This window comes from Salvia hispanica, chromosome 1, assembly GCF_029641045.1.
Source record: "Salvia hispanica isolate PSC_SH4W2 chromosome 1, Shi_PSC_v1, whole genome shotgun sequence".
In the NCBI taxonomy this organism is placed as follows: Eukaryota; Viridiplantae; Streptophyta; class Magnoliopsida; order Lamiales; family Lamiaceae; genus Salvia; species Salvia hispanica.
The window spans coordinates 35,485,079-35,554,170 of NC_142692.1; the positions used below are offsets into that span (position 1 = coordinate 35,485,079).

The following is a 69,092-nucleotide window of genomic DNA, read 5'->3' on the forward strand; positions in this document are numbered from 1 at the left end:
AAACCAATCACTCCAAAAAATATGAAAAAAATCCAGAGCCAAATCAATTTGTTACGAATTTATGTGTGTGTAGAAATTAATAAGAAATTATAAATTTAATGTCTAAAACTAGAATTTATATTTATAGATTCCTAAATATATAATTGAAAGAATTTCAGAATACATAGTTAAATTCAAACGCATTTAAAGTGTAGTACTTGAAAAAAATTTAGATATTGAATAAAAGTAAAATAAATAAAGAACAAATAATTTATTTAAAGATATAAATATGGGGGCATGTTAGGGTGCCACCACCCCTTAAAATAACACCATATCACCATTCCTGGCCAATCATTTGTACACATGGACGAATAATAAGCCGCCACGTGGGAAAAAAAATCTGAAAAAGACGGCCAACAATTTACTGGTCTTTATCCAACAATTTTTTCTTGTCCAGCAATATCCGACACACTATGCAGCAATTATAGATTGTTGTGTAGTGTTTGTAATATTGCTGTGTAGCGTTTATAATATTGTTGTATAAGTGGTGTCACGGTGTCACTTTAAGATGGGTTGTCATTTTAACACAAACCTATAAATATGTTATGATTGACATGATAAAAATATAATTTAAATTTATACAATTTAAATAAAATGTAAACACATTTAGATGGTTTAAACTACTTATAATGAATTCTTAATACTTCTTATAATGAATTTGAAATTTTCAATTATTTTGTATAATAATAATAATAATAATAATAATAATAATAATAATAATAATAATGTAAAACATATAATTATAAATAAAAATCGGTTGACAAAACACAAACGACAAAAATAGTTAATAGTTGCACCCACGACCAATCCATTAATCTAGCTTATCGGATTTCGGATCAGTCCTACTCGGCTATTCGTGTGCCCCCTAATTAAATGCGAGTTAACACGCGCGTTTTCGGACTGTTTTAACACCTTTTCTTTCCCATTAATCTAGCTTATTGGATATCGGATCAATCCTACTCGGCTACTCGTGTGGCCCCTAATTAAATGCGAGTCAGCACGCGCGTTTTTGGACTGTTTTAATACCTTTTCTTTCTCATTAATCTAGTTTATCGGATTTTGGATCAATCCTACTCGGCTATTCGTGTGCCAACTAATTAAATGCGAGTCAGCACGCGGGTTTTCGAACCGTTTTAAGTTTTAACATCCCTAATTAAAAAAAAAGGTGTGTGGAAAGAAGAGAACAAAGCAAAGGTAAATGTGAAACAAAGAAAGCAACAAACAAAATGAAACGAAAGTACGAAGAAGAAAAGTAAAAGAGAGAGTTGTGCAGAAAATATAGAGAGAGAAGTCTTCAATCCTTTCATTTTTGCTTCCTTTCTCCTTCTTTTCCTTCGCAGATCTCTCCTCACTTTCTTCAGTTTTCAAGATTCAATCCGTCCTTTTGAATTCCTCTCCAATTCTACTGCAAAACCCCTTGAAAAAAAATCCACTCGGTTGACTCATCGGAGACGAAGGCGGCGATGATTGATTGTAGCTGTGGAGTCAGAAATCTTGACTCTGATGTTGAATAGTCGAATCGAAACCGAATAATTTGGAGATGAATTGCTTTGATCCGTAAAGGTGCTGTCTTTTCTTCCGTCTTCCGTTTGTATGTGTGTGATTGGTGATTACTGTACTGATTTCACCTTTTGTTGACCTCGATTCTGATTGGACTGCACTGAATTTGTTGTTGTTTCCGTTTAATTCCCTTGGCGACTAGCTTCAGCTAGAATTAGGTTGAGTTTTTCGAGAATTTTGGTGATTGTTGTACGGATTTAACCTTTTGTTGACCTCATTTTTTCGATTCTGATTGGACTGTGCTGAATTTGTTGTTTCCGTTTAATTCCTTTGGCGACTAGCTTGAGCTAGAATTAGGTCGAGTTTTCGAGAATTTTTTGCGTAATACTGGGATTGATAATCCTTTGAAGTTTTGAGTTAATATTCTATGTTGTTATTATCTCTTCTTCTTCTTCTTCTTCTTCTTCTTTTTGGGTCAAAATCCCTAGTTTAGCCATCAATTACTTGACTGAGTTTCTTCTCGTTTCCAATTTATTGTCTTCCTTACTTCAAATTGAGGAGATATGGGTAGTATGGGGAAAGGTAACAAATTTGATGGGGCAACGCTAACAGAATGTTATGCTTGAATCGGAATGGTTACACATCTATCCTGTTATACTTTTGTCATGTTAAAATGATCTAGTTTATGACTGGCTGGTTGGGAGTTAGGTGGTATACACATTCAAGTTTGCCTGGATTTTTCCAACTTCTGTTACAAATGTTACAAATATGGTAACTGGACATTCTTATCTTTCTTCTTGCTCCCTCTGAAATTGTGTTTAGTTCCTCGACATTGATAATTTTGGATAATGAAGTTGTGTTCTCTTTTTTCAGGAGTTAATAAAGTTGTGATCTCGTTCCAATGGAAGAGGCAGGTGCAAAAGTAGCTTCCCCAGTTGCCATCCACCAAGCACGAGCGCAGAGATTTTGCAATCCACATCCAATAGTGAAGAAACGTAGTGTGCCTTTTTATCCTTCTGGCTACGTTACTCAGAACACTCCTGATAATTGGAATTCGAAGTCCTGGGACTGGGATAGTTCAAGGTTTATTGCTAGACCATTGCCATGTGAAGGAAACCAAGTGATAAGAGGGGCACATGTGCCACTTGATTTGACAAGGAACAAAGAAGTTCAGAATAGTGCTTTGAATCCCTCAGAGCATAATCAACTCGGAAAAGATGATGAAAATCTTCTACTGAAGCTTGGAGGTGGAGAACAACAAGCCGTGAGCAATGGCAGCCATGGTAGCATGAATTTAATGGAAGAGACACAACCTGTGTCCAGGCCGAGCAAGAGAGTAAGGTCAGGATCACCTGGTACTGCTAACCGTCCACTTTGTCAAGTGGATGATTGCAAGGAAGATCTCTCTACTGCCAAGGACTATCACCGGCGACACAAGGTGTGTGAGGTGCACAGCAAAGCTGGTAAAGCTTTAGTGGGAAAACAGATGCAAAGATTCTGCCAACAGTGCAGTAGGTTCGTGATATTGATCATTTTCATTAACCATTGTGGATTGTCTTATTGGTTTTGCATTTTATCTTCACTTCACGAAGGTTATTGGCCTCAGAGGATGTAGTCTAGGTTTCCACTTGGAGATGTTTCAGTAAATGATGGCACATGTGTTTTTAACAGGTTTCACCCTCTTGCTGAATTTGATGATGGAAAAAGAAGCTGTAGGCGCAGGCTTGCTGGACATAATAGGAGGAGGAGGAAAACTCAGCCTGAAGAAGCTACTCCACAGGCGCCAGTTCCCAGTGGTGCCCCCAATGATATCAATTGTGAGGTGGATGTCATCAATTTACTGGCGGCACTAACTCGTCCACAAGGTACTATAATATTAGCTACTAATGGTTTTTTTGGCTGTTAGGTGATTTCAACTAAGATGTAATCTCTATCCTGTTCTTGCTATAAATTATGATTGTAGCTCTTATGTTGTCCTTTGAAGTACTCGCATCTACTCATTAGATATGCTGCGAATTGCTGATTTCTGTAAATCACAGGGAACCCTGAGGACGGGAAGGCTAAATTCTCCTCTATACCTGATAACAATCAGCTGGTCCAAATTCTTAGTAAAATAAATTCATTACCGGAAATCTTAGCAGCCAAGCTGCCTCATTTGAAGACTACAAGTGGAAGTGTATCCGATCATACAAATTCTGGAAATCAGAACCAAATGAGTGCAAATGCTTCTTCCCCATCAACCATGGACTTACTTGCTGGTCTTTCAGGTGCTCCTGGAATGCCTTCTGATGCCTTAGAAATTCAATCTCAGCCAAGCAAAGATAAAAGTGAGTTTGAAAAGAGTAAATCACCTGAAGTTGACAATGCTGCACGTCTAGATACACAAAAAGGATCTGTTGTGGAGTTTCCCTCTGTTGTAGGTGAGTGGAGTAGTGCAAGCTGCCATCCTTCACCCATGGAGGAAGTAGATTGTCATGTTCCAGAGACATCACCAAGTCTGGATTTACAGTTGTTTAGTTCCTCACCTGAAGATAATAGTTCAAGGAAGTTGCCGTTAAATGCAAGCTATCCTTCATCCAACAGTAGTAATCCTTCACAAGATATATCACCCACATCTTCACCACCTCTTGTGCGTGATCTATTCCCAATGCAGACTTCGAGAGAAACAACGAGGAGCAATCATTTTTCGAATAGTGAAGATGAACTTGCACGTGCGAAATCAACCGTAAGCAATGGGTGCAGTACATCGCTTTGTCTTTTTGGTGGCTCAATTCAGCCTGTTGAAAATGCTTCGATTCAAAGTTCCCCATACCAAGCTGGCTATACATCTTCCGGGAATGATCATTCACCATCCAGCCTGAATTCTGATGCTCAGGTACCTCACGTACCATTATCTTGGTATCTTTACCAAACTTTTAGTCATGACTTATTTTCATAGTTTACCTAGCATATTTTAACAGATTTTACATCTCTCTACTAGGATCGCACTGGCCGAATCATTTTCAAACTATTTGACAAGGATCCTAGCCATTTACCTGGCTCCTTACGGACTCAGGTTGGTATATGCTGCTTTTATTCGGCTATGTTCACAATTTCATGGCCTGTGGGCAAGACCTAATGACATGTGATGTCTCTACTTTCAGATATTCAATTGGCTTTCAAACAGTCCATCAGAAATGGAGAGCTTTATCAGGCCTGGTTGCATAGTCCTCTCATTGTATCTATCAATGCCATTATACGCCTGGGATCACGTGAGCGCATTTCTATGAATATACTTGGCTAGTGTAGTGTGGCTTTTGTTGACCAGCTTTCTGCCCCTTCTGCAGATAGAAGAAAACCTTTTTGATTGTCTCGGTTCTTTAGTAAAAGGTGTTGATGTAAGCTTCTGGGGAAATGGAAGATTTTTGGTTTGTACTGAGAGACAAATGGCTTCCCATAAAGATGGTAAGTTTGCTGTTTTTATATTTCTTTGTCAGTCGGTCCAGCAACTGAAGGTTTTAGGTCATTTACTGGACTGAGGGTGTTGCCAATTTTTCCCTTTCCGTTGTGCTTCTTTTAATAATTATAAATTTCTTTTGCATCTTCAGGGAAGATCCGTCTCTGTAAAACATGGAAAGGCTTTGCTATGCCAGAACTGATATCAGTGTCTCCTGTTGCTGTTATTTCCGGGGAAGAGACCTCTCTTGTATTGAGGGGAAGAGGTTTGACAGCTCCAGGGACCAAGTATGTGTGATTGGTATTTTGTTGAGCTGTAATTGTTAATTCGTCGTTTTATTTGATCATGCAACTTTCGTTGTGTATGCAGAGTGCACTGCACACATGCAGATGGATATAATATTGAAGAAGTTAGAGCATCATCGTCCCAAGATGGTGCACTTGATGAAATCAACTTGAGTAGCTTTAAGATAGATGGAACAACGAGTAACATGCTTGGTCGCTGCTTTATTGAGGTAGCAATTTTGAAAGCTTTCAGTTCCTAAAAAAAAAAGAGAAAGGACTGCATGTGGATCATTGACGTTCTGAATATTTACAGGTCGAAAATAGTTTTAGAGGCACCACTTTCCCGGTAATCATAGCTGATAAAACCATCTGCCATGAGTTGAGGCTCCTTGAGCCTCATATTAATGGCAATGCTCACGTTGAGAGTACAGGAAGGTCCTGGTCTAGGGAAGAAGTTGTGCATTTCTTGGATGAACTCGGATGGCTGTTCCAGAGAAAGAGAAACTCTACATTGTTCGTGGTCCCAGATTACAGGCTTAATCGGTTCAAATTTCTCCTCATATTTGCTGTCGAGCACGACTTTTGTGCTTTGGTGAAAACTCTCCTGGACATCCTGCTAGAACTAAACATGGGCAGGAAAGGGTTAGTAACGGAGTCTATGGCAATGCTATGGGAAATCCACCCCTTGAACCGGGCAGTGAGAAGGAGGTCCCGAAGGATGGTTGATTTGCTTGTCCATTACTCCGTTATCGACCCTGATGATGCTTCTGAGAAGTACATATTCGCACCTAATTTAGCCGGACCTGGCGGTCTCACACCCTTGCATTTGGCCGCGTCTGCAACTTCCTCAGAAGACTTGATCGATGCCCTAATAAGCGATCCTATGGAGGTAACACCATTTCGTTTTCACCCCTCAATGGTAAAAAAACCGAAACTGCAGATTGGTTTCTTAACATTTCTCTCCATATGTTTTCATACAGATTGGGCTGCAGAGCTGGAATTCTGCGTTGGATGTGAACGGATTATCTCCACATGCATACGCCCTGATGAGGAACAATCATTCATACAACGACCTTGTGGCGCGCAAGGTTGCAGAAACAAGAAACGGGGAGGTGTGTGTGGAGATAGAAAAGGAGAGGAAGCCATTGGAAGTCGAGGTGAAGAACGGGAGATGCTCCAGATGTGCAGTTGTAGGGTATCGACTACAGAGCAAACGATATAAAGGCTCGAAAGGATTGCTCCAACAACCTTACATCCATTCAATGCTCCTCGTTGCTGCTGTGTGCGTCTGTGTCTGCGTCTTCCTGAGAGGGCACCCTTACGTTGGCTGTGTCGTTCCATTCGCTTGGGAGAATCTCGACTACGGCCCACGTTAAGCCCGTGGTTTTTTTTTTTTTTCCTTCCTTTCTTCCTTCAACATATTTATAAGTAATGTACCTCTGATAAAATGGTCATATAGTGTTTATTCAATTCATTATTAGTATCACTATTTGTTTGTTTTGATGTGTAGGATTTCCTTTTTTTAAACTACTAGAAAATAAATTTAGGGCATTGGGAAAAAAATCATTTAATGCCTATTTATTTCTGTTTCCTAAGTTCAGTGTAATGGATGATACAAATAAATGAAGGCCACAACAATTACATTTATTCCAGCATTTATTTGTATGTTTGTTTGTTGTATTTTAAAGCTGGTTTATATTTTATCAATTTAATTTGATTTATTGAATTTTTCATAATTAAATTATTGTGACATAATGATTTGGTGAGTAGGGCAGCTGCATCCAACCATGGAATCACATGCTAAATTGGTGGCTGAGATTTAGGGAGATGGGTTTGTTTGTTTGTTTGTACTTTGTGCTATATAGCTTTTCACTTGGAATATATGTATCTTTTTTCTTATATTTTCATATATAGTGTAAAGAGTTTGTTGTTTTAAAAAATCTAATTGTTTTCCTCTATTTTAACACATTTAACAACTCCATTTGAAATGACGTGTCATTCAAGAATATGATCATTTTTTTATAAACATAAAATGTGCTCATATTTCGTATTTTTTCATAAACAATCAGAACTAAGATATTATATTTTCATATTTAGTAAAGAGTTTGTCTCTTTAAAATGTCTGATTATTTCAGTCTACTTTAATATGTTCAACAACTCCATCGGAAATCTCGTATCGTTCAAGAATGTGATCATTTTGAATGAGAGACAGAGATTTATATACTTATTCAGTCCACGAAAAATAACCTTAGGAGTGGACTATACATATTTTCAATTTTAAAAAATAAAAATAAAGTCAAGGTGAAGTGGAGTAAAAAAATTATTGAAGTACTAGGAGTATTATTTAGCAAAAAAATGAGTCCCTTCTAACTAAATAGGAAACTTACTATAAATTAAGAGCACTCCCAATGGAGGTGGCGAATTCTCGGCGATAAATCGCCGATTATCGCCGAATTATCGCCGGCCATTGTGGCGAAGTCGGCGATAATTCGGCGATAATGTTACCGTTGCTTCGCCGAGTGGCGATTTATCGCCGGATTATCGCCGAGCGATCGCCGGCCACTGTGGGCGACGCTCGGCGATAATCGGCGATTTTTAAAATTTTTTTTTTTTTTTTTGGCCGAACGGCTATTTTATCCCACCCCTATAAATATTTCATCCTCTTCCTCCATTCATCACCCACAAACTTCATTCATCCTCTACCTGGCTGACGGCATCTATCCGCAATGGCCCGTGTTTCTGAAGACGATCAGATGCCCACTCGGAGATAGAAGAAGGTATTTTGCCCGAGCGCAAGAGTCTGCGCGCAAGGATGTGGAGAGGGCATTTGGGGTGCTCCAATCGCGATTTGCACTGGTAAAGGGTCCGACGCGCTTTTTCTACCAGGGGGATATTGCCGATATCATGTATGCGTGCATCATCATGCATAACATGATCATCGAAGATGAACACGAAGGCGTCCTCGACGTCACCAACGACCCAAGTGTTGCATCATCGAGTCACGGTGTCTCAACCGAGTCCGCCCGCCAGGGTGTACCGCACAACGAACATGAACGGTTCCAGGCGTTCATGGACATACACCAGAAGGAGGCCCATCAAGCACTACAACACGATATCATCGAAGAATTGTGGGCAAATAGAAACCGCGCCCACCGCCCTTGAATTTTTTTTTCTTTGAATTTTTTTTTTGATTTTTTATTTCCATTCGTGTACTTTTTTTTTTTTTAATTTTCTTCGTTGTAATGTGTACCCGTGTTTAATACAACGAACTTTATTACTATTTATTTGATTTATCTTTATAAATTAAATAAGCTAGCTTTATTATATATAAAAATAAAACAATTAAATTAGTGATGATGTAAAAATGAAATGTTGAGTTAGGGAGAAATAAGGGAGAAATAAGGGAGAAACCATTGTAGGGGTTGGCTAAAAACTGGGGATAAAATGTGATGCTGATGTGGCGCTGATGTGGCAGGAGTTAGGGAGAAATAAGGGAGAAATAAGGGAACTCCATTGGGAGTGCTCTAAAATGAACTGCATCAAAACTATTCAAATAATTCAATCACAACAACAAAATCAAGAATTCTCTTAAATTATAAGCTAAACAAAGTAAAGAAAACACGACAATGTACAGATATGACAAGCAATATTCCTCTTTCTATTTTACAACAAAATATTATCCATAGTAAAAGTATAGTATAAAATCGAGTGTTGCCTCTACATAAGTACTTACATGTCCCTCACTTTTGGAAAACTTTATCAATTCATACAACAAAAATAAAGAAGACAAGAATTACAGATTCAGTAATAGACATCGTGCTTCAATATGTGTCCCAATTCTATTGTATTGCTCATATAATATTTATATATTTGTTTTTCACTTTTTCCAAGAGTGAACATGAAGAAATTGTGATGTCCCATTTTAGCATTATTACCCAATAAAATGTGAAATAATAATTGGTGGAAGCCGACATAAGTCGTTAGGATAAATTTCACCTTTCTTAATAAAAATAAATATAGCTGTAACCCAATTATTCATTTTCGGAATCTATTGGTATCAATAAATAATGAGCTGTGTTGTCCTCCTACATCTAATTGTAATTTGAAATCATGATTAAGTATACACAATAAGTGAACAATTAAAGAAGTTTAACTTGTTAAGAAGCATGTATAATCCGTGAAATATAAAGACTACCAAAATTAAACTAAACATCTAATCTTGATGTCACCATATACTAGAACCTAGTAATTATAATCTAATGCTTCTTATTCAGCAATTCATCCAAAAAAGGACTAATTCACTTCATTTAAGTTACAATTTAAATTTAATTTTGGGAGCATCATTAAAATCATGTAAATAACTTTGAACGACCCAAACAAGAACTATAAATATGATCATTAATATGCACCTATTGTTAAATGTATTATTCCAGGGGAAAGAAAGCTTCCAAACTATATAAATAAATTAAATGAAAGTGAATCCCCTCTGTAACCTTTTCCTCCCAGCTCATAATCATCACCATCTCCAGAGTGGGGGTTCTGTTTCAGCATAATTTTGTCTCATTATACAATGGTAACGTCGTATACGAAAAAAAAAAAGATAAAAAAATAAAAAAATACTATGAACATAGAAATTAACTATGTTTCTCTACACATCAAATTATATTCCATAAAAATCTCAATTTGAGATTTAATCATATTATTAAGTAATAAATAATAATCAAAACCGTATCCGGATTGGAGTTGACATCTAAGTAAATAGTAAATCAAAATCTTATTTAAGATTAGTAAACAAAATTTTCCAATCTTATAATGATTCGAAATATAATCTATTAATACTCCTATAAATCTTAGTATTATAAATTATAATCGAACTGATACGGCATCTTCTTTCCAATCTTGAAAAGTATGTTAAATTCACTTCATTCAACATAAGTCAACAACCATAATAATAATAATAATAATAATAATAATAATAATAATAATAATAATAATAATAATAACATCATAATTCATAAACCGGTGATAGTGTTAATCGATCCGATCTCATCTAGCTCTGTCACTACCTGTTATAAGGGAGATGCACGCACGCCTCCACGCGTCGTTGCATGCAACGCGAGCTATGTTATCGATGCCCTTATGCCTCATTTCAATGAAGCAAGCTCGTGCAAAAATTAACTTTTCTAAATGTATCAAATTTTTTAGTCTCTTCTTGTAATAATTAAAGATAAAGATAGTGAAATTATGAAATCTTGAATTTGGTATTTTCCGAGAAAAAAAAAAGGAAAATAGAGGCAATGATTAGAAAGAATTGCATTCCCGTAAATATGAAGAGATCCAGGGGCAAACAAAAAAGGAAAAAATAAAAAGAGGCATAAAAAAAATATGTATATTCATTGGATTACAGCATCAGAGCTTTCCTCACACAACACCACACCACACAACAGCACAAAGCTGTCGGTCAATTTCCACACTCTCCAATGAAGAAAGGTGGAGCTCCGCCTCCCTCCGCCTCCGCCTCCGCCAACCCCTTCGCCAAAATCTTCCTCTGCTTCGAAACCAAATCCTTCCTCGCCACATTCCTCGGCCTCACCCTCGTCGTCATCGTCTGGAATCTCCAGCCCTACTACGACAACATCCTCCCCACCGCCCGCTGCTCCACCGCCGCAGTATCTCCGTCTGCAAACACAAACACCAACACCAACACCTCCCCAATCTCAGCGCAGAAGCTCGTCGCCGATCCAAACAAGCGCACCTTCCAATCCTACGGCAGCGCCGCCGCGCTATTCGTCGAAATGGGCGCCTACCGCGGCGGCCCCGCCACGTTCGCGGTGGTCGGGCTGGCGTCGAAGCCCACACACGTGTTCGGCAAGCCCTGGTACAAATGCGAGTGGGTCCCCAACAACGGCAGCGCCTCAATCCGAGCAAAGGCCTACAAAATGCTGCCGGATTGGGGCTACGGCCGCGTCTACACCGTCGTCGTCGTCAATTGCACATTCGCGGAAAACCCTAACTCCGACAACAGCGGCGGAAAGCTCGTGCTCTACGCCTACTACGGCGAATCCCCAAGGAAATTCGAGAAATTCACCGCCATGGAAGAGGCCGCCGGAGCTTACAACGAATTGGACTACAAGCCGCCGTATAAGTACGATTACCTCTACTGCGGCTCATCTCTGTACGGCAACATCAGCGCCGGGAGAATGCGTGAATGGATGGCCTACCACGCCTGGTTCTTCGGTGCCAAGTCGCATTTTGTGTTTCACGACGCCGGAGGAGTGTCGCCGGCGGTGAAGGCGGTGCTGGAGCCATGGATTCGCGCCGGGAGGGTTACGCTGCAGGATATTAGGGCGCAGGCGGAGTACGACGGCTACTACTACAACCAGTTTTTGGTGGTGAACGATTGCCTCCACCGCCACCGCTACGCCGCGAATTGGACGTTCTACTTCGATGTGGATGAGTACATCTACCTCCCCGACGGCGGCACCTTGGAGTCGGTGCTCACCGATTTCTCCAACAACACACAGTTCACCATTGAACAGAACGCAATGTCGAGCTCTCTCTGCTTGAACGATCCATCTCGAGATTACTCAAGGTATCCCTAACCTAACCTAACCTAAATCAAAATCAGCTACTGAATTGAATGCTCAATTCGTGTTAATTGAAAACCTAATTCTGTGAAATTTGGGGGAAAACGCAGGGAATGGGGGTTCGAGAAGCTGACATTCAGAGATTCACGAACGAGGATGAGGCGAGATCGGAAATACGCGATTCAGGCGAGAAACGCCTACGCGACCGGCGTGCACATGTCGGAGAATGTCGTCGGCGGGAGCCTCCACAAGACGGAGAGCAGGATCCGGTACTACCACTACCACAACACGATCACCGTGCACGAGGAGCTCTGCCGCAACCTCCTCCCGGCGAAGGCGGCGAACGCGACGACGTGGCTGGACAAGGTCCCGTACGTGTACGACGAGAGCATGAAGAAGCTGGGGCCGGTGATTAAGCAGTTTGAGCGGAACGCTATCGGCGCCGCCCTGCAACGGCGACTCCGGCGATAGTAATTTTAAATTATTTTTTGGAAGCTATTTTTCGGTGTATAAAAAAGAAAAAAATTATAATTACCAGCTGTTTTTCATTTTTATTAATATTCTTTATTCTCTTTGATCGATTTCTGGAAAAGGTGAATGATTGGAACCGACACTAAATTTATGTTTCCGTTTAGCGCTGAAAATTTTTAGGGACGCGTGGCTACTCTTTTCGAATAAAAATAGAAAATATCGGCTAAAATAACACATTTCATACGAGATTTTATGAGTAGGTTAATATGTTTAATTGAAAATAGAAAATGTGAATGGAAGTATAAAATAGAAAGAGAAAGAGAGTTCAATATTTAATTAGGTTGAAAAAAATAGTTGGGTTACCTAGGTATATTATTTGGAGAGAAAAATTTTATGTGAAAGTGTAAATGTGTTTGTTATTTTATTTGAAACAAAGTAAAAAGGAAAATGTACCATCTTTAATGAGACAGAAGAAGTAGTATATAGGAGTATTTACTTTTTTCGGGCTTTGAAACTTGATAGTAAAAATCGTAAATTTGTTATCATCAATTTTCTCCGCTAGTTGATCAAGAAAAATTGATTCTAAGGTGGCTTGTTGGCGACAGGGAGACAAAGAGAGGTAGATGTTGGTCATGGCCGACACCAACTTTGATCGGTGATCAGGCTAGCATTTAGAGGAGTGAAGAGATAATAAAATACTACTCCCTCCATCCCATAATAATTGTCACTTTTATCGTGGGTATGAGTTTTAAGAAAGTAAAGAAACGTTGGTTGAAAAAATTAATATAATGTGAAACTTATTTTTTATATTGATTTTATAATAAAATCTGAATGAAGTGAGTTAGGGGAATGTGAGACCTACTTATTATTTATGGTAAAAATAAAGTGTGACAATGATAATGGAATGAACCGAAATAGAAAAGAGTGATAACTATTGTAGAACAAAGGGGTAGAAGAGATGATAAAGTAAGATAGAGTAATTATATAATACAGTACTACTTATTTTGTGAAAATTAGAAAAGATTGAACTTGGAGTGGAGAAGTACTCCTTGTAAATAAATTATTAATTTCAAGCGATGAACATGATAAAAAGAAGTTATTTTGTATATTGCATAATATAAAATGATAACTTTGATAGATTTCATTCGGATTCGTCGGTCAATTTCATTTTCAACTATAGTAGTAGTGTCGAGACTTGTGTTTTTGTTGAAAACATTAATTAATGATTAGAGATAGTGACCATGTAATACGCCGTAGATCTTTGGACACGTGGCGAGACATTAAAAGAGGCATGGGCTGAATGATTGATCTATGAAATACTCCTATTTTTTTAATCTACATTATTTGGATATTGATAATGATAGTAGTGAATAACGGTGGCATATGCCGTTATCAATTTACACATATCACTACCTTTCTTTTCTTTTTCTTTTCCCTTTTTCTGTTAGAAAAAACAACTGCAATTAATAAATTTTACTATGTAGCATATTTTGGAGAACGTTTTTGCTACATTATTTAATTTTGACGTATTAGGTTTGGATAAAAAATTACTACAATTAATCAAACAAAAAACACGAATCATCAATAGTGACGTTTGGAATATAGCATTATAGTGTATTTATCTTTAATCATACCATCATAATTATTCATCAAACATATTATAAAATTGTAGGTGAGTCAACAAAGATCATAATTGAGTACTATCATCTTTTTTAGAAGAATAACTTCGTACAAACATTATTTAATTAAAGACTATGAGAAAAAGGAATGGATTCATTTTCACATATACGTAGAAGATAGTACTAGTATATTTAATACTCTCTTCGTTCAAAAATATTTTTTAATAATGGACCTCAAAATTTGTACTGCATATTTGGTAAATAATACTCCTTCCGTCTCGGCTAAGAATAAGATGACACATTTCTTAGCCGACACACAATTTTAGAAGTTATTGGTTAATGTGTTTAATTAGATAGAAAAAATGTGGGTGTAAGTATTAAGATAGAGTGAGAAAAAAAGATGAATATCTTTAACTGTAGTGAAAAAAAAGTGGTTGAGTGTATTAAATGAAGATAGAGTTTTCAAAAAAGGAAATATGTCATTTTATTTGAGACAAACTAAAAAGAAAAATGTGTGATCTAAATGGGACGGAGAGGGTAGGTCATATATATAAGTTGTAAATAAATAGTACTAGTAAATGTCAAGAAGAAAATAAATACAGTAAGAATATTTTTATAAATAAATATAGACTGATTTTGATGGAAAAGTTTTTTTAAAAAAATAAGACTATTTTTGATAGACGAATAAAATAAAACATATAGAGTTTTGGTGTGAGGAATAAATAGCCGGGCCATTCGCTTACCATAGTGCATTCCTTACAAACATAGCTAGCAACATTGATACTCTGTAATTAGCAAGCACCTTCCGAGCACTTGCCGAGCACACCTCTACATTGTGTTCGGCAGTGTATCGGGCACCGCCTTTCTCGGTAAACCTAATCATCTTGTTCTAAAATGATTGTTCCATCTCTCATTTCATAATTCTTGGCTAAAAGTAAGTAGTAGAAATTTGCAAAAGGATAAACTCAAATGCTCTTGATCTAAAAAGTTAAAATTAATTACTCTATGTAACGAATCCAACAAGAAACAGTCCAACTTAAATCAAGTGCCAAGCTGTTTATTGTCAGTTTGTCACTTAGACTTCGTGACATACCTAACTCTAAAACAGAATTTATTTTTGAATGACGCTTGGTAAATAAATGAACATGTCTTTTTAGATTTTCCAGTTAAATCAGGCATAATATGTGCTTTAGCTTAAGTTAGGGAATTAATGAACTATAAAACCCAATCATGCTTTACTAAAAATTACAATGTACCACACTCCCCTCTTTCTCTCTTTCAGCCACACTATTTACTTGCTACCCTTTTAAGAGAGCTCGAAATAACCGTCGATCAATATTTTCCACACCGGTGTTAGTCGTGGTGTTCCTCACCCACCTCCGCTCACTCGAGCTCGTTGTCGACTTCATCATGTGTCGTGACTCTATGCTGAAGAATATATATGCCGATTATTTGGTTTAGTTGTTAGCTTATTTTATTAATTCCATAATTTTTCAATTTTTAGGTGCATTTAAATGAAATAAAATCATTGATTTTTCGGTTAAAATGTTACTCCATAATACTATAATGAGTAAGAAAAGATTAGATAGTGGGCTGGACTGGACTTCACTCCACTAAATTTGTTCTTACCCAAAATATCAGTTGCCAACAGCCCATTTTAGACCCAAATTCCCCAATATAACAAAATCATTTTTGTAATCCATTAAAAAGTCGTGCATACTATAAATAAATAAAACTATACAGTTATGTCATATTAGAGCTTCCCACATAAAATTAGTCATAAAAAATAAAAAATGAATAGCATTAATTAAAAATTAAAATTGTATAAGTGTAAAAACTAAACTATTGTTTTATTAACTTAATATTTGAAAAATCTAAAGTTTTGAAAAATTACAAAATTAAATTCTAAAATATAATCAAATTAATATATTTAGATTTCCGTGTTTTAGAGATGTGTGGACTATAATGAGGGTTTTAAATAGGGAGGGTTTTAAATAGGGAGATTTGAGCTTGCGGTTCAAGAAATAAACTTTGAAACCTATGTGATATATTCGTCAATGGAGGGCTGTAATCAACTAATCATAGTATTATAATTAATACTAAGTGATGAAGATAATAATGTTTATGTAACAAGATTGACTAAACCACACGCCACTTCTATAAATTAATTCATACTACTACTATACAGCCATATTGTGCATGCTCACACCAGATTATTAGGGATTATTAAAATAGAATAACTATAATATATTTTAGCATTAATTAAAATTATTAAGTTAGGGAATGCTAACTAATTATCAATCCAAAATTGAGACCAATTTTTAACCATTAGATTAGAAGATCATGTGGTTGATATAATGCCAAGTGTAATATATTTTAAATTTAAATAATTATTAATTAAATTAAAAGGGTATTAATGTTAAATCCTATAGTAATTATAACTAACTATTTGCTATCTCTTCCAAATCATCTTAAATCTTTAAATTTACGTAACTCTCTCAATTTAAATTATTTTTTCGCAAAAAATATATCAAATTAAAGATAATTTAATAAGGATTCCAACGAGATCTCAATTGCATATGTTCCGACGATGTTCGGGTGATGAAATTTGATAAATTATATTTTAATTTTCGTATATGTTGATAAGCAGCTTTTATCAACAAATGCAACAAAAAATCTCAATATATTGTAGGCAAAATCTCAATATTATGCATGTCCAATCTCAATAAAAATGTGTTGATATTTTATTGTCCTTGTGTTGATATTCTAATGTCATATTGTTGATATTTGTAATACACAATGTTGATATAAAAAAAATACCCACGAAAATTATCATATGATAACATAATGACGATATTACCCCTTTGTTGATATTTTGTCTACTATTTATTGAGATTTGTGAGCTTTAATCTCATCCACTCATTTTAAAATCTAAGGGTGGAGATTTAGTCTTGATTTTGGATTAGGATGCTATAAGCATTAGAATAGGACCCTATTAAGTTATATATATCTACTAATTAAATATACTTGTGTAAGTGTAGGACTGTCAAATCGTGCGGGTTGGGTCGTTATCGTGTCAACCCATTATCGACCCAACCCAATCGTGTCCCAACACGAAATCATCGAGTTCTTATCGTGTCTCAATCCACCGGGTTCGTATCGGGTTCGTACGTGTTATCGTGTACCCCAAAAAAAGTCAACTCTCTCTTAATGATAGTAAGTTAGCTTCACACGACACGATATCGACTAAAACATGATTTTATTATACGATTTAAACATGATATTACACGATAAAATAAAAATTACCAAATTAAAATAATTATTTTCTTAATCAAAATAATAAAATTAAATAATTAAAAAATTTTAATTTTAAATAAAATCTAAGCATAATATTTTCTTAAAAACCATAAAAAATTAATTAATATTTTTAATTAATTAAAATTAAAGTATAATATTTTTAATCAACAAAAATAACTAAAAATTAAAGTTTAATAATTTTATAATTAATAAAAAATAATTATTTTTTTCTAAACGTTTAACCCAAACCCGACCCAAACATGATCCGACCCAACCCGTTATCTTCGTGTTCTTATTGGGTCGACCCAATAATGACCCAAATCCTGAACGTACGTGTTCGTGTCGTGTTAATTTCGTGCGGGTCTGTGTCGTGTTATCGTATCGTGTCAAAAATTATCAGTCCTATATGAGGGTGACCAGCCATGACGTGGTCAGTTTATCTATACACATCACTCTCATCATTTCCCATCACCTTACTTGAACTAAAACGGATTATCTATCAACTAATTATGATTTTTTGTAGCTTTTTCAAACTCGCCAACATGTCAAGATTGAGACGTACTTATTCGTTTTATAGTAGTTAACTCCTATTATTTCGTTCAATTATATTTGAACTATTTCTCTTCATAGAAAAAAATAACACATTTTATATCTTTTATTTATTCTTTTTTCATTTTACTTACTAAACCATATTTCAAAAATGTATCAACTACAATGAGACTTAGCAAGTAATTACTGGATTTTAGTCAGAGTATCTATTATCGCTTAGTATTTTTTTTATATAAATGGACTAAACACCTAGAAAAAATTTATGTATACTACTTTTAATAGTTAATTTTAATTTTTGTTTTAAATATCCTTATTTTTGCCGTTTCTTAATGTATTAAAATATCTTTATATATATTTTTGCCCCACCTATGTTGAATTCCTGACTTTGTTCCTGCCCGTTGTCATATCTAATCAAAATATACTACTACCTCCGTCCCTGAAAGTTTGAGAGCATCCACAGCGTATTTCCATGCTGTCTCTATCTCGTCTCTCACAGACGAGACGGATAAGAGACAGCGATGCAAGCTCCGTCTCGTCTCTATCTCGTCCCTTATCTCTTCCGGAAGAGGAGGTTCGTGAGTTGTCTCTTGGCGACATGGTGCTCTCCCATTCGTCCGTGACGCCCACTCGCCGGCCCGCGAGTAGGCGTCGTTTATATTCGTTAAAATTGTTTTTTTTTTGTTTTTTTTTAAAAATTCAGAAAAAATTCAAAAATTAAAATAAAAATTAAAAAATCCCAAAAATTATATTAGCCGTTTATAGCCGGTTTTTTTTTCAAATTTTTAAATTTTTTTTCAATTTTTTTAAGCCTCCAATCACTTCTATAAATACCAAATCATTCTCACAAATTATCCAACATAAAAAAAAACTCTCTATTCTCAATCAAACACTCTATTTTTCATTATGTATTTTTTATTTTTATTTTTCGAATTTTAATTTATGTGTATTTTTATTTTTTTTAGTATTTTAAATTGAAATTTTATTTTATTTAATAAAATGTGTTTTTATTAATTGATTTTGTTGGAAATTAAAATAAAAAATGAAATTGAATGAATAGTTAATGGATGGGATGGTTAAGAGATGGAGGGATGCAAATGTTATCTCTTAGTTAAGAGATGGGTGAAAAGTACAGTGAGGCTCATGAATAGTGAAGAGACGAGAGGGTTAAAAGATGAATAGAGATAGCGATGTGGATGGCCAGACATAGTTAACATTTCAGTCCGTCCCTGAAAGTTTGACACACTTCACTTTTTATTATTTTTTACAGTGGACCTCATATGCTACTAACTTATTTATACTCACATTTTATTATAAAACTAATACTTTAAAAGTAGGATCCACATCCCACCAACTTTTTCAACTCACTTTCCATTATGTTTCTTAAAATTTATGCCGGATTAAAGTGTGTCAATATTTAGGAGACGGAGGTAGTACATGATAGACGACGAATGGAGTAGTAAGTATTACACTAGTATAATAAATTCATTTCCGGTAGACCTTATCAAAGCCTATATAATAGTAAGATGATACATTTAAAATGTGACATGAAATAATAATATGATAATCTAAGTCGCCTGCAGTTTATTGTGTCATCTAGAAATGAAGAACAATCAAAGTAAAGCAGAAACAACGGCGTCGCTACTGTTTGACAAAATCCCTTGTTTCTCTTTCCATTTCCAACGCGTTTTTCTTCCATTCATATTCAATACAATCACATATATAACCATTCAATTTCATCCCCAATTTCTCCATTCATCACCAAAATCCAAAATTCAAAATCAAAATCAAAATCAATCAATTTCATGGGCATCTGCATCTCCTCCAATTCCATCTCCGCCTCCGCCCCCTCCGCAACCGTAATCGCCGCCACCGGAGAGCTCATCCGCCTCCCCCTCCCCGCAACCGCCTCCGAGGCGCTCCAATCCCTAAATTCCCCCCCGAATTCCTTCTTCCTCTGCAGCTCCGACCGCCTCTACTTCGACGACTTCATCCCGCCGCTCTCCCCCGCCGACCGCCTCGACGCCGCGCAGATCTACTTCGCCCTCCCCGCGGCCAAGCTCCGCTACCGCCTCTCGGCGCCCGAGATGGCGGCGCTGGCCGTGAAGGCAAGCGCCGCGATGGATCAGATCGGGCGCCGGAAGAAGAAGAAGGCGCGGATCTCGCCGGCGGAGGAGGAGGATCCGCAGTCGAATCACTCAGTTACGTATCGGAAGAGCTTCGGCGGCGGTGAGAAGAAGGCGGCGGCGGTGTCGAGATCGGGATCGCTGAGGAAGCTAGGGAGATACTCTTCGCGGCGAGCTATGCAGGCGGTTAGATCGTTTAAGAATAAGCTCTCCACCATTAACGAAGCTTGAGCTTTCCTATTTACTGCTTCATTTTGTATTAATTGTAAATTAGCAACTAAACTTGTTACTGTTTCATTGATGCAAATTGTAATTAGGTTTTGACGCTAATTAAGATTAATTATAGAGTTGATTTGTTACTTGACTGATTTAATCAGCACACTGTTATTTGCCATTGCATGCATCTAATATTTCCATTCTACGTAACTGATTTTTGGGGACAAATAATTAAACTGTATTTCATTTAGTAACCATAAATTTATGGTTTCTAAATTTTCCACAATTCGATATGTTATGATAAAAGTTTATGATTTTAGGATCTCAGTAGTCATAAAATGCAAGCCTATATATTGTACAAACTCTAAACTCTGATCTCTACCGTCAAAAAATGTCAACAGATGATTAAATTACATCAACAGAAAATATCAACACAACATTAACGGTTGACATTGTGTTGACATTTTCTGTAGTTATAATTTTATCATCTGTTGACATTTTCTAACCGTTCAGATTATAATTTAGAGTTTATACAATATTTAGAGTTTGCATTTAATTACGTCTAAAGATACGAACCTGAATAATCCCAAATCGAATAAGTTGTCATCCGATAAAATAGTTTGAAATTAGTTGTTATCATTGTTGTAATTTTAAATACTTTTTGAACTATTGAAAGTAATAAAAAGTGTGTGGCCCAACCTCAAAAAGTGTTACTCCATAATTACTCAATTTTTTACTGTTTCATAGCTATTTTCTATGTCTATATTTTAGAAGTATTTACTTATAAAAATAATTTCTTCCGACCCAAACAAAGTGGGTGGACCAACAATGTGCAATTATGAAGCATAAATTTTAATGGTCAAAATTTATCCACTCATTCCTTTAGGAATGAGGGCCATATAAATAAAAATAATAAAATAGAGCAGTAAGGAATGAATTATGAAATTAAGTAGGTGTGTAAAGTAAAGTAAAGATTTGATGGCGATATAAATTTGGGCCCCTCAAACTCATTATTGTTGTCAAAGAAAGGGCTTTCCACCTTTCTCATTTGGGCCTTACTTTCCGGCAAGATTTTTGACTTTTTGTATATATTGTGGGACATTTCTTCTACCCTCTCCTTCCTTTGTCTTTTTGTACTTTTCACATTCATTCATCTCAATTTTGGGATAATTATACTCCGTCTTTCCATTGTTTAAAAAACTATTTTGTTATTCTGAATTATTCACGATTTAAAGAAGTATTTTTTTATTTTTTTATTTTTGTCTCACATTCCACTAACTTTTTCACTAACAATTCGTAATAAAACTGATAGAGTATAAAAAATAGGTCTCACATTTCACTTACTTTCTTCATTTACTTTTCTTTATAAAGTCGAGCAATTTTTTAAACAACCTGCTAATGGCTCTTAATATGATGGACGGAGGGAGTACTATTTTTACAAAATGTTTCATCATTGTTCACATATATACTCCCTCTGTCCCAAGTTAATTGGAACATTAACTTGCTGTGTTAAAATGAAGATAATAAAGTTAGGGAGGAATAAAGTAAGAGATATGAATAAAAAGTAAAATTGCACAATAAAGGATAAAGTTTTTATTCAAAAATAAAATTTTTTATACCAAGAGAGAACCTAAAAATGAATACAACTCAACTATTTTTTTGGGTCTGAGTATAAAAAGTGTAGGGAACATCAACTTCTTTGTCTACATAGAGCAATCTTGTTTCATACTCCCTCCGTTCCATAGGAATGCATTTCTTTTCGACACGGAGATTATAAAAAATTGTGTTAGGTGAGTTAAATAAATGGAGAATAAAGTGAAAAATGAAAAAGGTAGAGGGATAAAGAGAGAAAAAAAGTAAGAAAGAGTAAATTAGGTGTGGAAAAATGTGTTGACTCTTACTAAAAAGGAAAATGACTCTACTACTATATAACGTATCAAAATAACAAAATAACTTTATTACAATGAAACGGACGGAGTATTATTTATATAAATAGTCCATTATTATTTTATGCTGCTATAGAATGTATGGTCATTGTTACATTTTTTTTACATTACAGCATAAAAAATTAACGGCGTTTAAATATACATGTAAGAATATACATTAAACTGAGCTGCGAATATAAAATAATGGTGAAAGACTTCATATGAATGATTTTGATGAAATATATGTTCAACAATCAATTAATACTTTTATTTTCGAATGCTACTTTAGCTATCAATTGCATATTTGATAAACTGATGTTTAAGTTCTTTGCCGCTAGGACAAAGACTCCGGACGACATATGAAATTTAACTCAAATAGACTTGCTTGCTTTGACCAACTTTATTAACTTGATTTAATCACACTTGATTTTAACGTACAAAATTATAATAGGGTATCAATGCATCAATTACAGCTCATATTTAATTTGATAGACTATGAAAATCTCAAATGATGTCTTGATTAAATTTTAAGATATGCGTGAAACAAAAATCTAGGGATAAGAAGAAGAAAGAATAATCTTATCTCTAGGCAATATTCTAGTTCCTAGGAATGAATACGATAAAGATATTTCAACATCCAAGTAAATCAATGACTATTACTACTAGTAGTAGTACTACTTATTAAGAATAGTTGAGTTACTAATTGTTTTTTTTAAATACTAATTATTTAGTAAGTTAATGTATATTGCTTTAATTGTATACTCGATTGAAAATTCATGTTTGTATCTAAAATTATGATAAAAATTATGTATTCTTAAACGTATATATTACTACTAGTAGTATTATTTTAATCTAATAAATTTACTTGCGTTGCAATTAAAGGTTGAAGAAGCTAAAAGTCAATTATTCACGAGGGATTATTCTGTCCCAAAAAGTCATCTCTTCTCCTCCAAAAGATTAGAAATTTACAATAGGCCAAAATATGGAAATAAAAAATTACTCCTTTTGTCCCATTTTAAGTTGGGCATTTTTTATTCAAAAAATAAATCAAGAGAAAATAAATAAAAAATAATAATGATAATAAATGAGAGCATAAAGTTTAGTCAAATTCATATCCGTTTTACAACTTTAAATAGTGGAGTACAACATTTGAATTTATTCTTAATATACTCATATTTTTAACCAATTTTCTTTATGAATAGGTAACAATATTTAATTCATTGACGATAAAAGTCCACAATTTTAATGGCGGTCATACAAAATAGGATTCCACCAAAATTTAACAAAAAATCATGATTTTTGAAGCCGACGAGACGAACCAATTCATGATTTTTCCGATAATCTAGCCTATGCAATGAGCTTGAAGAATAGATGAATAGATGATCCAAGTAATACTGGAACATCTCAATCCTATAAGCTAGACTGAGTGTGTGTGAAAGAGAGAGACTGCTGAGAAGGAGAAGAGCTAATTGCCTGATTCACAGTCCCACTCACCTACTCCATTTATTCTCTAGCTCTATTGTTTTGTAAATGGAATTTGCAGTTTGTAGGAGTACTAGTTCTACTTCTCTAACTCAACATTAATTACTTATTTCATTTTCTTAATTGCTGTCCTCATTTCAACTATGTTGACCCATTTTTGTTAATTTGTTTATTGCTCCTGAATCTGTAATCATTTATTGCACCCACTCTTACTCTACACTCCCTAACATTTAATATTTCTTCCTTCTTGAGAGGGGGTTTTAGATTACAACTTGATACTCCTCCGTATCTCTCATTTCAAGTTTTTTTCCTTCGCAATCTTCTTTTGCTCTCTCACCTAGGACGGTGGCGCAGCCTCAATGCCGCCGCCGGACTTCCCCTCTCCTCCCCCTTCTCACTCCCCCACTCTGCAAAGGTTTGATTTTTAATTAACATTTGACTATAATCAATGAAGCTAATTTGTGTTTGGTGATAGATATGGCAGTGGGATTCATAGAGATCATGTACTCAACATGTCACCAAAACCCTCTCAACATCCCAATTCTGTGACTGTGAGTGGTTGATTGATTGATTCATTTGATTCTCCTTCTCTTTTGATACTTTATTTCTTGATTTTGCTAGGGTTTGTCACATTTGGGGAAAACATCTAATAGTAGTGGCTCAGATACTACTTCCAAGGTAGAATCTTTACTTTGCCAATTCTACTTTCTAGTTAGCTATACACTTGAATTGAATCAAGCATTCTTCTCTTTTGCCATTGCATAAATCAACTTGTTTGTTGGTTCCAACACTTGAACTGTGAATTGGGCTAGTGCCTCCACCCATGTTCAAGAATCGGAGGCTCGTTGGGTTGGTTTATGAACTGAGTTTCAGTAGTTTCATTCATGATTAGAGAAGAATATGTATGTATATAACCACACCAAAACTATAACTACCTTGAAGTTTATAAAAAATTGCACTTGTTCTGATTCTTCGAGTAGCAGCGAGCTACGATTTTAGCTCAAATGAATGACATGAATATGTATGTATCTAAGCAGTTCGCCTTTTAGAGCTTTTTATACTTAGTTGCATGTTGATTGTTGACTGCAGCCTTCTGCCGAGCTGGTGCAAGAGATTGCCACACTTGAGGTTGAAATATCGCGTTTGGAGAATCATCTTCTTTCCCTCTACCGAACGGCTTTTCAGCAGCATCTCCCGAGAATTACAGAAGACCAAGTGGAAACACCTCGAGGAGGAGGTCGATTAAATCAGCCATCTCAGAAAGATCAATGTGAAAACTCCCCAACAAGTTCTTTAGCTGGACCGCATGATTCGTCTCAAGTTTCGTTTCAAAAGTCATCGTCTTATGCTGGAAGGGTTGATATGCCTCGCCTCTTATCTCTATTAATTTACTCCTCCTCAAGAACACTCATGTTTATATCTCGTTTTGTGAAAAAAGTTGCAGGAGAAGCAGAGGGCTTATTCCCAGCAGCGTAGTCTTGCAGATCATATTGGAAATTCTCGCATAGATGATGCTCTGACTTGTCCTGCTAGGCTGTCGGAAGACATCATAAGATGTATATCGTCGATTTACTGCAAATTGGCCAACCCCACGGCTACTGAGAAAGGCTGTTCGGTTTCATCTACTTCATCTTTTGGCTCCTCCACCACGTTTTCTCCCAGAAATGTATCTGGAAGTTGGAGTCCTCAGTGCAACGAAGAAGTTATACAAAGTAGTGATTTTGAGCAGGAGAATGGACCGTATGCTGGTATGGTAGAAGTACTCAAGTTATGCGTTGACGATGAAACTTATAAACATGCTGATGTGATGCTTCAGAGATTCAGGTACTGATAACTCCATAAACATATCGTCTCGAGCATTATTCTCCTTTACAAGCTGTAATTAGCTATAGTTGCATCACTGCAGATCTCTTGTAAAGAGTCTCGAGATTGTCGAGCCTATGAAGATGAGACGCGAAGAGAAGCTGGCGTTTTGGATCAATATTCACAACGCCTTGGTGATGCATGTATGGCTTTGAAACCTTTTGATGGATGCGGTGAATATAATCGAATCAATAACAAACATTGTCTTGATCTTCTCTGCAGGCTTATTTAGCATACGGGACTCAACAATACTTGAAAAGTAGTTTGATTGCGAAAGTAATTTGCTAAACTCGACATGTTTCCTTTTCGTGTTGATGAATTTTTTTCATGATTGTTTAATTTGGTGATTTGAATCTCAGGCAGCGTATAACGTTGGTGGCCATTGCGTTAATGCTTACGACATACAAAGCTCCATTTTAGGGATCACGTCGCACTATTCTTCACCGGTAAGCCTCCTTCAGACACTTGTGTCTCCGAAGAAGTTGAAGGGTGGGAAGAGCGGGCATGCTTTTGCCATTGAATACCCAGAACCCCTCGTTCATTTTGCAGTTTCATCGGGAGCGTATTCAGATCCTGCGGTATATCTATGCGCGATTCGTTTACTTGTTCTGTTATTCTGAGCTGTTGCAATTGGTGGTATTAAGTAAGTGAATTAATTGCAGGTTCGAATTTATAGGGCAAACAGTGTGTTTGAGGATATGAAAGTAGCAAAGGAAGAGTTTATACAAGCCAATGTTTATGTTCATAAGGAAACAAAAGTGTACCTTCCCAAAATACTTTGCTACTACGCCAAAGATATGTCGATGACCACAGCTGCGCTCGTGGAAGTGGTGAGCGAATGCCTGCCCGGAATTCAGCAGAAATCGGTGAGAGCCTGCGTTAAGGGTAGGCCGGAAAAGTACGTGAATTGGTTGGAGCAGAGTTCGTCATTTCGATTTCTAATCCACAAGGAATTATAGCCAAATCCATTTTTTTCTTCTCGTAACTGTATTTTTATGTATAAACTAGTGTTACACCCGTGCGTGCGACGATGAGTTGAGAAAAACAGGGGTGACTTTGTTGTGAGAATAGAGATAGGTAGCTAGTAGGGTGAAGGTGATGGATGTATCCTCCCTGCTGCGCAGGAAGAGCTCGGAGACTGATGGGCTTGTGAGCCACACAGCTCGAGGGGTAGCCGAGATTGGGATCCATGAATCCCCGCAGCTTTCTCGGATAAGGAGATCCGGCATGACCAAGGAGGTGCATGAGGGGGTGGCGTTGTAGACGACATAGCAATTGCACCAACATCGGCACGGGAACGGGCACAGGCATGAGACCAAGAAACCCCATTGGGTTGAATACTTGAATTGGTGCTTTTTTAATGTTTTTTTAATGTGAATCAATAATAGTTTTATATTTACCTCAACTCTCACTTATTAGGTATAGGAGAAATGTCTTACCAACTAAATTGTGCTTCCTCGTTGATATTTTGACCACTTCCTCTTCTTAAATATCAGTCTATAAATGCTCTGATAGTACAATATAAGAACCTACCTAGATATATATACCACTTAGTTTTATAGTGACAGCATAAGTAGGAAATACTAGTAACCAAGTAGATACAAAGTTTAGAATACCAAAATTAAAAAGGTTGATCATTGTCCCTGACCCTGAGCACCTGATGCCACTGGGATATTCACATTCGGGGAGGGCTTCTGTAAATGTCAATAAATATGAAAATCATTAATCCAATGTGAAGAAATGAGTAAAATTATATTTTCCATTCTAACCAAAATCCACCTCTGCGTTATTGCTGCTTGCCTCATTTGGACCTGCTCTGATGATTGGAACATTTGGTATGTTATTGTTGTCAGTTTCACTTCCATTAACTTCCTTCACCCTCTGAAGAAATAACAAAACATTCAATAAAACCAAGATGAATATTACTTAATATATATGAATATGCATTTGCTCACCTGGAAAATTTTGCCCAGGGTTTTCAAGGCCTTTGCCCTTACACACAGCTCTTCTTTCTTTGCATTGTTCTCTTGAAGCACCTACCAAGATAAAATCCATCAAGGTGAATGATAACATGAATAGAGAAATTGAAAGTGAAACTCTTCAACAACCATCTGACAAACGTGGGAGAGTGTGCCTTCAATGTCCGCCACGTTTAGCTTCCATAGGGAATCGATCATCAACTTCCTGTGCGATTGCATGTATTCCTCAAGTTCAGCCTCGGTGTAGTTTCCTTCAGCATTCAGCTGTTTTTTCATATCTTCTTGCAGTTGAATCAAGGCGATTGCACCTAGCAGGCACCAGTCCATTGATAGTAGATCAAGGCAATTATGCAGAACCAGCAATGCTTAAACTAACTAACCTGTGGCAGCAGTTACTTGGGATTTGATGAAGTGTCCTTTATTTCTGAACCACTCAGCAACGAACGGGACCCCCAAGTACATCGCCTTCTTTCCAAGCTCTTTTGCCCCCTGTCTTGCATATATATAGCCAATGGTACTCAGCATATCCACACCATATGCTGTAAGGACGTTAAGTTGTTAAGAACATAGCATTTATTTGTGTCCAAGTCGAAGAAATAAAGCCTAAAATGAAGTGCATGGTTTGCAACATTGCAACATGTCGAGCAACAAAATTTGCAGGTGACCAATTCGGAAAAGATGTAACAATTGATGATTACCAGCATTGGAGAGTCTAGTTACTTCGGCTTCGGCCTGAGCAATGAATTCCTCTTTATTCCCTTGGACATACACATTGAGTCGATCTCTAAGTGAATTAGCCAACTTCTCTTCTCTCTCTTTCTGGACAGCCTAAAGATGTAAAGAATAGAAATTAGAACTTAGATATATCCTTAGAAAACTATATAGAGCATATAATTAGATAGATGTACATAATAAGCTTGAAGTGGTACGATAAACTAGGAAGCATAAGGCATTTAATACCCGCAACTTCTCCTGCAACATTTTTGAATCAATGTTTTCAGAATCTGAAAAAACATCCAAGGAAGCAATAGATGCCATGGCAAGCTTTCCAATGTATTCCTCAAAAAGCTCACTTCCAAAAAGCATGGCGAAGATTGCTGCAGGATCAATAATTGAGTCTCTGTTGAAAGAATTTAGCAACAAAGAGACACATTCTCAAATGGAGGCAAAGGGTTTGAATAATGTCAGGACAATGTGTTTTGTAGAATGCACATAAACAAAACACACTCACGCTGAGATTCCAGCCTTCCCATTAGCATCGTATTTTTGTCTTTGTCCAGGATCACTCAGCACTTGATATGCCTCTCCCAGTATCTGATATCAAAGGCAAGACACTGATTGGACATGTTAAAGACAGGAAGAACAATGCCGTAATTTGCTGGCTCATTTGTGATTCTTGTAATTAATAGGTAACAAGCAAGAGACATGCTTTAAGTTATATCGTAACATAGTTTCAACAAGATGCCCTTAAAAGACACATGATAACCATAGTTAGTAGGTCAACCTGAAAGTTCTGTGCAGCCAAAGGATCATTCGGGTTTTTATCTGGATGAACCTGCCTTGCCTACAACATTCAACCATACCCACTTAATAATGTATTTGTAAGTGAAAAAAAGATTTAGAACCACAAAAGAATGAAAATAAGAGACCTCACAACAATGAGAAGTGATGAGGAAGCACACAAGATCATCAAATCAATCAAACGAAAGAATACAAAATACAGCAATTAGTTTGTTCTAAACTAATCAGGCATCTTTCCTTTGGCCCTTCTCCAACAGTCAATGCTAAAATAATGCCAGAGAACTCCCATATGCATGGATGAATGTGATAGAGATCACCGTTATCTCTTGAGATTATTTTCATCAGTGCATAGATTGTCTCGATATTACACTCCACGTTTTAGAATTTGCTTCCTTGTTCAGTTTTAAGTTGATTTACTTCCCTAATCTAGAGTTCGTAGGAGGAGTACTATGAATAGCTCTTCTTTAGAAGAGCTAGAAATCTCAGAAAAGAAAGTGTTTAGAACGGTATCAACCGTAGGACTCTTTTGAGGATTATTAGGCCTTCCTCGGTGGATTGTTCTTCTTTAAGTATTACATCTTCTGCTTTCACTTTCTACTTGTTCTTTTGCGTTCTTCCTTTACTCCGTAACAGAATGTGGCCTTTCCAACCCTAAAAACATAAAGCAATTGAGGGTGTAAGAAGTGCCAACTTCTCAAACACCTCATTTTACACCACACATTCCCTACACCTAACTTCTATTCCATGTCGTAAAATGGCAGTCCTACTCTGTGCCGTCCCTTCAGCGCACCTACAGCACCGCTAAATACGTACCAAGTCAGATTGTTTTCAATGACACATTACCTCCAAAACTACCTATCCATTGTCTACTCTGCTCCTAGATGGCCTCTCATTGTTTCACATTGGGTTTTCCCTCAAATCATCAATACAAAGCCATTTTCATAAACCTTAAGATGATGTAACTGTATTGGCATTATATGGAGATAATGAGAAAAATGAAATGATTGTTGAGTTGATGCTTATACGAAACAAACAACACCAGATTGGAACATTCTGTAAGCGAATGGAATAGAATCAATACCTTAACGTAATATGCTTTCTTAATCTCAGCCTCGGTGGCGGTGGGGCTCACACCCAGCACATCGTAGTATTCCGTCTCCTTCACCATCCCTCACCCCCTACAAACCGGATCACATCAAAACGGCGTTGATGGAAGATGAAATATCGTAAATAGCAGAAAATCACCACCTACTTCAACCGCAGCCAATTAATTACTGAATGTATATGCGATGGAAATCGATCGATCAAACAAACTTAGGAAACACGGCGATGAATCGAAATGGAAATTCGAAATCGAAGGGAAGGAATAGTATTGGAAAAACGATGAAGACCTAAGCTGGAAACGGAATTCAATCCAACCGATTGATGGCCGTTTCCCTCGCTTTCACCACACCACGTGTGTGTATGTAATTCAATACGCCGCGTTTCCATCGCCTTCTTCCCCATTTCTCTCTCTCTCTCTCTGTTGCATCTCATTCAATTCATTTATATTCATTCGCATTTACTACTAATCATGAAAACTATAGAGTTTCAATTTTTGTGAAATGAAGTTTGACTGAATCACACTACTTTTTGCTTTTTTTTCCTCCTTTCTTTTCAACATAAACAAGAATGTCAACCTTAGTTTATATTAAAAAATGTTACTCCACTATAATATCTACATATTATTATAAAGATTATGGGTATGGTAATATTTCTGCAATTTTGGTTTCTAGACTTCTTTTTTTTTTAGTTTGAATTTTGTTTTTTCGGATTTTATGGATATATTTGTGCAATTTCAGTTTTTTTTTTTTCAGATCGGTTTTTCCTATTAGAATTTGGGTTTTTATGGGTTTGTTTTTTGAATAATTTAGTTCGACTTGATTTTAATTTTCATAAAATTTTAGTTTTTCAGTTTATGTTCATCCCTAGACGAGAGAATTGAAGAAAAAAACAAAAACTTCGTAATTTGATTTAATATTCAATTAACCAAACTCTGTGATTTAAATGAAAATGACCCATTTGATTTAACAAAGTAAAAAAGGAAGCCTTCACTCCAGTACCAACTAATCAAATGAAACTATATAAAGATTTCTAAATAAACAGGTACTTGCAGTGTCTCACAATCAAACGAATTTCTCACTTTTACTTGTAAACTTCCCTTCAACTTAAATTAAAATGAAAAAAAGAAAAAAGAAAAAAGATAAATCAAATCTAGTAAGTTACTACACAAATGGTGGTGGTGCTGGAAGCAAGGGGAGGCTACTGCTTGGGCTGACCAAGCTCAATATCCTTGATCGGAGCCGTTTCAAGGCCGTCTTTCAGCAATCGGATTTCTTCTTCCGTTAAGCTGTGCTTTGCACTGGCTATTATCTTAGGCTGCTGCTTTTCGGCTTCCACAGCCCAACTATAGATCACCATGCCCAGCACCGCCACGCCCATCCCCATTATGTTCTTCATTGTAAGCTCGGAATCAAAAAGCAGCCAGCCCAGTGTCAGCACGCACACTGTCTTCATGTGCCCTAAAACTTGGAACGAAACAGCTGAAAACCGCCCAATGCAAAGATACTGGCTCACATTGCAGAACACAGCTAGAGAACACGAAAGAAGTATGAAGAACTGCACAATATGCAAACTCAAGTTAGAAAATTCAAGTTAGGTAGATTTAGTGCAGTTAGTTACAACAAAATTCAAGCTTTACCAGGGCTCCGGTGGTAAACTTGTAGTCCAGAATTAAGTTATTCGAGAGGTAATAATCGATTATAGGACCCAGCACAAGGAGGGAGCCAGCTTGAATTGGTGCTGTTTTACTCAATAACTCAAATGATCCAATAGAGTACTTCTTCTGCAAGGAGCCTATTGACTGCATTCAAAATGTATCATTAGTCATATAACTGCAGAAGAAACAGAGTTTGAAGAGCTTAAACCCATTCTTGCGTTTCTATTCACAATCGAGCAATACCAATGTCAAAAACTCATTTCACAAGACATGTAGTTTTTCAGAGACAGAAAAACACATGATAAGCCAAGCGAGGTTTGCACCAATTAGTCGACTTTGGAAATTTGTTAATGTGCATTTAAAAGAAGGCTTGCTATATTAGTCTATTGTAGAAAAAGTGGCAATTTACTCACTATTTGTTGTAGCGAGGTGGAAAGAACTGCAACACAAGCACACATAAAACCTTTGGCATTCACTTTCACGTCTGTCACAGTGCAAACACCCACGCCTATAACCACAACCACAACGGACAATTTGACTTGACTTGAGTATTGCTTGCTATGAAGGATCCATTCCATGATGCAGACCACCGGAATCATACTCAATTTTGAAATCTGCACCAAAAGTCCAGACAGTTAACAAAATCCAGAAAGAAAAATTATCATAGCATGATTAGAAAGGGGACAGGTCAATCCATCAATTAGATTCCGAAATGGGCCAGTTTTTGTGTTTGCCAAGGAAGGAGTCACACTGGCTTCAGAAAATATTTTTACGAACTGGTACAAAGTTTACACAAGCTAAAACTGAATGCTTTGCAACATTTCTGAATCCATTTGACTGGAGTTGCTCACCCTAAATATTGACTAAAAACTCCTGAATTGAGTTCATTTGAAATCAAATAGGGTTCATTTGAAAAGGTTTAATCAATGATTTCGATTAACTTAGTGAGAATTTAGATACAGATATAGATAAGTGAAATCATGCCATCATCTTAGTGGATAGGATTCCCGATTGTTCAAAAAGAAGGAAGAAATTTCAAATTTTAAAATTCAAAATTTATAAGCTCTTCAATCAGAAAAGGTAGCATAACGAAATCCACTTATGGCAAACATTAACAGATACAAATCGAAAAACCACATGGATCTGGTGCAGAAATTCATACGCGAAGAAGATCAAAACACCCATACCTGATAGAATCCAACTGAGTTAAGCATGAGGCTCAAATTCATCCCTGTAATAGACATATTCGCAACAATCGAGAACCATAGCAGCTCCCAGAAAGGGACGTGCTTCGACGCAGAAAGCCCCGTAGCATTCGAAATCATTCCAACAAGTGCGGTAACAGCAAAATGGAAACCAGTCAATGTCGTCGCTGCAGCGAGAAGTAAAAATTAGTCCACGTATTCGGTCAATTACGCTTCAACTACAACAATGCGGCAGATTCGAACAACTCGAGATCCAGTAACAGAGCAATCGAAGCAGAAATTGCACAAATTGAAATTGAAATCGAAAAAACACTAACCGAAGCTGAAAGCGTAGCCGTTGGTGGACATGAGCTGCTTATTCGCCATGATGATTCCGACGGAGCTGATGACATTCATAGCCCAGGCACCGACATCTGAAACGGCGGAAGGCTTCTTCTCCGCCTCCATTTTCGAATAACAATGATTAATTCTCCCTCGCAACTGAACTTCGCCTAGCCTATTTAGCAGCGATGGAGGAGTAGCGAAGAAGCGAGCGATCAGAAGGAAATCAAAAAAGGCTTTGAGTGTGAAAGCAAAGTGAGTAGATCCGCATCTGCAACTGGAAGAATCGGCGGAAATACTGATAGATCGATCGATCTCACATCACAACTCACACACAGATTGATGCGTCGCGTGTCTCTGTGTGTGTGTGAGAGAGAGAGAGAGAGAGAGACTACTGTGTGTATAACTGATTCACAAAATTTAATGAGAGAGAAGAAGAGAGAGAAAAAGGGAGAATACTTAAATATACAGCGCCATTGATGACGAAAACTTGAGAAGAAAATTTAAATATACTTTTTCCTTTTCTGGAGCCCATAAAATATGGTAACCCTATTTTCGCTATAATTGTTCCATAATTAATCGCGATTTGTTTAATTTTATTAAATGATGAAAGAAAAAGATTAATCAAATTTAATACAAATAATAGAAGTGGAATAAAATAATTAATGAGGATTAGATAAATATAGCAAAATTGAGATGATTAATATTAATAGGAATACGAGGGAGTACTTCTTTCTTCGCTCAAATTGTAGTTCGATAAAATTACGAATTGTGATTTTATCGGTTAGACAAATCATATTTAATGTATATCTCCATTTAAATCTTTACATTGAAAACGTTAATGATTTGGAAAAAAGTTTAGCAACTATTCTGTCACATAATATAACGTACACTTCTCAATATAGGAAAATTACAAATAATGCTATACTACTTGATTTTTTCGACTAATTTTTAAAGTTTGCAATCTCTCTTTTACCCAACCTTAGTAATATTAGATAGTATTAAGATTTTTTTTTGTTAGTATGGTAGTATTAGAGTGATTAATGTATGAGTCAGCGTTGATGCAGCTTTTATTTATTCATAAAAAGATATAAGACTTTTTTTTGAGTTATTCTTTTTTTTAGTGTTCTTCAACACAATATGGAATGTCCATATTAATTTTATTATTCCTTCCGAAATTGGTGAATGTAGTTTGATTTATTAAATTTGGAAGATAATATACATAGGAATATGAGAGATATTAGGCATGTGGAGATTGCTTCAAATTCAAATATAATAGTATCGTATTCATATAGACTCGATTTAGACTTAGGGAAGAATAGTCAGAGTCGTATACTAGTCATAGATCTGATTTATTGGTAGTATAATATTTGTTGGAATAAGAGAATAGTTGCTTCAAATCTACATAAATGCTTAATATTTCAACTCAAATAATTTGACTTTTTTTTTTAAATTTTAATTTCCTATGCTGCCGACTTCCGCAACTCTAATCTCAACACCTTGCTACAATTATTGTTTATTTATTTAATACTAGTACTTCCTAAAATAATTCACTCAACACTAAGTCAGATCTAAGGCGAATAAGCAACGGTTAGCATTAAAAAACAATCCATTTACCCTACTTACATATCTAACCTATTTTCTCATTTCTCATTTTATATTTATTCTTATTTTATAATCTCCAATATAAATCATGTGTATAAACAAAAATATGGTAAATTTTACTGGAACAACTAAACAATACGTAATTACAATAAAATTGAGGTGTTTATCCAGATAAAAAATAAGAATAAATGATACTCCACATAAATAAACAAAAATATTAAAATTTTATTAAAACAACCAAAAATATGTAGTATTGAAATAAAAATGAGATGTATGCCCACATATAAAAAATTAAGAATTAAAAAAGAACCGGAGAACGTCATTAAAAGACTTCATCGATAGTTAATATCACAATCATTACCCAAATTGCGAATTTTCTTACGAACTTAAACTTGGTCATAAGAATCATAAACTTTGTTGTTGTTAGGGATTTCTCATGACTGACGATCCAAACGAAACCAATTCAATATGTAGCTTGTCTAATAAAATAGGTGGCTGAAAACGATGTCGTTCTGGCAAGCCAAAATGTCTAAAAGATCAAAACGATGACGTAATGATCCAACTCATTGATTTACAGTATTTTTAAAATATTTAAATATTGAAATCATAAATCTTGTTTTCTTCTCTAAAACAAATATGGACTCCAGATTTGGTTGATGATTTCAATCATACTTATCTCCATTTTGAATAATTCATCTACCTTCAACTTGCTACAACTAAAGGAAAGATGAAATTGCAATGAAATGAAAATACAAACATTACATATATTAAGATAATTAGATCATTAATCTTGGTGGTAAAGGTAGAAGCCAAGACCAAATCTAGAGCATGCTCTGCAAAATGCTATCTCCTCTGCTGCTGCAACCGGATCGCCAATATCGCGATTGGCAGACGACACCGATGCACCTGCATTTTCCCGATACATAGCACAAGAATTGTACATGGAAAAAAAGGCACTCCTATTCGAACCACATCTGCAAAGGAAAGGAACGCACCTCGTACAGTGACCCTATAAACGACAGCCACACTTGCATTCTCTGAGAAGATAACATCACCAACTTCTCCACACCAACCTGCATAAAAGGGTCAGTATTTTGAAATACTAACAAGTGTGCAGAATTCAATATGAGATGGAGCTGGTATCACTTAACACGGGATAATTTGAAAACAGGATCCGGAATCCTTTTATTGAGGTGGCGAGTGATGCAGGGAGAGTTAACACACAATTTGAATTGATTAGGAACACCGAGGCTGAGGGCGGCCCATCACGTGAAAATCGGCTTCTGCTGTTGCCCTTATTTTCTAGCAAAAGGTGTAAGGCAGCATGCGTGGTTTACTCATTTCCTCAAACATGTAATGTCGCTGTTAGGTTGCTAACAAACAAAATTGAAGGACCCTTTGCGAAAAGTAAAATCCACACAATACGCCCTAAATTCGAACAAAATAAGCTGAATTTGAAGCAAAAACGGACTAGTATCTGGAGATCATACACATGGGGATCCAAATCAGTCAAAAAGATTAAACCGCCGCTAGTGACGATCGCGTGAACAAGAGTTTGGGTTTCTGCTTGAAAGTGATGAAAGTAGAAATTAAATGGGACCTCTTTATTGAAGTCATAAAAATGGGTGAAATTCTTTTTCATCTCGCATGCACTGCGACGCGTTGTAGTTTCCAATGACACGTGATTTTCATCGTGCGACGCGTTGTGAATTTGATTTTCGAAGGCGACGCGTGATTTCCATCTTGCGTGCAGTGCGACACGTTGTAGTTTCGATTTTCTAAGGCGATGTGTGATTTTCATCTCGCATGCAGGACGGCGCGTTGTAGTGTTGATTTTCTAAGGCGACGCGTAATTTTCATCTCGTATGCAGTGTGATGCGTTGTAGTTTCGATTTTCTACGATTACAGGTAATTTTCATCTCGTATGCAGTGCGACGCATTGTAGTTTCGATTTTCTAAGACACCCGTATTTTTCGTCTAACATGCAGTGCGACACATAATTTTGAAAATTAATGAAATTTGGAATTGGTAAGGTCTCAAATTATCAATTCAGACAAAATGGAGTTGGAGTAGTTATGATTTAGTGCTTAGTTAGTGCATCACCCGTGCATGCACAGAGCCGGACATATTAGAGTATTTTTAAAAAATAATATCAAAATATTATGCATAAAAAATAAATAATTTTTTTTTATTAAAATTTATAAAGTGAAAATTTTAATATTAAATGATTTCGTAGACAAATAATGAGTTATATAGGGATATATAGTAAAAAGATTTTCAAATGGTTCGAATTTATTTAACTTTTATTTAGTACGAAGAATCTTTTGTAAAACATCAGCGTGGGCCAGACTTCCACTTGAGTTTTTAAGGCTATTTACACAATAGGCCCAATTTGCTGGCTAATTAATATACTAATAAATCAGATTGGATTTGCAAAGTTGGGCTTAGCCCATTGAGATTAGAGCAAGTAAATTGGCCACGTTAATGTTTAAGAAAATACTAGTATCATTTTAATTTTTAAATTATATTTGTTCTAAAACGTTATTTAACTTATGCTTTTGACATAGGATTGTTCCTTGTATTGCCTATAAAATAAAAATAAGTAGATTAATAATTGTATGTTCTATACCTTTCGAATGACAAACCATGAAGTACTAAATAGTAATTGATTAATTTATTATGTAGTTGATTAAATAATTAAAGAAGTGATAAATGATTGTGCTTTAAGTGATCTGACTAATAACTGATTAATTTGTTACGAGATTTGAGAGATGATAGCATGCAATACATGATTAGTACTATTAATTTACATTTGAAGTCAATAAATTACATACAAAGGGATTAGTCATTGATGTTAGTTCTAACGTGTGACCATGATCTAGATACTTCGAGTGGGTTTAGATTCTCTTAATTAGTGATCTAACTAATAATTGAATTTGATAAATAGTCGATGAAATCGATACCTTAAATTGAATTTGATCAAATTACCCTTAGACTAATTAGTTGGTCTTTAAAATTCTTCATCCTAGAAGAATTGATAGAAGATGAATTATTTATGTAAGAGTGAAAATGGAGAGTAGTACAAAATGAGTGATTGGGAAAGGACAAGCATAGAATAAGTATGAAATTAAATGTGAATGGTGATAAGATGAAGGTGGTGACATCTACCCACTGCTCAATTACTTAATACCTATCTCTCTCTCTCTCTCCTTTTTCTCATATACACCCATACCTCTGTCTATGATCACAGCTTGTCTTATTAATTTCCTTTCACTAAAAACAGACCCTTTTTGAAATTACTACCTCTTTTGTCTATCATTTTTCACCTGTGGTGGAACCTTCCTTCTCTCTCTTGTGAGGAGTATCTTAACTCTTGACACAAACATTGTTATATAATATATGGAGTACATATTTGTATATATCGGTCCCGTGGCGAATCCAGAGTCTGAAATGTGGAGGGAGCGCAAATGCCTACTAGGGATGTTCATCGGGTTAACCTGTTTGGGTGTCGAGCTATTCGATTACATGTCATTTGGGTTACATAATTTTTTTTCGGTTATCAATTGTCAACTTTAATCCTAAATATTTGGATTTTCTACTAACACGTCGGAAAATTTAATATATATTTTTTTAATTTCAGTCGGTTTAAATTGAGTTCGCTAATAAGTTATTAGTGAAGTAGAATCGTCCAATTTTAGATAAAAATAAAACATGATTATTTATCCTTTAATTCATAAATTTTTTGAAATAATTTAGTATCCAGAATAAATTATGGAGTATAACTTTCTATATAGTTTTGTTTGTTTTAGGGTTTCATTTCTCTTTTGAAAATGAAAACATGGTGATTGCAAATTGATGAATAAGGTAGGAAATGTGTGGTTGAAGGCATAATACATAGAAAGTGATGAGGTAGGAAATGGTGTTACTTTGGTTAGAAAGGGAGAAAATGTGTGTGATCTAAAAAAAGAAAGGTGATGATGCTTTCGTTGGGAACATGCAAAAGATCAGACTTTGGAAATTGCAATATCCCTATTTCCTTTGTGTTACATGGATTTGTACCCTGCACCGCAGTGCTTGTACTCTCCACTCTTTCATGGTATTTTTTGATAGTACTCCTACCATTTCTTTTCAGCTACTGAAAGCAATTTATTGAAACTTTTTGTTCTTTTTTTCATAAATAAAGAATCTTTTTGGACTGATCACGAGTTTGTGAAAGGCCAGCTACTGTAATTAATTAATGCATAGTATGTCTAAAAATTTTATTTTAATTATAAATTTGGAAGGGTTAGGCCCCATACATTGATAGCATTTTTGACAAAATTGGTTTACACTCCGTGCCTTACATATTATGTGAGTATACAAAATGATGGGATTATTTTATTTCAAACTATATATGGTATATGCACGGCTAAATAAAATACAAAAATAAAGGGGACAATATGAGTAATAGAAAATACTTTATTGGTTTAAACCAAACACTAGGGCTAAGTTATATGAGATGCTTCTCTCCCAAATATGATGCATCATCATCATCACACATTAAACAAGAAAATTGATCAACACATGCTTGATTTAGAAAATAAAAAATAAATAAATTAGTTGAAGAGTTAGAACTAGGAAATGAAAGAAATTAACTATATACCGATCCAAGGCGTCACACAATCTCTAAGCAAGAAGAAAAGAAAGGTGATTTGCAATTCATTTTATATGATTTTTTTGGCTTTTAATTGTCTCTGCTGAAAGAGTGGTAATCCAAATTCCAAGAGGAAGGAAGAAAGAGGTAAAAATTTCAAGGTCCAAATAAAAAACATTTTTGGACATACCATCTCTATGAGCAACCAAGTCGAAGCTCCAAATCCAAATCCAAATCCAAATCCGAACTCGAATCCTCCTTTGCATCTTGCATCAAACCCAAGCTCAAATCCAATCTTATAAAATCATTTCTTCTTGAAAAGCTAGCAAACTCAAGCATTTCCACATCACCATTCTTGCATTTCTCCATGCTTTGGCGCGGTGAGGAAAGGGCGGTGGCTCCAAGCTCATCTTCTCGGGGAGGAGGTGGAGACGGTGAGCTGATCTCAGCAAGATGTGCTACATTATTACAAGGCGAGAGCTTAGCTGTGGAGGGCATCGCAGACGAAGACGATGACAAACTAGGGTTAGGGTTAGGGTTTGGAGAAAGCCTCATTCTTGCTCTATCTCTCCTGTGCACATTCATGTGACCTCCAAGAGCTTGAGCAGATTTGTACTCCTTGTTGCAAAAGCTGCAGCTATAGTTCCTCTGAGGCCACGAGAACCCGTAGGCCCGGTCTCTCTCGAAGCTCAGATTCGCTCCGTCTCGAGAATATCTGTCCATAGATGGAGAAAATGAAGAGGGAGGAGGGCTTGTTTGATTTCTTGAAAAAGGAGATAATAATGAATTAGATTTGGGGTTTGGAACTGAGGGTTGTGGGGTTGAGTTTTGTAGTAGTTCATCTGCAAATTGTCTGTTGCCAAAAATGGGGATTGCTTGGAAAATGAGTGCAATGAGAATTAGGGTTGCACTGGGGTTATTTTTTAGCTAAATGGAGGTGAAATCTAGTGGCTGTTTTACCACTCTTCACATACATATTTATTTGATTGTTAGTCCTAAGAATCCTTGCACTAACTCTCACAAATTAACTCATCAAGATTTTCAACGGAATTACTGATTATATGAGAGAGAGGGTTGGAGTTGACACATTCAAAAGAATAAGTTTGTCAATCAGTTCATTTTTGTGGTGATGACACGGATGAAATCAAGCTCTACATATCTAGTTATGAAATGGTGTATACCAAATATATTGTTTTAAAAAAATATTATAGATGTAATTATTTACTTAATTGTGAAGAAAATTGATAATGCCTTTTGCATCCTACTAAATTTGCAGTTTTAACTTTAATTTAACTTTCTCATTATGCAATTAATCAATGTATATGGTTCGTGTGAAAAGGGTGTTGAAACATAGTAAAAAGTGGACAGTCCATGTGCTAGTACTCAATAACATGTCACAAATGGCAACACTGAAATGGTGCCAAAATATGTTGTACGTTGCTCCTTTTTTTGTATTCAATAATAACTCATTCAAAAAGATTCTTTGTAGCCTTTATATATTTTTCGAGTATTCAATAAATTATAGTACAATGAATTTGGTACACTATTATAAGTCCAACGCATTAATAAAAAGGGAACTCACAGACTCACGATAAGGAGGTGACTCATTTGATCCCTCCCATACATATCCTTGTATGGTCTGTGAGTTCCCTTTTTATCACTACACCAAAGGTATAAAATTATTGAATCCGAAACATGCTTTACAACTATAATTTCAAAAGAGAATGATCATGAGTTTCATCCATATAAACACTATGCTTTCTGCCAAATCAGTAGTATTGGATATGCTTACAAAACAATACCTGGGATTATTACATCAATATGAATTCCCATGTTTCATCAATCATATGAGTATATATATATATATATAATCATCAAATGTCTTAAGGAAAAAGAAGTGGGATAGCCAATAATTTCAAGATTGAGCTGAAGCTTCATATCTATGCAACCTGGTTGAGACAATCTTCTTAGAGTCTAGACATCGACCAGCAACTAAGTTCGCAAACATTATTGTTCGAGTTTCATATAATCCAAGCACGAGCTTCTCCAATGAAATCAGAGACGTGCAATGTAAGTAAGATGACTTGCAATGAAAAATGTAGCGCTCGATAATTACGGTTCACTTACTGTTTTTCCATCCGGCGACATCACCAAACAAGGATGTTTCAGTACGGATAATAGATAAAGACACAGTCAGACATGATCAGGTAGCTTGAGGAAGTAAAAAGCTGAAGCCAGAGTTTTCGCGAATAAGTGGTGGTGGTTCTATGTCTGAAATATCAAATGTCTCCATTGATTTTGACATGTCATCCACAGAAAACGGAATGCTGCAAAACAAGTAATTTGAGCTAAGATTCAACCGAAGGGAAAGATTGACAAAAGTTACTTAAATATGGACAGTTTTCGTATCTAACCTTGAATCATCATCCAGTAGGAAAGAACTACTAACAGCATTGTTTGAATCCTCAGTCATCAGTACCCTCATGCTCGATATTACCTTTGAACAAAAATCCAGTGAAGGCAGGAATCAAATCATTCAACCACTATGTTTCTGTACATAATAGCAATTGCAGCACAGGTAAGATGAGAACAATCACTTACATCTGGTGATAAGCTGTGCGTGCCATATTTGTCATCCCAATACATCGTGCTGATCCTGTACAGCTGTTGTATACTGAGGACCTGTTAAAGGCGCAAGAAACTTGTTAAAGCGAAATGCAGACTTCAGAAAAGAAGTTATGTAAGGAGGAATGCGATTAAAACGTACAGGACAAAGATCATGACTTATTTCATCAAAATTTTTCTTCGGCTTTTGGTGTATGACCTGAGCAAAAACAGAACATTTTGATATATGTTAGCGAAATAAATTGGCCAGAATATGAATAAAAACCTTCTTATATCACAACTGATACGCTTAGTTACATTCATTGTCTATAACCAACTGCTTAGACTGTTCGATTTATGAGCCAAGCAGGAAAGGGAGTACATTCAAATCACACAGACACCTGTTGTCATTAAAAGGTCCAGGCTTTGAAAGAAAAAAAATTAGTTCGATACTAGTGTTACGTTTGTCAGATCACAGATAAAAAGAATCTTCATTCGCACCAAACCTATAAGGATTTGGAAATAATAAGCAAATCCTTAAAGCAAAAGGCACATATTGTTTTCTGGATATGTATCAACCAAGTAAAATTGATACATCCATATCCACAAGCTAGACAATCTGATGTGCTTCCTTATTTCCCTCTTATAATAATCAGATAAATTTTAAGAAAATATTCAATTTGATGTACTTTTTTACCCCACATTTTTCATTAGCTTACATGACATGGTCCTTAGACTGTCTAGATGCAGATGCAAAAAGGCATAAAGCGAGAGATATAAACTTTGCCATAAATATTATCTGCTGAGTTTTAGGCAAAGGTTGGGAACCACATATGCAGAGAGAGAGAGAGAGAGAGAGAGGGGTACCAGGAAACCTATAGCCTGTCGTATATGCTTGAGCTCATCCCAAGCCGTACCAGCATACTGGAGTAAGCAGAGAATTTAGCAGGATAAAAAGAATGACCTATATTTTCATTTGCAAGAATTATAAACCTCATCAGTTGCTTTGTAACACCAGTGCTCCAATTCAGCCAATCCAGCCTTGACATATTCACCATTACTAAACGAACAGCATTCTCGTCTCAGCAAAAGGCTGCAAGAAACAACATTAGTTCAAGGGTCTGATAATGAACAGCACATACATCGAAGTAGAGAAAAGTAATATGGTGCACCTGTTGAATAACTGCACATTGATGAAAGAGAATATTTGGGTGAACACTTTCCGAACTAAAAATGGAGGTACCTGAAGATTTACGAGTGCACAATAATTGGAATACATAAACATCTGCTTAAATTTGCATTAAAAACATGTATCATGTGTAGGAATTAGCCAAATGATCCTGACCACAAAAATCACACATGTTAACAGGTTGAACATATTCAAATTTTATACTCCTATCTTAGAATGATAACCAACATGGTAAAAGCACTACTGAAAATCATCACCACTGTATGCATCATATGAAGATGCAGAAGTATCATGAACTTTCTAACTAAAAGGAATATTCTGAACCAATAATCAAAAGTATATAATCATAAAATAATGAGCAAGATGACGAGGAAAGCAAAATAGAATTTCTGTTAATCTATATAAAGGAAAACGAATCTCCTTACGTGATTTGTTTTCAGCATATTCAGGAAATTCCCGAGGCTGCTCACAATTCCTTGCCAATGGGCAATCAAGATGTCCTGAGCGGCAGCATTTGCCAGATTACGTGCTCCTCCTTTAATTAAGTTTGCTCTGGATATTCTTGGAGCCTGTACCAATCAGGATACAAATATGATGAATGAAACTTTCCACCTGATGTTGTTCTGCATAAGCTAATCTGAATTCCTTTGATAATTCTTAAGAGTTACATGAAAAACACCTGAATGCAAAGTCCAAGTTGTGGAGAAATCTCTTTCTTCAGATTGTCCCGAATCATTCCGTAAATCTTCTCGACGTAAGCAGTTAACTGCTGTTTAAACAACAATGCAGGGTATTTGGCATCCACTTGACGTACGGAACCCGTTGCATCCTCACCGAGTAATGACAGATTAACACCTGGAGGGGTGCTGCGGAAACTCTGGGGGGAAATTTTTAAACAGAAATGAAAAGCTTATAGACTTAACCTGAACATCCAAATGGCATTAAGTTGTACCATTGTCATTCTCCCAAATAGTGAGGATGAAGGAGATCGCCTATGTTGTGGAGCTGCTCCAGCTCCTCCTCCAGCTTTCAGTGTGCGTTGCAACAGTAGCAATAAGGTTGATGCATTGGACAGCCAATACGCCAAGATTTCATTGTTGTCCTGGGTCTTCAGTTCAAAAGGCACTTTAAAGTCATAAAGGGGTACTACACAACTGCCAGTCGGATTTGATGATCATTACCTCAATAGCATTGCCAATGGTTTGTATTATCCTATCAAAAATGCTCGTCCTCTCAACCTCAAATGAATGCCACTGCCTCAGACATTTGTAGATGATGCAGGCTGCAATCGGTCTGCCTTTGGAGAAGCCCAAATTCTGAGCGATACAACGGATAAGCAGATCTTGATACTCTTGTTGCTTCTCATTTAGTGACTTTTGAGGTCTGTCATCCTCTTGCTGTTCCCTTAAGATCATTGAAGGACTATGGAAGTCCTATTACAATATTAAAATTACACCAACATTAGAAACTGATGTGGTTAACTGACAAAGTATAACTTACAAATAGATGACTTACTACCGCTTGTTTTGTGCTTTCAGCCCTCTGACAAGTTTCATAAAGCAAAATTAGAATAGATATATTAGTAAAAATACTTTATTTGGTGGAATTTTTTACGGAACAGTTTAATATAGATTTACCTGCATAATTGACCTTGAATTTCTTGACAACATTTTATTGTTCTGCGCCATAGTCAGGGCTTGCTGGCGAAGAACCTTATTTTCTGATTCTACATTACTCAACTTCTCTTCAAGCCTAAAGCAATGGCAAATTAAGATCAATTATATGAACTTTAATGCTAAACTGTGCAAGACAAAGATAAATCAGATGAACAAACATCAGAAACAATTTCATTTGGATTGCGAGAAGTTAATATCACATAGAAATGGTAAACGTAGTTTGGAATCAATTTGGAAATGTTGAGGATATGGATGAAAATAATAAAAACAGAATTTAAATATTTTGGCCTGATGTTATTCATGGTGTTGGTGAATTGATGGTGCAATTGTATACTAATTAGTCAAAAAAATGGTTAGCGTATGCATTATGCATCAGTTTTGAAAGGAAAATGAAACACACAATCCAAATTTGGATTTAAGTGATGATCAGGGAGAAGGACTAGAAACACTGTACCTGCTCATAGACTCCTGAAACAATAATACTCTTTTCTCAGTTTCATCTAGCTTCTGACTCTTTCCCTCAATTGAAGTCTGGGTTTCATCGTGCTTCTTTTCAGCAGCATCAGCTCGTTCCTTTTCAGCTTGCAACTCCTCCTGTGAACCATAGGTATTATATCGAGAAATGAATCCAACATGACTAGAATTGAAGGAGAGTTAACATAAATCACAACTGGAAGAGCATTACCTTCAGTTTCTCCATTTCTGCAGTAAGAGCCTCTATCTTTGCTGTATCCTCAACAGGAACTTGAGTTTCTTGGACAATAGTGGTGGCTTCTACAATTGCTTTCTGAGCTGCATCACGTTCTTGGACAATATGTGCATTTGCTTCGTCCAATTTGCTTTGCAAGGCATCCATGGCCTGCTGCATCTTTGCTATTTCTTGGACTTTTTCCTCTTCTATGTCAGTCTGGAATAAGGTTTTCAATTTAACATATGCCAAGAGCAAGTACCTAATATCTCATCTTTAATCAAGTTGATTATTTTTAATGAAGAACTTATCCAGGTTATAAAATAGACATAAAAACATGTAGGTGCACAACGTCTACCCATAAGAATTTAGTAACCAAGAAGTTATTTACCCTCCGACGTTTTTCCAGCTGAACACGCAGTGTGAGGTCTTCCACCACCTTTTCAAGCTTATCCTTCGCTTCTTTAAGAGCGCCAGTTTCTTTAGCAGCCTGCAAATATGAAGAGTCCATCGGAAGTGTATAGATAAAGAGGGATGAAAAAACACTTTGTTAATCCGCCATAACGCATCTGGATTCCTCAGTCACAAACATATGTTGTAAGCTATACTTCCTCCGTCAAAGAGCATGCAACAATTTCCTTATTAGATGTCCACAGAGAGTGTGCAACTTTCCTTTATAATTTCCGCTAAAAATACTCATTTTTTTACAAAAAACCTACCCTTGTCCCACCATTTTAACCCATAGTTCGCCCTTGATGGCACACTTTCTCTGCAAATATCTAATTGAAACCTGTGTCATCCTCATTGTTGAACACTCTTGATGGACAGAGGGAGTATAACATAACCTCATATGACTAAAAAATCACAAACGATCAATTAAATACTTAGTATAGGATAAATTGTAACTTTAACCCTTGAGGTGTTTACCTTTTCCTCCAAACAAAAAAAAAAGCAACCAATTTTTTGATATACAGAAAATTGTTTCTTTTTTTGTAGAAAATTGCACGTAATGAGGGTGGAGTTTGTAAGACAAATACAAACTCCAAGGTGATATCTAAAGTTCTACAAGGGGATGTTTGGTTAATAGGAATCCCAGGAGTAGTTTCTATACAAAATCTCATATTAATAAGATACTCAAGATGGCAGAGCGTAATAAGTTTATACTAAAAAACCAAATCATACCATTTTCAATTTTCGAAGCTCTTTCCTAGAACACCTTCCTCTCCATCTGCACTGGGCTACTATCGATGACTTTATGAGTCTCTTATAGTATGAATGATCTCTATGACAGCGCCAGCGAGCCTGAAAATGATATGATATGACATCAATAAGCCTTAAAACTTTGCTTAGTGAAATGTTCTGTCACCTGTATAATAGTAGCTGCTTTAGCCTGGTTCTTGTTTCTAAACTGACGGTGGGCAGCCATTGCTCGGACCCCTGTTTGCACTACGACAACCGACACCTTGAGTCTCGAGTAGTTCTTCCTGGTCAAGTGTCCTCTCAAGCTTGTCTGGATTCTAATAGAAGCCGCCTCCTTTTTCAAGTTGCTAAACTGTCTGCAAGCAAGTCTTCCTGAGAGGAATGGTTAAAGAAGCATCGTTCCAGTTAATAAACATAGCAATATCTAAGCATCAGGAAGCTAAAGCATTTCAAGTGAGGGATGGATACAATATGAAAAGTAGGAGAGAGATAGTAGGCGAACCTCTACAAATAGCTTGCATTGAAATTGCCATCCTCAACAAAACAATGAAGTACTTCCGGGAAATATAAGTTCGAATTCTTCTCTGTATTTTTGCCGCTGCAGTACCAAGTATTTGTGCTCTCCGAGCATCTAAATCAGCCATCTGACCAGCTCTGAGGAAGACCTTTGTTTTTCCAGTCTGCAATCACAATACATATAATAGTACATACAAACATAAGTAAAACCATAAACATGAGAGAGAGGGGGGGGGCGGGCAATTTACAGAACATGCCTCAAACATAAAATTTTTAAAAAAAATGCAAGACTATAACATCCGGTCTTCTTCCTCCAATTATTCCTCTCTATTCTTTACAATAGAAATGAATATCAAGAATCTTCCTTAATCTCATATTAATATATTTGTCAAGAATGAAAACTATTAAATTACCTGAGCTCCAGTCATCTTCATTTTCTCCAAAATCTTTTTACATGCTGTTTTTTCATCAGTACTGCTCACCATCATAAGGGATTTTTACTTCAGGATATTATTAGCCTTTATCATATGGTGAAGTCCAACAGAAATTTACTTACTTTCCTTCCAAGGCCTCCGGTGCAAGAATACCAAAACGATGAAGAAATTCATAAAATGTCCTACGAGTAGGGTAGCCAGCACAACTAATTCTAATTGCCTCTAAAACACCCTGTCAATAAAATGGGGGAGGAAACAACTTGGCTTTCGATTTAATAAAATATCAACTAATAACTTGTCAAGAATCTAAAAGTGGCAAAGCTGTCTGCACTCACACCACAACGTAGCTGCTGCATGATATTGACGTTCTCAAAAATACCAGGCTTGAGTAGATTATTAGGCTTCACGCATCTAACGTAGTGAGGATCCGTAGAATTCAGTGTTTCCATCAATTGTTGGAGTTGCAGCTGTACAAATTAAGGAAAATATCAGTTTTTGACTTACTGAAGGATCTCATGAGCTCGGTATTATAAAAGGATTGATGTAATGGAAATACCAAGCTCGAAAAACCAGATGTACCTTGAAGCGAGACCCTATTGATGAAAACTTGGATGAATTTTTTGAAGATTTGGTTGTTTCTTCAGGAACAGGAGGAAACAATCCTGCTACAAATGGACATTTGGAAGCACAGAGCAACTCTTGATGTTCAGAAACGACATAATCTTTGTTTTTATCCAAGAACAGTTCAGATTGATACAAAACCTGGGGGCATAAAATAGGACAACATATTCATCAGAGTTAAATATCAAAAGGTTACAGAAAAATCATCATGACAAGAATCAATCCAAGTTACCTCTCCAGCATAATGAGCAATTGTAAAATCTGTACGGGACAGCTTTGGTTTGATGAAACGTTTGTGGGATTTAAATGTCTGGAAAAGCTTTTGCGAAAAAGTTTCATATGTCGACTTCGGAAACATACTGAAAAGGTCAATGGAAAAAAAGGTGATATAACTACAGAAGTGTAATGAGAAATGTAAAACCTTACCAGGCCTCATCAAGAAGAGCAATGATCCCTCCAGGTTTCTGCAAAAGCAGTAAAAGCCATTTTTGTGAAACTATTACTTCAAAAGCATACAGAGATATAACTGCTAATGCTAGAATTAGAGGCCTAATTAGGTTATGCGCATTTGAGGTTGATAATATGCAAGCCAAGTAACATGAACTACCACTAAATCTAGCCCAAAGCATATCATCTTTGTATTTATTAAGCAACCTTTTCAATAAGATCGAGGACGTCTTGGTTGTCGACAAATTCTATATAGCTCCATTCGATCGCTTCTTTGGTGTATTCTTCCTGCTCCATCTTGAAAACATGCTGAAAAAAGGAAATTTGTAGGAATTTAGTGACAGCTATTGTTAAACATCGTCAAGTCAAATTAGCTGGAAAGTGGAGTACCTGATTAAAATGCTGCTGTAGCTTTTCATTGGTAAAATTAATGCAAAACTGTTCAAAACTGATGGTACAAGATTGTGAGTTAGCTCAGACAGTCCCGATAAAATACCATCTTGGCAGTGTTCAATCAAAGCTTACCTGTTAGTTTTGAAACTTTCAAAACCATAGATATCAAGAACACCGATTAGAACATTGGAATTTGGATCTTGCCCGATTGAGTTATTAATTTTTTCAACCAACCTGTATATTGTCAGAACCGGAGTGTTATCAAGCCATGAAACAAAAGAAATCATGCAGAAAAGTCAAAGGAAGCACCATACCAATCAAACAAGCGGGAATACATGGTCTTTGCGAACCCGTCCCTGCTCATTTTTGCGCCTTCAGGATCCAGACTTCTCTTAATAACTTCTTCTGGAGTTATCATCACACGCTTCAATAATGCATCTTGCAGGGCATTAAGATCACACCTAAGAAGGATAAGAAAATAAAAGTTTTTAAGCCGAGAAATGCTAACAAATGCTCCTAATTTAAAAAGAACTTCAATGATACATGAGAAGCTCTGCCACAGTCTGAAGATGGAATTTTGATTTCTCATCCTTCAGCAGCGATGAATCAGCGTCCTTGCCCTTCATGAATTCAACATTACCAAGATGAAGAATAGATGCCACCACCCTAAAAATCGCATCCTGAAAAATGATGGAATAGTTTTAAGCAGCTTCAGATAAAAAAAGAAAAAAGTCTTCAAACACGAAAATATGAGTAATAAGATTGTACCTGCTCTGTTTTACTTATTCCAACAATATCCATGGCCCTCCTTGTAGCCAAAAAATCATGAGCATCACTTACACCAACGAGCTCAATACAGCTAGACTGATTTAGATAGTGAAATGTTTTTGGATGTCCCAGCTTATATTTGTCAACATCCTGATAAGATGTACAACTACTGAGAAAAATAAAACAAATACTAGTATAATTTTATAGGTATTGATCTGAAAAATAAGCTTGAAAGATAGTGTAATATTAGGTTACCTCCTGTGGTGCTGCACAAAGAAGGTAGAAACAATGATAATTGCGTTCAGGGTCTGATATTTGGCAGACCCGCGATCTCTCCAGAAGATATGTTCTAATGGCTGCCCCCGATATTCTTCCTTGCTTATCAAACTGAATCTCAACGAATTTACCAAAACGACTGCACCATCAAAACTTAATTAGCATTCAGAGTGGTAGAGACTACAAATTTTGCATTTTACAGCAAACATTATCTTATACAACTTGGTCAAACTTCTAACCTCGAATTATTGTTTCTGACAGTTTTTGCATTTCCAAATGCTTCAAGCACCGGATTCGACTGCACCGAACCACTCAGAGAACTTCAAATTTGTTCAATACGGGTAATTACTCATGGAAAAATGTATTAGTTTAAAAACCATGGTTTTTACTGGAAAAGCCAAATAATCGGGACATTAGCGGCTGGAGCATCAATCTCAAAATCTCCCAATGATTCTCAACATTGCAGATGAAATAGAACCACATGACATATTTTACCTCAAGAACTTGTTGTTCAACTGTGCGCCCTTCAGTTCCTTTACGGCCTCCCAAATAGGCGAGGTATCGCATAAGCATCTTAGTTGTTTCGGTCTTACCAGCACCACTTTCACCACTCACCAAAATCGCGTTGCTTTTTTTCTCGTTTATCATTGCCCTAACTCAAAATATCATAATTTATTTGAACTATATCTAATCTAAAAAACAAACCAAAAGAATGAAAGGGGTGGGAAGAACGAATGAAAGAAAGAAGGCAAGGGGACATTGTCTATCACCTGTAAGACATATCAGCAATAGCAAATACGTGAGGACTCAGTTCCCCAAATGGTGCTCCCTTGTATTGGTCCATCATGTGGCCATCGTAAAGGTGAGGAAGCCTTTGAAATGGGTTGATGGCAATAAGAATACTTCCAGTGTAAGTCTGTCGAAATCCAAGAGTAGGATGTAAAAATTAAATGGCGCAACAGATGATCATATCAGGAAGAACAAGGAACGAGCAAAATTTTGAAGTCGACATTACAATTATCTTACATAAATTTCATTGAGCTGGAATCTTGCTGCCAAGTTCTGCAGCACTCCTGGCTCATGCAAATATGATAGCTTGGTCATGTCATCAACCCCTCCAGGAGGTGCATCCTCATCTTTAGGGTATATGTTTGCTAATTTCGCAACAATCTGATAATTTGAAAAGACAAAATATATACACTTGGCATTGACAGATAACTACACTTGAAAAGAAAAATCTCCATGTCCCTTAACTGTGTATGTGAGAATTCATAATATAATGATTACTTATCATTTCTTTCTCAAGCGCAAACAAAGATAGTTCGGGAAAATTGTGAAGAAATACTCATGTTTCCTGCAAGTTATCATCTATCCCATCCAATAACTCTAACGATTCAGTAGATATATTAAGCTTTCCAAATTTCAAATATCTTTTCTTTGAAGGCTTTTGGCTTATCGTAACCTCAGATATTTTTTAATAAGCTGTCAAAGTGTTTAATAAGAAACAAATTACCTTCTTCCCGTTAGATGCATCTACTTCCACTTCAGCTCCATTTATCTTAGACACCACACCATCAATCCAAGAAACGTCCGGGTCTTCAGCCCAGACGTGAGAGCCTACAGTGATATTAACCGGGGTACCCTGCATATGAAATCAACAAGATCTTCAGCAAATCAATATTTCAATACATGCAAACTCTCGTTGCTTTTTTATGTTTAGCCAGTAGCAAACTAAATTCCACTACGCATTACACCAATGCCTTGATCATAAAGTTCAGTTTCAGTACCATATTATGAGATTGGGAGATTGATCAATAACCGCTCCGTATTCTGAATACACTAAAACGACCTTCATAAACAGCTTATTGCCTTATTCCACACCCAATCAATGATGAAAACAGGACAAATGACCCTAATTTTACAGCATTTTCTGAAGGAGCACTAGAAATTTCTCGTGATTGCATAAACATCATAGTAGTAATCAAATCAAAGATGTAAAATGCGGCATATACCATATTAACTCAAGTGACGCAGAGCATCGATTTCCGATCAAACACGAAACCCTACGATTCGCGTTCAGGAACAACCAGAATCCCGATCCAAATTCATGAAAGCGGTTATCGAGCGTGGGGATGAGCTGGAGCGACAATGTGGTGAGAGCGCGGGAGGAAAAATGAGTGAAATTGAGAAATGTGGTTGTGTTGATTAAACATGGAAATGGATCAAATGGAATTGTGAGTGGGGAGAGTGAGAGATTAGGATGAAGGAGGGAGAATGGATTTGTGGAGGGGAGAGGCATCTCGGGGAGAAACCTACGGTGGCGGAGAGGGGTTGAATGCTTCATCGGCAGCTCTCAACTGTGTGTCTGTGTGTGCGTTTTTGGCGGGTAGACTCAGTCTTCAACTGCAACAATCGCCTCTTTTCAGAATTAAATCATTTTTTATTTTTCCCCTATTTAATTCTATCAAAAAACTAATCTCCAACAATTATTTTTCATCATGTGCATTTCTTTACAAATTAATCATGGAAAATGAGAAATCATAAAAAAAAACAATCTCTCCGTCCACCAAAAATAGAGCAATTTGCCTTTGACATGGATTTTAATGAATAATTGGTAAAGTAAGAGAGAATGAAAAAAAAAAAAAAAAAAAAAGTAAGTGAGAAGTAGTGTTAGTGGAATGATGTGTAGAGTTATTATTTGTTGAAAACTTTTCATAAATAAATGTGCTCTATTTTTTGTTGACGGCCAAAAATGATAATTGTGCTTTATTTTTTGTGGACGGAGGAAATATTTTTTTTCTTTTTTACTCTTATCAAAATGAATTTCATACCTTATTCCTCATTTTTACTTTAACAACTAGAGTAAGCAGAAGGAATGAAAATTGATGGAATCCATTTTTACAGAAAATAATTTTTTTTATAAAAAAAAAAAAGGAATGTAGAGATGAAACAATTTCTCATCCATCTCAATTAGTCAATGTTTGATTGCTATTGATTTGGCTTTATATGTTTTTAATTTGATTATAATATCTTAAATATTGTTTGTTACTAACACTTAATTAATTTTTATAAAATTTTACTATAAAATTCGAAATTGATGTTAATTTATTTATTTATTTGAAATTTTAGAGAAAATAAACTAATAGAGCTTTGATTAATGACATAAATAATTGTGTGAAACAAAATAAACAAATCTAACATGGAGTAAACAATTCTGGTCAAAAGAGTATGTATAACAGCAGAAAATCCAATAAAAAGAGTATACATCCCATAGACTCTTATCAATAGTGAAGATAATTGCAACAAAAATCAACAAGCTCTATAGTCTATTATTAGATTCTATGTATCTAAGAGTCAATATTTGTAAGAATTGCAGCTGGATCATTTCAAGAGAGCAGCAGTTAACTTATCTTTCAACTGTTCTCCATCGCCACTCCCTGTTTGAATGGAGAACGTATGAACGACTTCGCCCTTGTCGTTGATAGAGATAGAAGATTCTTGTGCCATCACCTGCTGCTCTCTCAGCGCCTTTACAACTTTAGATACAGGGTGAGTCTCCAGAGCGTAGCTTACGCGTAGAACAGCATCTTCGAGCCTTTCATGAAACTCAAAATCCGGAACAGGATTTAGTTGCTGATTGGTATTCGCCATCCCTTTCTCTGCTTCCAAAACCCTGATCTTTGCCTGAAGATCTGTGATGTAAGCAATTGAATCGCCAAGAAGAGATGCTTTGTCCATCTTTGAGATATTAGGAACTACAGCCCTTAACGCATAAAAGCGCTGGTTGAGTTTCTCTCGCCTCTGCCTCTCTGCCTCCACATGATTCAATGGCTCTTCCCTCCCATTTGCAGGCTTCCGCCCCCTTTTTCTAGGCCTTTGATCGTCCGAAAGGAAAAAACAGTCCTCTTTACCGAGTTCCATTCCAGATATAATTGTTTGTGGATCCAGTCCCCCAGCTACCACGTGATGTGGAAATACTTTAGCTTCACCATCATCACCACAATGCCCATTTGATGAATTTGCATAACCATGGTTACTACCTATTGCTTGTAAATCATATGATTCTGCAGAAAACCCAGAATCATCTTCCACTTTTGGCGAAAAGCTAATATTTATAGTACCTGATCGTGAACCCCCAATACTAAGATCTTGGCCAAATACTTTCTGGACAGGTTTTGCCTGTGTTGAGTTGAAGGCAACCACTATAGATTTGGCTGCCTTAATGATGCTCTTGTTTTCAGGTATAGACTTTCTCGAAGCAATTTCAACCACCCCTGATTTTGTTGGTACAAATGCCACTGTCTCAAACTGTGCTAACTTGGCTAAATATGCTCTTGACTGGTATCGCTCAAGACAACCATCCATATTCGATACCCAGATACATCTATCAGAATTGAACGACTGGGAAGGAACAGAAGGCTTGTCGAAAGGGAACGCGAAAAACATTGATGTGAGGTATAACATCTCGACATTTGAAACTTGATCCAACTTTGCGGCAACATTATCATCTTCTAATCCCCCAAAACAAGCATGAAGCTTTTGAAGGACCCATTTTCTTCTATCTCCTTCCATTCGTTTCTGATCATTGTGATTACCACGACTATCATGAACACTTTCTTTAGGTTCTTGGTAATGCCCATCACCCCAGATCAATGCTGATCTACCAGATTTTGACTTCGAAACATGCCAATAAATGGCGTATGTCAAGTGAGATCCTTCAACAATATTGCACAATGCCTCCTGCACTCCAAGATCTCCACTAGAAGCAGAGAACTCAGACAAAACGTTATTTGAAGCGGCCCAGTCAAAATATTCAGTTGCTTCACTGCCCAACACACTTTCCACAACAACCTTCTCTTCTTCATTCCACCATACTTTCTTTCCCATCACTAATGGCAGAAAACTCAAGTTTTTAATGTTCTGATATGAATATGGAACTCTAGCCAAATTCTAATCAACTAATTACCCTCAAAACACAGAAAATAAATAAATAAAAATTAAGTAAAAGAAATTAAAAGGCAACCCCTTAAAAATATAAAAAGAAAAAAGGAAAATAAGTAATTTTCCCTTCTCGTTCTGTGAGCTTATCCATTGACTACACAGGAGGCTGACTTAGCATTGAAAGCCCACTTGGTCCAAGGTTATGAATCTTATGATGCTCCCTCCACTGAAAACAGAGGTGAAATTAACAGTTATGTAAGCATATTTTATGATGCAAAGAATAAAAATAGTATGGTAATCGAAATGACAAAATCAGTAATGCATCATGTGAAATTTTCATTTTCCATTTTTTGTTTCTCACCCGCTAACGATTAAGTTTCCGCAAACAAGTAAATAATTTCAGGATATATGTCTGCCTTGAATGTGTCACTCTGGTTTATAAATCAATACAAGAACTAGAAGTTTTATCATAAATGTAGAAGGGAAAATATACCACTGCGGAAGCTGACCATGCATCGACTTTGAATTATCCAGAAACTATAGATCTTGATTTGTGAAAGTAGTTCTACCACGATCTACAACACAATAGTCGTAGATCTACAGCCACAGTAGTAGGTCAAACTGTGAATTAGCATATACTTATTCCGCTACCTCAACTATCTGCAATGAAGAGAAGAACTTCAACTTACAATGTTTGAAACAGTAAATTAAGTCTACACAGCTAAATTTATACTTCAAATGTGATAAAAGCATTACAGCAGCACACAATGTAAAACCAATTTTGAAGATCCAAGTTCACCCGCCAAACGTGAACAGCCAATGTTTGAAATGAAATCGAAAAATTAAGACACTCATACTATTCCGAATACAGCAAATTAAGCCTACACAGATAAATTCACACTTCAAAATGTGAAAAGCATTATAGCAGCACACAACGAGAAACCTATTTCAAAGATTCAAGTTCACCTGTCAAAACGTGATAGCTGCTTCATCAATTCAGGTCTATAATCGTGAGGAAAGTTGATGAATTATTTATCATGTTCAATTTATAAGGTCGTATAGCTAAAAATAGATAACTTGTAACAGAAGGAGACGATTTTCACGAGAGTAGTCAAAACCTGATAATACGCGAATCATTTGCCATCCTTCAGATCCATGTGAGGTACCCTACTACTATAAAAATTGGGAATTTACTGCGGAGGGAGGCGATCGGGTGAAAGAAACGCTGACGATTGGAGATTAGCAGGATAAATGTGCTTGAGCAGAGGGGATTCTGGAAACCCTAATTACGCAGATTCAATCTGAGAAGAAGGGGAAAGTTGAATTCTTTCGTTATTTGATCCGAATAAATATAAAATAAAATATTACCACTTGTTTATAAAATTTGGTCTTGGTTTCTCTCTTGGAATATTTTTTTAAAAAATACTACCTCCGTCCCCCAAAATTTGCTACACTTTGACCCGACACAAATTTTAAGAAATGTAATGGAAAGTGAGTTGAAAAAGTTAGTGGGATGTGGGTCCTACTTTTAAAGTATTAGTTGTATAATAAAATGTGAGTAGGAATGAGTTAGTGGAATATGGGGTCTACTATCAAAAATGGTAAAAGTGAAGTGTATCAAATTTTCAGGGACGGACCGAAATAGTAATATGTATCAAATTTTAGTACTTTGGATGAGAAATGATTAAGTTTAAAAAATCTCATTTGTCCTACTTTAGGATAAATTCGATATTAAATTAGTGTAGACATGTAAATATTTGGTGAGTTCGATAAATAGTTGATGTAATTGTACATTAATATGACGATATGAATGACTAAAGTTTAAACGATATCGTTTTGAATTTAAGGAACTAAAAAATATTAATCCTATTATATTAATTTAGTGTTTTTAAATTGTGAGGATGGGTCGACAACGATCAATAGTTTTTTAATCTTTGCAATTTATATTTTATATTTTAAACCAAGTTGACTAACTCAGAATTTAATACTCCCTCTATTTTAAACTTAGTAAAGGTATTTCTTTCCGACATAAAAATCAAGAAAATGGTGTATAATATATTAAATAAAAAGATAATAAAGTAAGAGAGATGAACAAGTAAGTGAGAAGAAATGAGTTGGTGTTTTATTAAAAAGAAAATAATTTCACTACTATGGAATGTATTAAAATGACAAAATAACTTTATATTCTTTACCACTGTGAAATGCGGAGGGGGTGAGTGACTTTATATATAATTAACCCTAAAATAATATTTAAAACTAAGATAATCTGTCTATATATCATATGGGCAAATTCTAGTTGTGCATGTGAGTTGCAAAATATTATCCATAAAATATGTGTTGATCTTGCTATTAAATTATTAATTTATTTTAATTCTATAATTAATCAAGATTTCGGAGTAGACATAATTGGATGATGAACATAAGCCAGTGTTATTATAGTATATTGCAAGCAGTAAAAGTAAAACTAGGGGTGGCGAAACGGGTTACTCGCGGGTACCCGCATCCGACAAGTCGGGTACCCGTACCCGATTTTAGCTAAATTGGTTGTCTCAATACCCGCCCCGTTATATACCGGGATTTACCCAATACCCGTGTCGGGTATCCCGTACCCGGCATTACGGGTACCCGTACCCGACCCGAAATTCGAATAAAAAATTTGAAAACCATAATAATCGTCAATGTTCCCTAATTTACTTAATTAATATTGATGGTAAACTTTGAATAGATTAAGAATAAAAGTGAGGGGACTCTATAGCTAGTTCCGATGAGTTTTCAATTGTATGTTCGTCGGAATATAAAAATGTTTCAAAAGAACTCTTAGAAACATTTCATTTTCTTCACTCATTTTGGAAAAATAATAATATAAATACTGTTCTCTACATTATTATCTCTCTTACTTTATTTTTTCTTCATTCTAACTATTTATTTTTAATTTTTCAAAATGAATGTGTATATGGCTATTATTATTTAACTATTTATTTTTTTCTCCAATTTAACTATTTGAAACGCCTCTATTAATATGGAATGGAGGGAGTATTAAAAATGATATATGGCTCTAATACTAATAATAACGGGTTTAACGGGACTAACGGGTATACCCGTACGGGTAGTGGGTATACCCGCTACCCGCAAAACTCTAAAACACACTACCCGATCCCGCCCCATTTCCCATTAATGTCGGGTATCGGGTACCCGATACCCGGCGGGTAGCGGGTCAAGATGGGAATTACCCATTACCCGCTACCCATTTTGCCACCCCTAAGTAAAACTATGATACGTGCATATCTATAGGATATTTATTAATTAGTTGGTTTTGATTTACCGTATCTTTAGGATATCTATTTTCTTGTTCATTAAGTAACTAGCATTATAAATAGGTGGCATTGTTATTAGAGCATCCACAATACCGTCGCTAGCCGATCGGCTAGCCGAACCATTGCAACCGGCCAGCCGAGAATCGGCGTAAAAATCGACGTGGGCTAGCCGATTAGAGGGCGCTGGCCGATGCGCTGGCCGCCATTGTGGCGTGCCGATCGGCCAGCGCCAATTTTCATTTTTTTATTATTATTTTTTTGAAAACCTATATATACGCGATTTTAGTTTCATTTTCATTTGCACCACTTGTTTTAACGAGTTTTCTCGCTCTCTAAATTTCTGTACAAGAGCAACATCGAGGAATGAGTAACGCGGGTGGTAGCGGTGGTGGTAGTGGTGGTAGTGGTTGGGATGCTGAGGAGTACGAACGGCAGATGAACGAGGCTGAGGTCTACATGAACCGCGAGATGGAGCGGTACATGCGAAGGGTGGAACAGCAGGCGGTACCTCGCCCTCCACCGGTTGTCCACCGCCGAGCAGTGATTGATCGGGATCACGTAGCTGCACATCAGCGCCTATATGACGGCTACTTCGCTCCGGACATGCGGTTTCCAGCAACCATGTTCAGGCGGCGTTTTAGAATGCGCAGGGAGTTGTTTATGCGTATCGTTGACGCTTTGGAGCGTCGATATCTTTATTTCCGCTTCAGGCACGATGCGGCTGGCAGACCCGGCCACACCCCTATCCAAAAGTGCACGGCGGCAATCAGGCAGTTGGCCTACGGAGGCGCGGCAGACATGTGGGATGAGTACCTCCACATCGGTGAGACGACTTCTCTGCAATGTCTGAAGTTTTTCTGTCAGGGCGTGATTCAAATTTTCGGTAAGGAGTACCTTCGAAGCCCTACCCCCCAAGATTGTCAGAATCTGATGCAGATGCACGGGGAGCAGCATGGGTTCCCCGGGATGTTAGGCAGCATAGATTGTATGCATTGGGAGTGGAAAACTGTCTTGCCTGCAAGGGGGCTTACACGACCTGCTACAAGTCAAAGAATCCCACGATGATCCTCGAGGCCTTAGCTGATTACCGGTTGTGGATCTGGCATGCGTATTTTGGGGTAGCCGGGTCGAACAACGACCTCAACTCGTCGGCCCTCTTCAACGAGAAGTGTCAGGGCATCGTGTCACGACCGCGCCTTGCTAAGGATAGTCTTGCTCGGTAAATCGTGACCAGGGGAGAGAATTAAGAAGAGGGGATAGAAAGGGGACGAAGAATCAACAATAAGACACACAAGTACTTCTTCATAAGGTACAAGAGGTTCACAAGACAACGAAAGATCATGAGAATTTAAAAGAGTGTTTATCACAAGTCATTCATTACTGATCATTTTTCCTATGACCCATCTACTACAAATACCACAACAAAAGCACAGCGGAAGGAGTTGTAACCATGTGGACATGTGTATGAAGACACATGCCACGAAAATCCTACAAAAGAGATGAGACGACCACCAACTCCACCACTCAGCCACCAGTTCATCACTTGCTCAACCTGCACATTTAGAAATACATGCAGGGCTGAGTACGGGGTACTCAGTGAACACATTGCCGAAAGATACACATATAAGAAAAAGTTATTATCATGCCATCACAGTAACACACGTGGGTTTTCTTAAAGGCCCGAGCTTACTAAGTTCATTTTCATAAAGTTCGTCTGATCAGACTAAGTTCATTCCAGTAATCCGTCATATCTGATTGTTCATTCTGTGTCGGGAAGGTGGCCACCTTCCACGATCACATTGACCGGCCAACCCTTACGATGACTCACGGTCCATTCCTTTGTGTACACTAACTCGAATAGGATCTTGGTCCTATTGGAGCCAAATTTGTTTCATTCATTCATTTGGCATATCCAAACAGATAGGCATCATAAAACAAACAATTTATGGCACAATAACATTTTAAAAAAAGTAAGTGCGATTTTATCAAACAAAAATCATTTCATATATTTAATAATTTTATCCACACTTAATGTGTTGGATATAAAGCTCACCTCAAAGCTTCCAAATGAAAAGCTACAAAAGCTTGGCCTTGGAAATCAAACTCCGCGAACACGCCCTTCTTGAAATAGTATAATGATTTAAATTAGTCTTAAGAACATACATAAGGTGCATGACATGAAATGATCCTACATGGAGTATGCGTCCTATGTTCGGGGGTCGATCAAGATAACTTCATTCCATTTTAAAAAAAGTGGATCTCTATTTTATAAGAAACCTTAAAGTAATTAAATAATTATATGGGAGAGAGTTCATTAAGTTCATACATTCTTAACTTCAAGAAATTTAATTAATTAGGAAAAGTAATTAATTATAAGATTTATTATTTAAAAGCTTCCAACAAATCAAGCAATATTAACCCCAAATTAAGAGAAAAGGGTCCATTTTCTCATTTAGAAGTTTCACCTTTTCTCTAACTCTTCGGCCCATACTAGAAAATTAAGAGATGATACTACTACTAAATTATTTAGCCTAAAGGGAAGGCCCAAATCCTAGTTAATTGGTAAACCCTACTACTTCAAACAAAATCAGGAGAAAAAAGAAAGGGGGCGCCTCCTTCTCCCACATCTAACTCTCTCTCTCTCCGCCGAAGTTCGGCTACGGCGTCACCGGCGAGGACGCCGGCAGGCACCGCGTCTTCCTCCCTCTTCATTCTCTCTATCCCGGTTTCTCTTTCTCTCTCTGCCGTCGGAGCTCGGCTGCCTCCGAAGAGGAGCCCCCCCCCCCTTCGCCGGATCTCCGCCGCCCAGGTACGTCGTCTCATCTCTCTTCTTCATCTTCTCATCTTACACACACCATACACACTAACACACTTAAGTTCCTAACCCTTGTTCAATTTCAGGCATCGGGGTCGCCGAGTTAGTGGAGAAGAAAGCAGTCGGGTTTTGCTCGGGGAAGAGGGCAGCGTTGGGCTGCTCGGTACGAGGCACCGGTGATCGGTCAGCGAGCTCTGGGCCACGGCGGCGTCGCCGGGCAGCAGCTGCGGGGGTAGGGAGCTGGGTGTGTGCGGCTGCTGAGGGACAGCAGCGCGTATGCGTGTGTGGCTGCCACGAGGGCAGCAAGGTGTGCGGGTTGCCGGAGACAGCAGCAGTGGCTGCTCCGGGTGACAGCAGCGGCGCCTTCCGGTAGTTCGGTGTCCAGCGGTGCACTCTTAAAAGCTAAGTTCTTTACTTCTTTGTTATCTAATTTTCATCTTAAGCATTCTATGTTTCTTTGAACATGTTATGGGCTAATGTTATGAAAACACTTTGGATACATTTGATTGTAAAGTTGGTTTAGAAGCCGTATCCATGTATATAGGAAAAAAAAAGTGTAGCAATGGTATTGACTAAGAGTCCAATGTTGTTCAAAGTCTAAGAAAAACTTGGTCTAACAATGTTGATAAAGATGAGAGTAATTGGATAAGTTTTACTACATGATGTAATGAAAAGCAAATGTGAAGTAAAACTTAGGAATTTAAATGGTTAAGGATAAGTACCTTGAGGAAGAAAGGAATGTAGTGTGTAAAGACTTAATCCTCCTTCTTCAAGCACATACTAGCATCATTTCTTGAGATGAGTTTTGTTTGGAGAATTTAGATGGTGAATCAAAAGTGTAAGTGATGAGGTTGTGTGGTATTTATATAGGAAAAGAATGCATGAATTTACATGGTTAATAGCTTGGTTTAGCAAGGAAATGTATCGTCCAAGAGTTATGGACTTTTTGCTAAATGAGGCTGTCTTGTCAAACATCTCTTTTTCCTAAAAAGGAAAGAATATTATGTCTCGTCGCTTAAAAAGACGTGAGCCGTCATTTGGAAAACGTGAGCCGCCGTTTGATTTGCGTGTTTGATGTGATTTGATTTTGTCGATCATCTCGTCTTGATTTAACACGTATCTTATCCATTCATGTAGGTATCGGGATTCAAGGCGTGACTATTGCGCAAGATCCGAAGGGCATGGAGAGTATTTTTATTTTTAATTAATCTTTACTCAAACGTTGAACTCGTGTACGAACTTTTATTTGAAACTCGGTCTTCACAAACGGACTTTTATTAGAGCAAACTTTATATTAAAATATTACTATTTTTTATCACTACTCAAAATATACTTCACAACGATTAATCATAACGAGAAGTAAAAGAAAATTAGACGTGAAACTTATATATATATATAGATCGATTTTTATTTCTAAGTCTTAGGGTAATAAAAAGTCGGGGTGTTACACATCGGTCCAACCGTCTCATTTGTGGCCAACGGCAACCGGCATGATTTGGGCTACTACTTGGCGGATGGGATATACCCTAGGTGGCCCGTCTTTGTGAAGACGATCAGGCACGCAACGGATGACAAGAAGGCCTACTTTGCGGAACGACAGGAGTCGGCGCGCAAGGACGTGGAGCGCGCATTTGGTGTGCTCCAGTCTCGATGGGCGGCAATTAAGGGTCCAACGCGTTTGTGGGATGTCAAATGCGTTTCCCAAATAATGTACGCCTGCATTATCATGCACAACATGATCGTCAAAGACGAAGGCGTACAATTGACTAGTTGGGCCAATGACGATGAAGCCGGTCCAAGCCACGGAACAGCCACCCCTAGCGTACGACATGGGGTACCTCTCGATGAAGTCGGCCGCCTCCAGGAATATGCCGACATGCGCCAAGTGGATGCTCATATTCAACTCCAAAAGGATATAATTGAAGAGTTGTGGGCACGGAAGACTGCACGGCGATAGTTTTTTTTCTTTATTATGTAATTTATTTTTTTAAATGAATGTACTTTTTTTTACTGCAATTAATGAATTTTCCCGTATATGTCTCGTAAATTTAGTTCCGCAATTTAATCGTAAATTTAATTCCGTAAATGTAGTTGTTTTTGAATTATTTTTATTGCGGTTGGCCTAAATCTGATGTGGCAGGTGGATTTTTAGTGTTGCTGACGTGGCAGGGAGAGAGAGTGGCTGGCCTATGGCTGGCCTATTTCTATTGTGGATGCTCTTATTTCAAAGAAACGAATGATGAATATATGAATTTACGTTTCTTTCAGTTTTATTTTAGTATTTTGTTTAAGCTTGAGTTGTCGACGGGATTCCGCCTCGCGGGACTTCTCTTATCTCTTTTATCGTCTCTGGCATCTTGATAAGGGAAATACCCTTATCAAATTGGTGCTTTCATTGAGAGATGAAATCAATGAAATAATCGTTTATCGCCTTGTTTTCTTTATCGTTTTTCTGCAAACCCTAGTTGTCGACGGGATTTCGCCTCCTGGGACTTCTAATCTATCTTTCGGCATCGCGTTAAGGAGATTATCCTTAACAATTGGTGCTTTCATCCCCGAACTCATGGCCAAAATCAATCTTCGTTCGTGGCCGGAGGTATCGCAAGCATCCGAAGACTTGCAATTGAATTCAATAACTGCAACGATGGAATATATTCTCGCTTGGCATGACCGACTCGAGACCCGATTGATTGATCATGAGTGTAGGGACCTGACCCACCCGACGGAACCCCATTGTACGCAGCCGCACAGCCGCAATTCCAGTTCACCTCCTACCAGCCACCATCGGCTCCTTACCGGCAAGAGATATACCCGCCACTGGAACCTTTATACCAGCAGCCACAGCCGACATATGGGCCTGTTCCGTACTTGTTGTCGCAACCCCATCACCAAAACCCTAACACTTATGGGTACCCGCCTGCGCCGCCTCAACAGCTACAACCGGTTCGAACCCAACTCCCGACCCGCTGGGACCCACCACAAGCGTGGCAGCCCTCCGCTTGGGAACAACCCGCTCCGTATCCCGACCAGCTTGATCGGCAGAAGGCATATCAGCCTTACACTTAGCCCCCACACGCTGCCCAGCAACCCTATGCGTGGCCACAACCGCCGAGCCATCACCTTCAACACTACGATCTCCCTCTGCCTGTGCAGCCTTACCACCAAGGAGCACCGCAACAGCAAAGCACATCGTCGTCTATTGAGTTGTCGTCCTACTACGCCGCACCAAGACCTTGGCAGCCCTTACAACTGCTGCCGGTGACAGCCCCCTTATTTGCCTCTAATGGTCATCCGCAACCCGGTGTCTCAAGCACAGGGAGAAAGGAGGAGGATGCGAATCTACCGGGTGGTGAAGAAAAACTTTGTGCGAGGAAGGAGAGGTTGATAGAACTTAGTAGGATGTTGAAGCAGAACGAGAAAGAGAAAGACTCCGCTGACAAAGAGGTCAACAAGAATTTTTCGAAGCTGATCGAGAAGGAGATAAAATATGAAGATCTTAAATCTAAGTTAGAGAAGAAGGAAAAAGATTTGAGGGTGCTGCTTGAAAAGCCGGGTACAAACGAGAAGATGGAGATTGAGAGCCTTGTTGCAATCGAGATAATAGAGCACGGCCTTGAAGTGGGAATGAAAGAGTTAAAGACCGAAGAATTGGTTCAGAAGGAGTGCGCAATCAGCAATACGATGAAAATATTGAAAAAGAGGGGTCTGACTTGTGCGTATGATCCAGGAGGGAATAGCTCGTCAAAGCTTCTATTCGCGACGCTCTTTGTTGTGTCGTGGTTCCCACCTTGAGAACAAGGTGGATTTTAACTGCGGGGGAGTTGATACGTGCATATCTATAGGATATTTATTAATTGGTTTTGATTTACCGTATCTTTAGGATATCTATTTTCTTGTTCATCAAGTAACTAGCATTATAAATAGGTGGCATTGTTATTATTTCAAAGAAACGAATGATGAATATATGAATTTACGTTTCTTTCAGTTTTATTTTAGTATTTTGTTTAAGCTTGAGTTGTCGACGGGATTCTGCCTCTCGGGACTTCTCTTATCTCTTTTATCGTCTCCGGCATCTTGATAAGGGAAATACCCTTATCAAACTACTTTGTATTATACATTAAATAATTTCAGAATTAAGACTTGTATAAGAAAAAAATGAGATGGAGAGAACAAGAAATGGGATATTAGGATATAGTATAACAAATGAAATTATTTAATTGAGTATAACAAAATACCGTGTCACTCCATGCAAGTAATATCATCTTGTTTAACGTTTGCAAATATGTCATCAATCTATGTCAATATCAAAATCTTAATTACTTGCCGAATAAATTAATAATTTTAACAACAAGCCGTGCCACCTAATTACTTCTTTCAAATTTGTTTTAAAAACAACTTTCATTTTATTGTATTGTTCACAATCTTGTTTGTATAGACTTAATCAAAATGAATGGATTGATATGCAAGGAAGCAAATTAAATGACCAAGAATTGTGGATTCCATTTTCTACTAATATTTATCCATTTCTTACGCGGGCAAAAGATTTTCAACTTTAAATAGGGTAATTTAGTCAAGGTCTTGTTCTTTTTCTCCACGTATCTTCAAAGGACTACTACTACACAATATTACTATCAATAATTATAAATTTATAGTACTATAATTAAATCAAAGATGTTACTATATTTTAAGATTTAATAGTTTTTAACTTTATGAAAATATTAATGTACAAAATTCATCAAATAAAAATTTATTTATTTCACTAAAGTTTTAAATAATTATTTTTCCTACGTCACTCAGATAAAATCAAGTCATTTTACCCTCAATTAACATTTAACACAACGGTTCCACTGCTATAAGGGCATTCGTAACGCACCCTTCTAGTATCATGTTTCGGGTGACTGAACACGTAAGAGACGCGTTGTAGGTGTCCTGCCGGACCTTAATTAACTATTGGATTTTACTTTTCTTTTTAGGTACTTAATTTCATTCACCAATTACACTATTAGAGGACTTGTTAATATCGTGTTTACGTCAAACCAAAAAAACATTTGTGAAAATACGAAAATTACGAATTATGTTTATCAATTACTCCCTCCGTCCACGAAAATTTGTCCCAGTTTTCCATTTCCGTTCGTCCCCCAAAATTTGTCCCATTTCACTTTTACCATTTTTGGTAGTGGACCTCATATTCCACTAACTCATTCCTACTCACATTTTATTATAAAACTAATACTTTAAAAGTAGGACCCACAATCCACTAACCTTTTCAACTCACTTTCCATTACATTTCTTAAAATCCGTGCCCGGTCAAACCGGGACGAATTTTCATGGACGGAGGGAGTAATTTTTATTGACTTGTTATAACTTTTAACAGAGCAATAAAAAAAGGGGGCATACGAAGTATATACTTGTCAACTTTGTGGCAAACATATATTATTCCATCAAAACTATATAATATAATAATAAAAAATCGTTTCTTTCAATAAAACGACCAATTCAATTCCTCTAATCTCATGTGAAAATCCTTTGGTCAACGGTCAAACCAATGTGTATGGCAAAAATTTCCATGCTTACATGCATTATAAATACACTCCCAAAAACCTCACATATCAAAATTCAAAAACCAATCCAATTTCCAAAGCCCAAAATTTGTATTTTCTAATAGCTAATAATCTATACCCAATACCAAGATGAAGTTTGTTACATTTTTAGCCATCACGGTACTAGTTTTTTTGCTTATGGTACAGCCGTATGAAGCGACTCGAATTCTAGATGAAGACGAGGAGCAATGGATAACGAAGGGGGGCAAAAATCTACTACTGCCTTCCTTCCAACGGGGGCGACCGACCGGCCCTCCCGCGCCTAGCGGCTGCACGTGGGTCTCCGGTGGCGGGGGGAAGCCATGCACTGCCTCGGTCGGTAGCCGAAACTTTGCTGGTCGATCCCATCCGTCGGTGGCTTACCCCAAGCAAATAGCTCGGTTTGGCATCGCTAAGTGAAAGCGATACAATGTCGAAACTAACAATACCAACAAGATAATTGATTTTTTTTTTTTTAGTTTGATCCATGAATCAACTAAAATGTAATTTGTATTCTCTTCATTCTTTATTATAGGTGTGGATTTTTTTTAAATTGCTTTTAGCAAATACTGTAGTAAAGAATAAATATCGATACCAAAGGAGGGAGAGATTATCAGCTCTTATGTTGGAAGTAGGAATTTGTAATGAAATTAAATAAATGGATTTTTTTGCATATGTTTTATTCCGAATTTGGTTATCTATTGCATACTTGTCACTGGCAGAGTGTAATTTTATATTCAAAACATAATTTCTGATAAATATTATAAGTAAATTTGAAGATCATGAATTTGTTCGATGTCAGTTTTCTAAGATTAATATTCATAAAATACGGCAAAATTATGAGGTTTGGAGATTTGTTAAATTTCTACAACATTTTTGTTTTGATTTAGAAGAAATTTTGTCGAGAAAGTTGTGAAAAATCTTCTTGGATCACTATACGCCTCGGTCATTCCTATTTGTACGTCTTATTTAGTTTGCATTTTCGAATAAAAGGAACATGCGACAATCTTGATCTTGAAATTTCTAAATTTAAATCGGCGGGGTTAATCAAATAATTATGAAAGTCTTAATAGGAGTATATTTCAGTATTACAGGAAACCGAAAAGCTTGACCAAAAAAATTTAAGTTCCATTTTCGCGTATTTCAATGTTGATGCTGCTAGCCTGATATATATGAATGATTTTATTTAAGAGGGACAATTAACACTGCCGCGGATGATCAGACAAAATACTTAATAATTTGATTAAATATAATAATTGTATCATGAATAAAATGAATATTATAAAATTAGTTATGTAAACTTTGACTACGTACAAAGAGTTAACAAATAAACTATATTGATAGTGTTCAGAAGTTCATTTGTTTTAATTAGGGGTATGAAAAAAATCACTTTCGGTGTGCAATGTTGAATTGAATCTTGAATAACACTATATATTAGTGTGCCTATAAATCTATAAGGTTAAAAAATTGGTAATTTTTATAGTCTACTTTTGGATTGAAAGCAAAATTTCGTTTACCTATTCATTTTCTTTTTAATTTCGTTTTCTATTTTCGTCGATAATTATTAGTCAAAACATTAGTTCAATCAACAGTAGACCTAAGCTCAAGTTTTAAAAAGACTGGCGGTAGAAATATTCAAAACAGAGTTAAACTTTTGAATGAAGATACTTGGTCAAATCATTTATGAATTCAAGTCAAATGGAGAAACATTGAAAAATATGTTACTACTAAAAGAAAATAATGGTAAAGCCAGAAATATACCCGAAACTAAGTCATTAGAAATTAAAATTGTTTCAAAAGTGTGATTAATACTTATTTTTAAGACCTATATTTAATGTAAACTAATGAATGCTCAAAGTAAAACTATATGATAACTATATATCAAAGCAAAAACTATTTAAATGGTAGAAAAAGGGAGACACCAAATGAAATCAATAGGGAAACAATGATTCAATATTTGCAGTTGATATTAGCTCCAATGTATTTGTACAGACACAAAGCATCTCTCTATCTCTCTACATGAAATGCTGGAAATAGATCATGATCTCCCCTGGGCAGCTTGTCAGATACAGCCAAGAAAAGTATTCAAACAAAGCAACTCTGCCACCAAAAACCCAAAACATAATTCAAAATCCACAATTACAAAGAAATGTGAAAACATAATGTTAATAATAATTTTACCTATATGCGTCCTTGTATTCGATGTTGTCTGGAGTCA

The 69,092-nt window shown here is 36.6% G+C and overlaps 9 protein-coding genes, 1 long non-coding RNA gene and 1 pseudogene across 17 annotated transcripts in view; 5 read left to right on the forward strand and 6 right to left on the reverse strand.

Annotated features, from left to right (window-relative positions):
• Positions 1–1,273: 1,273 nt before the first annotated feature.
• Positions 1,274–6,745, forward strand: LOC125220195 (squamosa promoter-binding-like protein 14). 3 transcript variants are annotated; one of them, XM_089062908.1, is made up of 12 exons: positions 1,274–1,602; positions 2,248–2,310; positions 2,413–3,054; positions 3,211–3,404; positions 3,579–4,414; positions 4,520–4,594; positions 4,683–4,790; positions 4,866–4,983; positions 5,127–5,262; positions 5,345–5,489; positions 5,573–6,148; positions 6,240–6,745. In XM_089062908.1, the coding sequence occupies exons 3-12, from the start codon at positions 2,441–2,443 to the stop codon at positions 6,633–6,635; spliced, it is 3,198 nt and encodes a 1,065-aa protein (XP_088919034.1). In that variant the 5' UTR covers positions 1,274–1,602; positions 2,248–2,310; positions 2,413–2,440; the 3' UTR covers positions 6,636–6,745. The 3 variants fall into 3 exon arrangements, with proteins under 3 accessions (XP_088919034.1, XP_047978310.1, XP_047978308.1); XM_048122353.2 differs by lacking the exon at positions 2,248–2,310 and having other exon boundaries at positions 3,579–3,866; positions 3,960–4,414; XM_048122351.2 differs by lacking the exon at positions 2,248–2,310.
• Positions 6,746–10,665: 3,920 nt separating this feature from the next.
• GALS1 (glycosyltransferase family protein (DUF23)) lies at positions 10,666–12,404 on the forward strand. Its single transcript, XM_048125909.2, has 2 exons — positions 10,666–11,851; positions 11,957–12,404. The coding sequence occupies exons 1-2, from the start codon at positions 10,740–10,742 to the stop codon at positions 12,315–12,317; spliced, it is 1,473 nt and encodes a 490-aa protein (XP_047981866.1). The 5' UTR covers positions 10,666–10,739; the 3' UTR covers positions 12,318–12,404.
• Positions 12,405–19,324: 6,920 nt separating this feature from the next.
• Positions 19,325–20,264, forward strand: LOC125220798 (uncharacterized). The gene has a single exon (XM_048122935.2). The coding sequence runs from the start codon at positions 19,585–19,587 to the stop codon at positions 20,134–20,136; it is 552 nt and encodes a 183-aa protein (XP_047978892.1). The 5' UTR covers positions 19,325–19,584; the 3' UTR covers positions 20,137–20,264.
• A 3,060-nt stretch (positions 20,265–23,324) lies between these two features.
• LOC125222368 (uncharacterized) lies at positions 23,325–26,881 on the forward strand. 2 transcript variants are annotated; one of them, XM_089062910.1, is made up of 9 exons: positions 23,325–23,943; positions 24,004–24,079; positions 24,150–24,206; positions 24,618–24,884; positions 24,973–25,352; positions 25,435–25,534; positions 25,614–25,667; positions 25,751–25,969; positions 26,054–26,881. In XM_089062910.1, exons 1-9 carry the CDS (start codon positions 23,888–23,890, stop codon positions 26,348–26,350), a joined length of 1,506 nt encoding a protein of 501 aa, XP_088919036.1. In that variant the 5' UTR covers positions 23,325–23,887; the 3' UTR covers positions 26,351–26,881. The 2 variants fall into 2 exon arrangements, with proteins under 2 accessions (XP_088919036.1, XP_047980873.1); XM_048124916.2 differs by having other exon boundaries at positions 23,327–23,943; positions 24,967–25,352.
• LOC125222369 (chaperone protein dnaJ 10-like) lies at positions 26,852–30,517 on the reverse strand. 4 transcript variants are annotated; one of them, XM_089062912.1, is made up of 12 exons: positions 30,140–30,517; positions 29,973–30,069; positions 28,875–28,934; positions 28,602–28,684; positions 28,331–28,490; positions 28,069–28,198; positions 27,751–27,909; positions 27,500–27,678; positions 27,347–27,427; positions 27,171–27,272; positions 27,008–27,085; positions 26,852–26,924 (listed from the first exon to the last, which is right to left on the reverse strand). In XM_089062912.1, exons 2-11 carry the CDS (start codon positions 30,057–30,059, stop codon positions 27,026–27,028), a joined length of 1,101 nt encoding a protein of 366 aa, XP_088919038.1. In that variant the 5' UTR covers positions 30,060–30,069; positions 30,140–30,517; the 3' UTR covers positions 26,852–26,924; positions 27,008–27,025. The 4 variants fall into 4 exon arrangements, with proteins under 4 accessions (XP_088919038.1, XP_047980876.1, XP_047980874.1 ...); XM_048124919.2 differs by having other exon boundaries at positions 26,912–27,085; positions 30,283–30,517; XM_048124917.2 differs by having other exon boundaries at positions 26,912–27,085; positions 30,144–30,516.
• A 480-nt stretch (positions 30,518–30,997) lies between these two features.
• Positions 30,998–33,643, reverse strand: LOC125185677 (Nucleotide-sugar transporter family protein). The gene is made up of 5 exons (XM_048082253.2): positions 33,172–33,643; positions 32,837–33,021; positions 32,063–32,263; positions 31,632–31,793; positions 30,998–31,549 (listed from the first exon to the last, which is right to left on the reverse strand). The coding sequence occupies exons 1-5, from the start codon at positions 33,299–33,301 to the stop codon at positions 31,193–31,195; spliced, it is 1,035 nt and encodes a 344-aa protein (XP_047938210.1). The 5' UTR covers positions 33,302–33,643; the 3' UTR covers positions 30,998–31,192.
• Positions 33,644–39,375: 5,732 nt separating this feature from the next.
• LOC125222780 (uncharacterized) lies at positions 39,376–40,202 on the reverse strand. The gene has a single exon (XM_048125587.2). The coding sequence runs from the start codon at positions 40,134–40,136 to the stop codon at positions 39,609–39,611; it is 528 nt and encodes a 175-aa protein (XP_047981544.1). The 5' UTR covers positions 40,137–40,202; the 3' UTR covers positions 39,376–39,608.
• A 943-nt stretch (positions 40,203–41,145) lies between these two features.
• On the reverse strand, positions 41,146–51,873 carry LOC125222781 (myosin-11-like). The gene is made up of 37 exons (XM_089062913.1): positions 51,739–51,873; positions 51,252–51,395; positions 50,996–51,141; positions 50,721–50,877; positions 50,465–50,523; positions 50,205–50,364; positions 49,950–50,099; positions 49,725–49,861; positions 49,496–49,642; positions 49,314–49,415; positions 49,179–49,236; positions 48,996–49,097; positions 48,768–48,805; positions 48,574–48,700; positions 48,300–48,482; positions 48,056–48,187; positions 47,843–47,952; positions 47,700–47,760; positions 47,273–47,450; positions 46,937–47,142; positions 46,753–46,872; positions 45,962–46,060; positions 45,568–45,789; positions 45,337–45,476; positions 44,844–44,958; positions 44,722–44,748; positions 44,388–44,639; positions 44,159–44,314; positions 43,886–44,083; positions 43,632–43,775; positions 43,190–43,260; positions 43,011–43,110; positions 42,885–42,941; positions 42,181–42,237; positions 42,015–42,095; positions 41,828–41,910; positions 41,146–41,740 (listed from the first exon to the last, which is right to left on the reverse strand). Exons 1-37 carry the CDS (start codon positions 51,871–51,873, stop codon positions 41,617–41,619), a joined length of 4,578 nt encoding a protein of 1,525 aa, XP_088919039.1. The 3' UTR covers positions 41,146–41,616.
• Positions 51,874–53,437: 1,564 nt separating this feature from the next.
• Positions 53,438–56,508, reverse strand: LOC125223214 (transcription factor MTB3 pseudogene; annotated as a pseudogene). Its single transcript, XR_016134579.1, has 3 exons — positions 56,285–56,508; positions 55,660–55,826; positions 53,438–55,392 (listed from the first exon to the last, which is right to left on the reverse strand). The product of XR_016134579.1 is annotated as a transcription factor MTB3 pseudogene (transcript).
• A 4,553-nt stretch (positions 56,509–61,061) lies between these two features.
• LOC125224401 (uncharacterized) lies at positions 61,062–62,613 on the forward strand. The gene is made up of 2 exons (XR_007176873.2): positions 61,062–61,289; positions 61,382–62,613. It is a non-coding gene; the product is annotated as an uncharacterized LOC125224401 (long non-coding RNA).
• A 6,187-nt stretch (positions 62,614–68,800) lies between these two features.
• The window catches only part of LOC125185409 (uncharacterized), a 3,187-nt gene continuing 2,895 nt past the window's right edge, over positions 68,801–69,092 (reverse strand). Inside the window, exons 11-12 of the mRNA XM_048081931.2 lie at positions 69,056–69,092; positions 68,801–68,974 (exon numbers count right to left, since the gene is read on the reverse strand). The exon at positions 69,056–69,092 is cut by the window's right edge and continues 31 nt beyond it. Of these exons, the coding sequence (XP_047937888.1) occupies positions 68,890–68,974; positions 69,056–69,092 (122 nt within the window). The 3' untranslated portion in view covers positions 68,801–68,889. The remainder of the gene's footprint in view (positions 68,975–69,055) is intronic.

Excerpts from the sequence above, each read along its gene's own strand:
- LOC125220195 (XM_089062908.1), top strand. The coding sequence starts at position 2,441 with ATGGAAGAGGCAGGTGCAAAAGTAGCTTCCCCAGTTGCCATCCACCAA. Across the intron at positions 4,415-4,519 it reads GCCTGAATTCTGATGCTCAG|GATCGCACTGGCCGAATCAT; the intron begins GTACCTCACGTA and ends TCTCTCTACTAG. Across the intron at positions 4,791-4,865 it reads CATTATACGCCTGGGATCAC|ATAGAAGAAAACCTTTTTGA; the intron begins GTGAGCGCATTT and ends CCCCTTCTGCAG.
- GALS1 (XM_048125909.2), top strand. The coding sequence starts at position 10,740 with ATGAAGAAAGGTGGAGCTCCGCCTCCCTCCGCCTCCGCCTCCGCCAAC. Across the intron at positions 11,852-11,956 it reads CCATCTCGAGATTACTCAAG|GGAATGGGGGTTCGAGAAGC; the intron begins GTATCCCTAACC and ends GGGAAAACGCAG.
- LOC125220798 (XM_048122935.2), top strand. The coding sequence starts at position 19,585 with ATGGGCATCTGCATCTCCTCCAATTCCATCTCCGCCTCCGCCCCCTCC.
- LOC125222368 (XM_048124916.2), top strand. The coding sequence starts at position 23,888 with ATGCCGCCGCCGGACTTCCCCTCTCCTCCCCCTTCTCACTCCCCCACT. Across the intron at positions 24,080-24,149 it reads AACATCCCAATTCTGTGACT|GGTTTGTCACATTTGGGGAA; the intron begins GTGAGTGGTTGA and ends TGATTTTGCTAG. Across the intron at positions 25,535-25,613 it reads ACAACGCCTTGGTGATGCAT|GCTTATTTAGCATACGGGAC; the intron begins GTATGGCTTTGA and ends TCTTCTCTGCAG.
- LOC125222369 (XM_089062912.1), bottom strand. The coding sequence starts at position 30,059 with ATGGTGAAGGAGACGGAATACTACGATGTGCTGGGTGTGAGCCCCACC. Across the intron at positions 28,491-28,601 it reads GGGAAGGCTGGAATCTCAGC|AGACTCAATTATTGATCCTG; the intron begins GTGAGTGTGTTT and ends TTCTTTCAACAG. Across the intron at positions 27,273-27,346 it reads CCCTGGGCAAAATTTTCCAG|AGGGTGAAGGAAGTTAATGG; the intron begins GTGAGCAAATGC and ends TTATTTCTTCAG.
- LOC125185677 (XM_048082253.2), bottom strand. The coding sequence starts at position 33,301 with ATGGAGGCGGAGAAGAAGCCTTCCGCCGTTTCAGATGTCGGTGCCTGG. Across the intron at positions 31,794-32,062 it reads CCACCTCGCTACAACAAATA|TCAATAGGCTCCTTGCAGAA; the intron begins GTGAGTAAATTG and ends TTTTGAATGCAG. Across the intron at positions 31,550-31,631 it reads AGTTTACCACCGGAGCCCTG|TTCTTCATACTTCTTTCGTG; the intron begins GTAAAGCTTGAA and ends CATATTGTGCAG.
- LOC125222780 (XM_048125587.2), bottom strand. The coding sequence starts at position 40,136 with ATGGACAGATATTCTCGAGACGGAGCGAATCTGAGCTTCGAGAGAGAC.
- LOC125222781 (XM_089062913.1), bottom strand. The coding sequence starts at position 51,873 with ATGCAGGGTACCCCGGTTAATATCACTGTAGGCTCTCACGTCTGGGCT. Across the intron at positions 50,524-50,720 it reads TTGAACAACAAGTTCTTGAG|TCGAATCCGGTGCTTGAAGC; the intron begins GTAAAATATGTC and ends GGTTCGGTGCAG. Across the intron at positions 43,776-43,885 it reads AACTTGGACTTTGCATTCAG|GCTCCAAGAATATCCAGAGC; the intron begins GTGTTTTTCATG and ends TGATTGGTACAG.